General features: G+C 42.1%; 1 protein-coding gene across 4 annotated transcripts; it reads right to left on the bottom strand.

Moving 5' to 3' along the window:
• Positions 1-17,089: 17,089 nt before the first annotated feature.
• Positions 17,090-69,652, bottom strand: ZNF462 (zinc finger protein 462). Of its 4 annotated transcripts, none has more exons than XM_050912854.1 (12): positions 69,433-69,652; positions 63,338-68,829; positions 62,289-62,453; positions 60,403-60,677; positions 57,127-57,245; positions 52,698-52,889; positions 36,627-36,891; positions 32,017-32,153; positions 26,273-26,496; positions 23,723-23,855; positions 18,578-18,692; positions 17,090-17,333 (listed from the first exon to the last, which is right to left on the bottom strand). In XM_050912854.1, the coding sequence occupies exons 1-12, from the start codon at positions 69,650-69,652 to the stop codon at positions 17,132-17,134; spliced, it is 7,539 nt and encodes a 2,512-aa protein (XP_050768811.1). In that variant the 3' UTR covers positions 17,090-17,131. The 4 variants fall into 4 exon arrangements, with proteins under 4 accessions (XP_050768811.1, XP_050768812.1, XP_050768814.1 ...); XM_050912855.1 differs by having other exon boundaries at positions 60,403-60,506; XM_050912857.1 differs by having other exon boundaries at positions 60,403-60,506; positions 65,915-68,829.
• Between the last annotated feature and the right edge of the window lie 2,437 nt (positions 69,653-72,089).

Raw genomic sequence — 72,089 nt, 5'->3', positions numbered from 1 at the left:
GGCTGGTGTGCAGGCGGGAGTGACGTGCCGCACATCCACAGAGCAAATCCTTGGGACCGCTCTTAGTCCTCCACCACCTTGAGATGGAGCTTTGGCTCCTCACACGGTGGAGCCGTGGGACAGCTGGAGCCAGGGAAAAGGTGACGGGGTCCCTCCCAAAGAGGAGAAAGGAAACAGTGTGTTTCAATCAAAATTAAAAACTTCCATTTCAAATTGAACTTTTAGCAGCATATTGTCTCTCAATAAAGGCCATCCCTTTCAGGACTTCAAACAATTGAAACCAATTGTTTTGATTTGCAAGGAGATTCCAGCCAGAGCAATGGTCTTGCACGGCAGGTTTTGCATTCATCGAATCAGCACCTCCCAGCAGAAAACCTTGCCTTTGGAAAGTTTCCAGCCATCTCTGCTTTGGAAACAGTGCTTAGGGCAAATCATATTGCCACATCAACACTGAATCATGGTTCAGATGGAGATAGAAACCTAGAGGATTTGCAGAGCAAGTTGCCTCACCACACCCTTCATGCAAAATCTTTTTTCCACTTCCAGTTCTTGCAAAGGGCAATGAGCATTGTTGTAAGTGTTTACATTGTTGCTCTATGCCAGATTAACATGATCACTCTCACCACCATAGGAGCTTTTAGGTAATGCTAATTACTTGCAAGAAACAATTTTAGAAGACTAAAAGCAACCAGGATAAATGGTTACATTTAACTATAACTCCAGTGAAAAACTCTACTCCAACAAAAAACCATAAATTGTAAATTTTGCAAAAATGCCAGAATATCAGATACTTCCAAGTTTGTAAAAGCAAGTTGCTTTGATCACATATTTCGTTGCTCTTTGCTCTTTCATACATGATTCCACAGTCACTGTTGTATCAGAAGGTAGGTAGTGAGAAGTAAGCAAAGAACCACCTAAAATACCAGTCCACATTGTGAACCAGGTTTACACAGACCATTTGATGATCACCTGCTTTTCAAAAGTCACCCTTTGCCTGCCTTGAACCTGCTGATAAATTTACTTTCACAATATTCCTGCTAAGTAGGATAGCATTGTCCCCGCTGACTTAAACATGAATCATGGTGTGATATAGAAGTCTGAACGCAGTTCATCTGAACCTTACCCCCAAGCCTGACATTTAAGAATATTTCCCCTCTTTCAGTTGTATGTGGCAAGTCTCAATAGATCATCATCAATGGGAAATATGTAACTGCACCGAAGGAGGAAAGTAACTGGGAGAAGTGTAAGTAACTGAGACAATGCAGAACTGCCAGAACCATGGCAGCTGCCGAGGGCAACTTTACGGTTTGACATTATGCACATCCAGGTAAATTATCATTTTTGTATGCATTTTCCTGTGGGCACAAGAACTAGCACAAACATACAAGCGATTTTTTATTATCATCACTTTGTGGAGAAAGTATTGAAAGCTCCATTTCACCAGTGACTGTTTCTGGAAGCAAAAGAAAACTGGTGGAGTCCCTCCCAAACTCTCTAAAGTGGGTTAAATGAAGACATTCCTTCAAAAATGTTAAATCTACCATGATAGTACAGGGAACTACACAACCTCTTAGCCTGCCAGAACCTCTTTTAAATTAGCTTTTCCAAACTTTTCTAAAAGCTTCTATTAGCTTTCAGTGACAATAACAGGAACCTAAACATTGTAAACAGAGTATTTTTTCCATGCTGAACAGTTTAAGGAAAAAAAAAGAAAAGAAAGAGACAGAATAGGGAAAGCAGTGGAGCACCAAGGCTCTCCCTGTTTCTGTGGGGGCAGCTCCTCACGCTTGGTCTGAGTGCCTCGTGGCTTCAGCAAAACTTCAGATCAAGCCCTGAACTTTGTCAAACAACAAGTTCGTGGCTGGTCTCAGCCCATGCTGCTTCGTTAAGTCTTCATCACCCTATAGGAGAAAGCACTTTCCCTGCTGTTTTGTGCTGAGTGACTTCCTACAGCTTCCTTCAAGCTGGAGCTGCATAGCCCTGAGCCCCTGCTGAAATACGCAGTGCTGCCTAAGGGACTGAATTTCCTAAGTCTTGTTAAAATCAATGTCTCAATATCCTCCAGGCTGCCTGGAAAGTGTTGGCCAAGCTTCATCAGTAAGATAGGATGAAATATACCATCTTGTAGTGGAAATATTAATTAGTTACTCTTTCTGAAGTGTATTGAACATGAAAATCTTTCATGTTATTGTATCTCTGTCTTTTCTTATCTGCAATATGGGCTTTCTGGCCGCCCTGTCTACCCCAACCAATATTTTACATAAACCTGGAGTGCAAAGCCTGCACTGACATCTTAGAGGATGAGCCAAGTGACTATCATTCAAATATTTATTTCATGAGAAGTTAGAACATTTTGCACTTTCCTCCACAACTCTTTCAAAAGCAGCTCATTTCTTCTTGCTGGAAGAGTGCCCATTGTTCATTTGACGCTAAAGATAGGGCTTTGCTGTTTTCTTTTAAGTCAGCGATTGGAGGGTGGAGAGCAAAGAGGGAGTTAAGCTTTATTATGCTGCCTTGTCAAAAGGATACAACATTATGCAAAAGGAATGATGTGGAACAAAAAATTGCTTTCTTTTCCATGCACTCTCTCTCACTGGCATACAGATTTCAAACGATATTCTTCCTTGTCTTTGCCTGGTAGATTGGATTTCAGATGGCTGTGTCAATTAAATGGCAGGCACTTTGTGCACCTTGCTGCCTCAGTCATTTAGGAAGCAGCAATCAGTTTTCTGTTGCCCTCAAAATTTCCAAAATAATGGGGCAGGAGGGTGGTGCTGTTTGTCTGGTTTTAAATCTATCTTAAATATGCATTTGATCTCTGTAGTGTTGGAGCCTGTAGTCTGGAATGAACAATATTCCCTCAGAGTAAACACAGGCAGAGTGTTACATCCACAGAAGGCTAAGTGGGGCACAGAGGCACTAAGTGATTTGCCTGAGGTCACACTGAGATTGCATGGAGAAGCAGGGACTCAGGCTTACAGCTTCCCTATCTTTAAACTGGAGACAAACACAGAAGGACTGTGTGATCTACCAAGAGAAAAGAGGACAGCCGGTTGCTTTTCTCTGTGGCTTCGCAGGATAAACCAGAAAACACTGAGTGATGCCCCTCCTGATTTGTTTTTCTAACAATGTGTGCCTACCTCCCAGCTGCTCACCTCGCTGCAGCATGTTGTGCAGCAGGATCATTTTATAGCCAATAAAGTGTTTCTTCGTGTGTGTTTATCATCCTTGAAAGTAGAATCCCTCATGGCTGAACGTAGCTCGCACGGTGCGCAGTGGGGAACGCGTGGCAGACTCCCAGCGAATTCCAGCGTTGAACATGATTAGCTTCTCTGTACCTCTGAGGAATAGTACCAGGAAATTGCTAACACTGTAAATTGTCTCAAATATGCACTTACTAAAGCCTTTAAAGAGCAATTACTGTATGTTAACTGAACACCAATCAACTGTAAAAACAGCAGTTATGTGGGTTTAATAGGTATATAAAGGAGAAAATCTCACCACCCTGCAATTAATTCTAAATCACATAAAAAGTGTAACTTGTACACTTATTGCTTATTAATACATAAAACATGTACAGCATGTTAAAACATTTAATTAGCACTTACATAACAGGCTAAAAGTTAAGTATCAAATTATCACTAAAATACTGTTGAGCTCTTCATTAACCATGTGAAACAACCCCCCAACATGCAGTGCTCAGGTCGTTCTAGCAATTAGGTGCTTTCAGCTACTGTTCAGTGATTTTATATCAGCTGTGTCCCATGCTCTGTCAGGAACAATGATATATTGTCCAGTTTCACTGTTTCCAGAATCACCTTTCTTACAATACAGGACATTCCTGAGAAAGTCCAGAAGACAAAGAAGGGACAGCAGGAAGAGAAGCTCCTGAGCAAGGTCTTCAGCTCTCATCTCCATGAAGCTGTGTTTAAAAATGTGGCCAGTAAAAGATATGTTAATAGCAATTCACAATGTGGAGAACTTCATCAGTAGCTATAAGCACGTCAGGAGAGAGAGAGTAAATCTGCAGTGAAGGTCTGCACGTGGAAGAGGAGAAGATTAGTGCTAAATGACACCAGCAGGCGGGCTTGTGGCAGAAGCCAGGGAAGAGGGGAGCCAAAACTAGAGAGCTGGAGGCCTCCAGCATCGCCAGGAGGAGAGTGAGTGACTAGATATCACAACAGGAGTTTGAAAAAGTAGAAAAAGGGGGGTGGTGGGGGGTGGTGCACCTTAGACTTGACTTGCAATCAAGATGGATGCTTACTAGGGATCCCAGAGGGAAGGAAAATAATAGCCAATATATGCCATTGGGAACTTCATCCAATCACGCAGTCTGTTGACAGAAGGAAACCACAACGTAGAATTACCCTTTGTTTAGTCTAAATCAGCTGCCAGTATGCACATACACCACATGAAAGGCGAAACCTGAACGTGTTCCCAGAACATCTTCCTGAAAAAGCCATCTGCTGCCCAAGCTAATGTTACCATCCTCCCCATCACAATGAGTTTTGAAAGGATAAATTCCATTTTCCAGGCAAGATAACATCCTCACCTCAGCAACATAGCTTAAGGCTGCCAAGTGCAGTCGAGACTGGTTTCTTCACAGAGGCTCTCAGCTATTGCGTGCAGATTCACAGAAGAGGCACAGGTGTAGAAGGGGTTTGCACGCAGCAAGCATGGCCCATCACTCTTGTGGGTTTGTAAAGGGCTGTGGACTTGCACCACAGCTTCAGAGAAAAGGAGAGATTGCTAACGGTCACCACAGAGGAAGGCAGAGCCGCCAGCAAGCTGGACGGGTTATTGGAGGGAGACCTGTGCTGTTGTGCTTCTCTGCTTGCAGAAGGAGGTGGTAGAGGAAGGACGTCCAACACCCCACCCCCCCCCGACTTCTGTGGGGCAGGTGTCAAAGTGCCTGGTCAAGGTGAAGGTCCAACAACAACAGAGGGCCATCTCGGCCCCAGCCACACAGATGCATGGTTGCTGCTCACCAGAGTGGGTAGAAAAGCCTCCCTTTCCTCAGAAGTGTCATTTAACAGACCCCAGGGAGGTGGGCAGATCTGTTCCCCCTCAGAAAAAGGGTGTCCACTCACTAATTTTGCTTAAATTCTTTGACTATACTTGATTGCGGTTTTACTCATCTTAATAGTAAATCTGAATTTATGATACCCCACCAGCTTTAAAGATATGTCATGCAAAAAATAAAAAATTGTGTGACTTTCATGCACAAAGCTTTAACTTAAAGCAAATATTTAACTTAAAGCATTTTTCCTCTTGTTACAACTATATCTGCACTTACCAAGAGGACGGATTTAAATGTGAGTAGTTGTGGGACCAAGAGATAGATAGCTCCTTATGGTGGGTTGACCTTGGCTGGCTGCCAGGTGCCAACCGAGCCGCTCCATCTCTCTCCCTCCTCAACAGGACAGGGGAACAAAATACAACAAAAAGCTCGTGGGTCAAGATAAGGACAGGGAGATAGCTTACCACCTACTGTCATGGGCAAAACAGACTCAGCTTGGGGAAATTAATTGAATTTATTGCCAATTAAACAGAGTAGCATAATGATAAATAAGAACAAAACTAAAAACACCTTTCCCCCACCCCTCCCTTCTTCTCAGGCTCCACTTCATTCCCAATTTCTCTACCTCCTCCCCCCAAGCAGTGCAGGGGGACAGGGAATGGGGATTGTGGTCAGTTCATCACACATTGTCTCTGCCGCTCCTTCCTCCTCATGCTCTTCCCCTGCTCCAGCGTGGGGTCCCACCCATGGGAGACAGACATCCGTGAACTTCTCCAGTGTGGGTCCTTTCCACGGGGTGCAGTCCTTCAGGAACAAACTGCTCCAGCATAAGTCCCCCACGGGGTCATAGGTCCTGCCAGAAAACCTCCTCTCCATGGGCCTCAGTTCCTGCCAGGAGCCTGCTCCAGCATGGGCTCTCCATGGGCTGCAGATTCCTTCAGGGCGCATCCACCTGCTCTGGCATGGGGTCCTCCACAGGCTGCACGGGGACAACCTGTATCACCATGATCTTCACCACGGGCTGCAGGGAAATCTCTGCTCTGGTGCCTGGAGCACCTCCTCCCACTCCTTCTTCACTGACCTTGGTGTCTGCAGGGCTATTTCTCTCACATTTTCTCATTCCTCTCACAGCTGCTGTTGTGCAGCGTTTCTTACCATTTCTGAAATATGTTATCACAGAGGCACTACCAACGTTGCTGATGGGCTCAGCTTTGGCCAGCGGTGGGTCCATCTTGGAGCCAGATGGAGCTGGCTCTGTCCAACATGGGGACAGCTTCTGGTGTCTTCTCACAGAAGCCACACCTGTAGCCCTCCCCACTACCAAAACCTTGCCACATAAACCCAATACACTCCTAATCCCTGGAAACTGATTCATGTCTTTAATAACCATCAGCAAGAGTACCAGCAATCCTGATATCATCTAACCTGTAAAGTAACTAATTTGTGTCCTTACCAAGAGTTTGGACAATACAAAGCTGCTCAAAGGAAACAAATAGTTTGTGGAAGGAACATATTTCTCCTCTCTCCTGGACCTGAACATGTCTGGAAAGTCGTTGGAGAAAAATGGATCTTTTTACTCTATGACACAGCATGTCAGGTCTATATTCTTTGTTCAGGGGATGTTATTCTTGGCCTGGCATTTGTTGCCTGGTTCTGAGGTGGGTTTAATGTCCTTCTATGCAGAGGAGCAGATGTTCACTGCATTTTTCAGGGCTGAACCAGTTTTATGGTTAGCTTAGTTTGGAAGAATCCAGCTCCATGATGCAGACAGCCCCTTCAGGTTTTACGTTCTTATTCTAGTAAAAGAGAAGGGAAGGTCTTCAGGCTAAGCCATGGACAAGGACCCAACTTATCCAAATTTATTTTCTGGTTAGGATAGACTTCCCCAAGACAACATCATTTCCTCTACTTCCTATACCAGTTCTCCATCTAGCAAATGGAGATATTAAAAGCTCCTTCTGCTCCAACAGTAAGCCATGGCTTGTTTGTCCCTTACATGGTAAGATTTTTTGGTGACAGGTTTGTGCTCTGTTCATACTACAGCAAGCACTACAACAATACTTGGGTGACATGACTTCTTTATGCTGTTGTCATGTACAAAAAGATTAGTTTCTTGTTCCATTTTTTATTCCATCCTCTAACTATAAATTACTCTCTTTGAAAGAGCATTAGCGACAAAGGATACTAGCATGAAATACTAACAGGCTCTCGCTCAAATTATGACTACCATTAGTTGAAAGCAACATGAGGATTAAAATAATTGAAATACTTCATTAACAACAGAAGCCTTCTAGTGCTATGGATCCTCCATGAAGGGGACCTTGAAATGGTGATAGGAGACATTTATAAATAGTTTTAAGCCCTTGTCTGTCACTGGAATATAAACAGGAATTAAGGTTTAGGGATTTTGAATGCAAGTTTGTACAACTCTTCCTGCTTTGAGAGAACTCAAAGTCTAAATATTATAGATTTAGTGAATGTTATTCATGACACAGGAAAGTTAGTCAAGAGAGGACTATCACTACCTTTAAAAGAAAGAAATCCCAGCCTGAAATTGGACACGATCTGGACTAACTAAAGCTGTGCTGGAAACCTGCTGTTGAAGAAGCAAACAAGATTCCTCACTGCTCACAGACAGCTAAAGATGTCTGGAAAACTTTCTGCAGAACAAAGCAGTCCAGCAATGAAACAGCTGCACAGAGAGGTTATTTAGGAACCATCAATTTAGATGTTCAGATTAGAGATGGATCTGAGCCACGAAGTTTTGATCAGGATTCAGACATGCTGTAAGTTTTCAGTCTGACCTACCATGGGGACTGGGCAGTATTCAGCTCCTGACTTCTCCAAAGCTTATGCACAATTTGGATCTGAGAGGATAGCTTGTACCCAGCTCCAGCTCCAAGAGATCAGACGCCTCAGTGCTGAAAAGAAGTACTTGCATTGTACCTCACTTCATCATCTGCTTTGAGGTCTGTGAGGAAAAGCACTATGTCAGCACAGATGGTAGTTGCAGATAACCCCATGGACATTAAAAAAATTAGGAAGTGAGCTTATACCATGACTCTCTGGTTTTGCATTTTCCCTTTTCCATCATTACCTTTCAGATGACATTAGACATCTGGAAAATATAACCATAATGGCCAGGTTTGAGATACTTAAGTTACCTTGATAAAAAGGCAAACCACCGACATGAGCATAAGAACCAACCATGAAATGGAGTTCTTGGTATTTGCAGAAAGTATGACTAAAACACAGAATCAGTCAGTAAACTCTCATAAAGCAGAAACTCACCTGAGTGCTGGAGAACAGTTCATCTGTACTACACCCTTGCCGTTTCATTTACAGCCTTTGCTAGTGTTCATATCAGGACAGAGCTCTCTGAAATTGAATGTGAACATTTTAATTGAGAAATCTTGGAGGCTCATCTTATTCAAGGTTCCCCTTTTGCATGAAAATCAAAATGATCACCTCTTGCCTGAACAGATTAACCACCTGTAAGCACAGCACTTTTCCATTGCTGACTGATGATGGCACCTGATCATGCTTCTACTTGAATGCAGAGTGTGTAATCACAGAGTTTGCTCTCAAGGATGACACTGAGAAGGAGGTCTACTTTTTTTCCCAGGCAAAGACCAAAAGATCTGCAGCAGATGACTGAAGTCCTCTGCTCCAGGTGAATGGAGACTCCCCATGAAAAGCGACTCTTCCATGTCTGCAATCAGAAAGAAGTGCCAGGAGATCCTGTTGGCCACCAGCACACCTATAACACGAACTCCAATATTAAGTCCTGAACTCGCACCTCCTGCAACAGAAAGCATGATTTTCACATGTTTTCAAAACCACTCAGGTGCCAAAGGATGCCAACAGGCCCCTTGAGACTTCTAAAAATCCCACACTGCCATTATGGACGTTGAAAGGCGAGGAGGCTGCAAAGGAAGTGATGCATTGGCTTACTTTTGCCACCATGTGTGTAATCAGCATGCTGGTTTGGAGAGCCTTATCCCTTATTCCTCCTTTCCATCTCACTCTAAGGCTCTCCCAGACGGCACAGTGTCCCTGGGAACAGCTGACTCATTCAGCGACAACGCCCATTTGATAAAAATTAATGGGAAAAGAGCATCTCCTTGTCAGCTTTCCAGTTAAATTACATGGAAAGAAATCTAAGTTACAGTATGAATCCCTGCAGAATGAGGTCCTAATTGCTAAACATATACGTTAAATGGATTAAATAACAACATACATTTAATCTGATGATAAGAGTATAACTATACTTTTGTTGCTGCTGTTAGTTGAGTTAATTACATGGGATATGATATCTACATCCGGTCACCTGTCCTTCCTGCTTTTGGTGAATAAGACAGAAGACCAACCAGTTCCTCAAAGAAGGATCAGGCAAAAAAGCTTTTCTCTGTGACTGAGCCAAAAAAGCACACGTCCTGTTTTCACCTCCCCTCCAGAACAGATCATAAGGACCGATGAAGGCAAGCACAAAGATACTCTTTTCATCACCAGGTGGATTATGTCTGGTCCCAACCAAAACCTAGCAGACAACTCTGTTTTCTTGCCTTGCTGTACGCTCCTCCCTTCCAGGCAGGGACGCTGTCTGTATAGTCTCAGTCTTGCATGTACATGAGCCTGGGCTTCCTCTAGCACCAACAACCACGATAACGTTCTCAATCTCCTAAATACAATAGCCCAACTCCTACCAGCTCCAGCATGGCCACAGTTTGTCGTCTGGTTACTAGGAGCAATCCTGCAAAGGAAGGTGGAAAAGGCGATTACAGCAGCAGCTGAGGAAAGGGGGAAGCAAACCTCATTTTCTAACCTGTTTTCCAGGGGAGACTCCTACAGTAATAGCAAGAAATACCCTGTAGCTGCAGCAAGATGGCTCAAAGACCTTACTTCTTTCTGCAGGCAACATGCTTTTAGTGCTGTATATTTATTTACCTATGAGAAACCAAATTCTTTCTACTTCTGAACGACTATTTTTACTTAAATCATGTGGTTTCAACAATCACATACCTGAGGTCTTGAAGAGTCTAAGCAGAGGAAAACATTTTCTCTGGAAATAACACATCAAAGACTTATTATTGCTTTACGGACCTTGCCTTCTAATTATCTCCTGGTTCATACAGACCAAAACTACCACTCCTTTTACTGCAGCATCTCTGCTAGAAGTCTTCGGTGACTTCATTCTAATAATTCCACAAAGACTTGAAGCATCATTTGGCCCAGTAGCTTAATATGATTTCCTTCAGTTGCAGAGAAAAGTTAAAATTTCAGTCCAACATTTTCAACACAAGCTAAATTAATTTGAGGCATAGCTGGTAAACATATTTCTCTCTTTAAACACTACTGAGAGCACAACAGAACAGCTGCAAAGAGACACATTTCACTTAGATTTGGAAGTTATGCATGTACAGTTGGCTAGACTGAGCTAAGCTCTTCATTAATAGAAGTGTAAACTCAATAGAGAATTCAAGAATCAAGCTGAGGCATATTTGCTTTTACACCAACTATTCAAAGAGGCAAATTATCTGAGAAGAAGAGAAGCTTGTCTCTTCTCATTCCAGCAGCTGACTTCATTTTTTCCTAAGCATCCTAGCTGAAATGAATCAACTGGAATTCTTGACAGATTATTTTATGTACATGAAAAATGCATTTTATGAACAACGTAAGAATAACAGAGATCACACAACTAACTTTTAGGAAGCATTTCTTTTTGGGATAATAACAATTTTTTTTTTTAACACAACAATATTTTACCTGTCAGTTCTCATCAGAGAAACCAAGAGTTCAGTAAAATTTAAAGTGGAATCGGTAGCAAAAGTACAGTAACTTATATTACTATAACATAAAATGAATGTGAAAGAGGTAGGACTCCTTCTGCTTCTGTGCATAAAGCTATCGTCAAAACGGATTAAGATGAGACTTTCGTTAGGGACAGATTATTCCCTTCCTGCTCACCATGGGATTTCCTGCTTTTTCCTTCAGGAGTCAAAACACTGAACTAGACATGGAATAGACCTGATCTGATCAATTCCCACATTCTGCTAGAACAAAATAGATCTCAAATGCAGTAAAAGAAAAGCCAATAGTGCTACCTGACACTTAGGTGCACACTCCATCTGTTGCTACACAATGCAGTGCATTGCATGAGAAGTTATTTTATTTTGCTTATTTTTCACACTGTTTTCCTCATTTTTTTCCAAGTTGACAGAACTTTGTATTGGATTCCTCCAGTTGTAACAAGTGCGAATACTGGCTCAATCACAAAAGCAAAGCAAAAACAAAACCCCACCACACTGACACTATTTTGTTGGGTATTTCACTTGATTTGTAGCATATTGTGGGAGTGCTGGAGAAAAGGAATTGTAGGATTCAAGTCAGAACTAATTAAATAGTTTGGGCCAAGATGAAACACAGAAATACAGATCGATATCTTCTACATGATAGCCATTTTCTACATCTAAGAGCTGTTTGGTGCTGTCCGCTGCTAATGATGCATATAAACCCATAGAGAAAGTCTGATAAAATTTGCTTTGATCTTGCTAAGAGATCGTTGCCTTAGGTACATTATATGTCATTGAGCACACATTTAGATGGAAGGCATGCCTTTTGGTCAAAAATGATTGGACATAGGACAGACAGAAATGCTGGTCAGCGAAGAGTCTATGAGTCCGTGAGCATGTCCTTAAAGTAGTTCACACTTCAGCAAAAACATGGGCTTGCAAAAAGTCAGAGACAAGCTGGAGAAACTGAAGGTTTAGAGAACACTGAAGAAATAGGAAGATAAGAAATTGAAATAGGAAAATAAGAAATTGAAATAGGAAATGGGCCTGGGAGGGAGTTCTGGAGGTCTCTGGTCCACCCTCTTGCCAAAAGAGGGATTATTGCTGACACTAGACCAGGTCAGTCATGGCTTTGTCTGTATGACTCCAAAAAACCACCAACGGTGAAGATATCACATGCTCATGGGTTGATCTGCCCCAGTGCTGCACCGTGCTCCCAATAGAAAAGCTATGCTGTTGTCCTACCCAAATGTCTTCTCCCTTTATAGCCACACACGCATATGTCCTGCATGTCTGCTGAATCAGGCTTCCTTCTCTCCCTCTACCCTTGCAAAATATGCGCTGTCTTTCCATACACAGGTAAGTAACTGCAAATGCAGCAGGAAAGAAAATGCGTTCAGCTAGGCTCTCCAAACATCAGTTGATCCAAATAGGCATCAGCCTTCTTTACCAAGACTTTGGCCAGGATGCTTGCTCTTTGACTTAATGCCACCCAGCCCCACCTTTGGTTCACAGGGTGTTTGCACCCATCCATTTATCTGAGAACAGTTGGTATGTGACAGGTGAGAAGACAATAAAAAGTTTACAAGCTGCATCCTGGAAGGACCATAGCCTTCAGGACTAAACTTTGTACTCTAGACTGTTCAAACTGAAATCCCTGTTTCCAGCAGTCGTTGGGGGGGGGGGGGGCGTGGAATTAACCATGCTGCAAACAAAGAAAGGCTTCTTTAACATCTTAAGCCTATCTTGGGCTAAAACATTTCCTTTTCCAAAATCTTCTTACCCAGAATAATTTCCTATTCAGTAATCTTGCTGCTTTGGAGCCAGACAGCTGGCTTTCATGGTGGAAAAGTCCTGTGACCAGAAAAATATTGAAGAAAGACTTCAGGGTGGGGCAGAGTGGAGAAACTTGGGGCAGTTTTCATTGAAATGTACTGAACATCTGCAATTCTATTTAGATATTTTCTTGAAGCCAGGAGACGGACTTTTGCTGTTTAAGTTCACATGAAGTCTTCTGTGCGGCATCAGTTTCCAAGATAACTGGGCCACAAGTATCAACCTTTCACATAGTCCCTATCACTTTGCAAAGGGCCACTGGAAACCCTACAGTTATGGACCTATAATCCTTACCTACTGTGACCCTGCCAATCCTCAGTGTTGGTCCCTGAGACACAGGGTAACCTCAACTGCTCAGCTGTTCTCCAGGGAGCTTGCATGTTTGCAAGGGAGGGAGATAGCGGTCTCCCTTCCCATAGCAACTCCTGCAAAGCCTTTGCACTGGTGTGAATACGAAGGCAAGATCTTTGCATGGAGAGCATTCAGGCACTGTACCTCTAGACCAAAAGAAAATGCCAGCAGTCAGCTAGCAATAATGTGGCAAACATTTACCCAGACTTCTTAAGAAAAGGAAGGACAATGAGCCTGGGAATACAGTGTGTGCAGAACACCAGTTGTCCCACGGCACAAATGCTCTCTGTGAAGCCCAGAGCTCCCAGTTACGAGAAAGGGGATTGTCCGGCAAGGCAGAGAAGTAATGTGAGTAAAGGATCATGTTACTAACTATTTCCTTTGCCTCTTCCCTTCCACCCCCTTGTCATATTTCAGTTCAGCACAGGAATCTCAAAGCAGGTGATCCAGTCACGTTCAGCCAAAAACCTAAAACTGGGAAGATCGAGGCCTTCGTTTCAAACTCACACAATCCTGCCACTGAGGTGAATGGGATAATGCAACTGTAATACTCTAGAAATCATTCCAAGGTCTTTTCATTACATCAGTTATGTAATTCTTGTTAGTGACATACCACTGAGCAACCCTTTCTCTTTTTAAATTGGTGGAAGCGCAGGTTAGCTCTGGGCTAGAACATACCATGTGCAAATTATTTGTAGGTCTCCCTCATGAACAAATGTTTCCAGAGACCACTGAAAAAAGACAATGTCTAACAGCCTAAACTGCATCCTTTTCTTCTCTTTTTTTTCTCTGTAAACATAGGATAAGGAAATAAGTATTTTAACAGAGAAATATTTTGACTCCTAGGGATAAAGGTGGAAGCATGTAAAGCTATCAGGTGATCAAAGCTTTCATACTGTTTAACACCATACACTTTCAGTTGAGATCCGGTTCCAGTACAATCAAAAAGCTACTTAAACTGGAAACAGGATCTGATTAAAACACACCCAGAAAAAAACCTCTGACATCTTCTGAATGTGCATTTAAAAATCTATATTTAGCAAAGAAAGATTCAAAGACACCACCACAAGCATCATTTTAAGTTTTCAATGGAGAAAGACGAAAAAATAATGCCTCCTGCTCCATCTTACTGGGTGTATATTTGACTCCAGTTAAGCCCAGCCTCAATGCTGGACCCAGTAGGTCATCAGGTATTGGAGCATACAGTATCCCAACTCATGAAGAGACTGAGTTGATAATCCAAATACCAGCCTGTCTCCATCTATTTTGATCTTTCAAGACAGCCTGCAAAGTTCCTTCATTTCTATGTGTGGGTTCAGGAGGAGTCAGCAGACCTTGGCAGTGTGCCCTTGGCCTCTAATAGCTGTTGGGCTGGTGGATATTCCAGGCATTCTTTGGGGATGTGGTAGACCCTAGACCTGTGTGACCTAGGGGAAGTCACTCTCCCCTGCCTGTAAATCCAAAATTCCCTGTGAAATACAGGAAGAAAGGGTGCAGAGGGGAAAAAGGGTGCTTCGCTCCCTCCCAGAGCTGCCAATTGCAGAACCAGTCACTTGTACAGACCCATCATCAGAGTAGCCAATACAAAACTACACACACACACAAGCACACACTCTTAAAAAGTTTTTATTAATTTTCATTGTTTTTTTTTTTAAAAAAAACAAACCCGTCAGTGCAACAGTTCAGTATCCCCTTCCTATCCCCCATCAGTAAGCAGTAATTTTAAAATCAGGAAATACCGAGTGCTGAAGCCAATGGGTTAGCATTTTGCTATTATTTCCTTCTGTCAAACTCTGAAAAAGTCCTCTGTATAAATTAAACAATGAAAAAAATGTTATTTTCAATTCTATGTCATTACAGTCAACAGAATCATAATAATGCATCTAAAATGTGTGTCCACAATATATCAGGTATACATTTTTGGGAAAAGAAAAAAAGGAAAAAAAAAATATGACATTCTAGGCTTGTTAAAATGATAATGGTCCCATATTTTTTATTAACAGGTTAGCAAAACAAAATCCAATGGATTACAATATTTACATGTTATTTGAAAAATAAAGTAGTGATAAAAGCATGTCACAATCATTATTTCTTTTTTTTTTTTTTCTTTTTCATTTTTGGTAACCATTACAAACACCCAATCCAGGTATGGAACTGTTTAAATACATTTGAAATGAGGCCAATTAAAAAACAAATACAGACACAAAATGTGTATTTATACTTGTCCCTCCAATGTGTTTTTCCATGACATTCCCTCCCTACTTCAAAAAACAAAACAAAAACAAAACCCAACAAAAAAATCAAAAGAATTCCCCTAACACACAACTGATGAATCCCCAAAAGCAAAACACCATGCTTCTCAAGTAGCACTTATTCCACAAATGCAACATTTTTGCCATCAATTTTATGTGAAGCTCTCTAGGACACCGTTTCCTCAGCAGCTTCCTATTTTCCCCCCCTCCCCCTCCCGCAGATCCCCCCCCAAAACAAAAAAAACAAACAAAGACACATGCATTTCTAAAACTAGGTTTCAGTCAAGTACTTTCTACTTTTTGGAAAGAAACTCTTTTTTTTGTTCACAATCAGAACATACCATGGGCACCAGATCCTGTATTCGTTGCTCAGGCAAAATTCCTGTTGAGTTTGGTAGGCGTTCCACCCAGGAAGTAGTGCAGGATCAGCCACTTAGGTATGCAAGTTCCTATTCATTCTACGCTGCTCCCCTCATGCTAAAAGCTAAGGAGGAGGGGAAAAACTTAGCAACTCCATCTTGAATCGAGTAAAAGTAGTTCTCCAGGCTCAATGTCGTATGTAACTATTTCACCTCCACTTGCAAAAAGATGTGTTAACAGACACCCCTCCCTCCCACCACACCAAAACAAAAAGAAAACACGCACACCACAGACGGAAGAAAGAAAGGCAGCCAATCTTAACGAAAAGTTACTGGTGTGAGACTGATAGATGTTAGTATGACAAGCAACAGAATGGTTATGAGGACCTATGTGTTTGGCCCGCGAGCTGCATAGCTGTGCCGTAAGTTTGGTTCTTTAGTTTTAAAAAAAAAAAAAAAAAAGTTAAAACTTCTTTGTTATTTCCATATGTTTAAAATTAACAACAACAACAACAACAAAAAGTTCTATTCACAAGATCTAGTCTCCTTTCCCTGTCCCCCCCCTCAAAAAGAAATACTCATTTTACATGAGAAACGTAATTGTGCTGTATTTGTAACACCTCAGGCTGATAGAAAATAAACATGTGGCAAACAAAACCGCACAATCAGTCACATGAAATCTATCAAATCCTAAAATTATAACTGAATACTAACAAACAGCTTACCTGGAATAAAGGATGACAATTCACAAACAGTTATCTAGGAATTAAAGTCTCTCTCTCTTTTTTTTGTTTTTTTTTTTACTAAAATAATTAAAAAAATCACAGTATTTTAAGAAATAAAACCCACACTGGGATTTTAAGCACAATTTGTCTTCCTTTCTTTAAAACTTCTTTCCTTCCTCCATTCACCACCTTGCCCAGCAGTCTCTCTACATTTAACCACAACAACAACAGGTAGTACTGACAAATGCAGAGATCTCCCTTGGTTAATTCTGAGGTACTAGGAAACAGGTGACTGTTTTAAGCAAAGCAGTTTCTGTTTTGTTTTTGTTTTCCTTTTTTTTTTTTTTCTCTTTTTTTTTCTTTTCTAAAGCAGTTGCATTCAGTCTGGAAAAGCATTATGTATTAAAACTAGAAAAACGCACACAAATTTGTGCGTTGAAAAGTTATCCCCCCCACTTCTTCCATGCTCACGACGCTTCCATTCTCAAACAATCCAAGTCTCCACTGCAAAGCACGACGTGTAATGTAGGAATACGGGGAGTTGCTTCATTAGTCCAAGATGAATGTAACTTCCCATTGTCAAGATCCAGAAGAAAAGATGCAGTGATGTAATGGAGCCACTTATTCCATCACTTAAATAACTTTAATATACACACACTCACACAGGTACCAGTGCTTTGAAAATAGATCATTCAGTCCTAAAAGCAGCTTTATTTCTTCCTTCTGCCCACCCCACCCACCCACCCCACCCCGTTCATCACTGTTCAAGTACGTTGATTAGAATCACACCAAATGCTTATTCGTTTTTGGCCTCCGCGTTGTCTTGGAGAGGTTTGTCAGCAACTACCACGCTGACTGCTGTTTCACTGTTGTGGGAATAGTCCACCACCATTTTCTCAATGCCTTCTTTTTCTTCTGGCAGTGTGCTAACAGCTTCTTCTATGTCCTCCTTTGGCTGGCTGTCCTCACTGGTCCTGTGCTTGCTTTCGTTCAGTGCCCTGGAAAGCCGAGCGGCAGAAACCAGAAACATTTACAGTCGATACAGAGAACCGCAAAGCCAATCTGTGCGTATCGCAGGAGGGAGAAAAACAGATCACTGTCTAAAAAGGTAGACGCAAGCAGCCACACCATTGCCACCTCATGCTCAAAAGAAGAGGCAGTGGAATGAAGCTACCAGTGGGACCCATGACATTCTAGCTTGGAAGCCAAATCTTTATTTGCTCTCCACTGGGACAGATAGGAGATGAGAGGAAAGAACCCCAGTTGTGACTTTCAAAAGTTTATTCCCCTTTCCCAGTCCCTTGTAAACAAGACTTACAAGGGACCAAAACAAAGGCACAGGAAAAGAGTACTTTTCCCAAAGAGTTAATGATCCAATAAAACTTTTTATAGGTTGCAACATTTCAAGTACTCATATTTAGGCAGACAGGATTAAGGGTAAGAGAAGTAGTATTTCTCATCCCATCACAGTTAACCTACAATATTGTATTCAAATGTCTTCCACATGTCAGCAACCTTGAATGAAATCTGCTCTTTGAAGAAACTCTGGTCAGCAAAGAGATCTCTGCTACCAACAAGATCTTCATCAAAAGAAGGAAAATGATTGTTCCAGAGATGCCTATCTTATCTGTGATGTGTATCATCCCACACTGTGCAAACTGCTATAGAAAGGCAAAGATCTTCACTATGAAGATGAACTAGTGAACTTCACTATGCACATTTTAGGAGGAGTTCATTCAGATTGATTTTACTTCCCTTGAAGGTCTTGACATTTCTCTGCACATAATTCTTTGCACTGCTATGCAAGTTTAGCTGCAAGCATGTGAAAGAGATATAACAATAAAGGGGAAAAAAAAAACAGTTCCTTCCTAGAACATTCTGTATAATTTTCTGCCATTTTTACACTGCTCTGCTGGCAGGCAAATTCACCAGTACACTCAGGTGAAGTTAATCTTGGCCAAGCGGTATTCACCTTGGGACAATCTTAAGTTTTAGAATCACAGTTAAACCCTACAGTCTACAGCTACCCTGGGCAGCAGAGTTAAAAAGGATGAACAGGAACTTCCCATGCAGAGACATCTGATGACTGTATCCACACTTGTGATAGACAGAATTGTTCTTCATAGAACTGTGTTTGTCTTCATCACAGGGCTTTTTGGCAGGCAAGGAATGGGGTGGGGGGAATACACAGAGATCTACTGTTACCTTTGGCTGTTTGGCAAAGGAATGTAAACTAACTTACATGCCATGTCTCAGCACGTGTCGCTCCCACTCAGAGCCTTCTGTAAATGATCGGCCACAGAACTCGCACGGGAAACGTTTCTCTGGAGCACCACTGTCAGGAAACATCATGGGATCTGGAAAAAGACAGCACAGCCTGTGAATTCAGAGGTGCTAGGGCAAGAAGGGACGACTGTGATCCTCCTCTGATCCCCTCTGCTGCACCTTCTCATCCCTGCGAAGCAAAAGGACTTACCTATAAAATAACTGTGTTTGTGAAAATGCAACTCCCCCAAAACAAAGTGACACTGCAAGCAACAAATCCCATCCTAAGTCTTAATGCATCTGTGCAAATAAGGGTAACGAGTTACTACTCCCTGTTCCTGTATTTCAACAAATGAAGAGACTGTGGAGTTTTAATTCAAAACCAAAACTGAGAAGTTTAGGGCTGAAATGGCTTGAAAGCAAAATTAAAAAAAAAAAACACTAAAGCCCATCTATAATTTCTGAATTGGTAGTACAAATTTTAGGAAACAAAGAATTGGTATATTTAACATGTGATCCTCATAATAAATAGATATCCCTTCATGACAAAGTCTCATGGGTTAAGTCCTGCATCTTAACTGCATAGGTGTTTCATCCCATCCTAATCTTTTATACAAAGTGCTTGGGGCCTCATTTGCAGAAGTGTCAAGCACCTACTAATACAAGTGAACTCACTGGCAGCTCATGGAGTGGTATTTCTGAAAGCCAAGCTCCATGTGAACACAGTCAGCTTTTACAAAAGATGAAACATTTTCTCACAAATTAAGAAGATCACCACACAAGCCATTAAAAATAATTGCATGGACTATCTCACTCGATTCTTTTGCTGGAAATGAGACAGCACCATCTGCTCAGAGCATTAATTCCTTAGCAGGGATTATCTTAAGCAAGAAATCAACAGAATGTCTTTCTGACTCCTCCCAAACTACATAATAAAAGAAAAGGGATTTTGCTTCATTTTGGTTCTGATCTCTGCTCACTTGATTTCTTCACTCTCAGATTTACTCTGTTCAAGATCAGCCTATGAACTTCAAATTGCCCACACATTCCCTATTATCCATATGTAAGTCCTGTAAATGTATTTTTGTGACACATTTCTCACTAGTCAGCCTTTACTAAAGTTCTATATGGAATGGTTCTTAACATAATTTTTTGCCTCTTCCCCCTGAAAGAAAAAACCCACTTTGTATTTCTTACTGTCAGTGATTTATTATGTGGTTAAATATCACAAAGCAAAGTACTGTGTCAAGAGGAACACCAGAAAGTAAGTCAATGCCATTAGTTCAGTTTACATCTGGATTTTAATACCTTATGTGTGGTACAAATTTATAAACACCGCAACACACAGACTAGTCATGGTACAGGGACAAATATTTATGGAGGGTAAAAGTTTTAGAGGCAAATGCTGCTGTTTTGTACAAGAACATACCTACTGTATAATACACAACAGGAAGTTTATTCTGGGCCTCTGCAGAGAGGATATGCAACATAGAGACTGTTTTGCTCAAATAGGGAGGAGCTGGGGTTGTTCAGCCTGGAGAAGAGAAGGCTGCAGGGACACCTTGTTGTAGCCTTTCATTTCTTAAAGGGGGCTTATGAGAAAGTTGGAGAGAGACTTTTTACCAGGACAAGGGGTAATGGTTTTAAACTAAAAGAGGGTAGGTTTAAATTGGACATAAGGAAGAAATTTTTTAAGATGGGGGTGGTGAGACACTGGAACATGTTGCCCAGAGAAGGTGTGGATGCCCCATCATTAGAAGTGTTCAAGGCCAGGTTGGATGGGGCTTTAAGCAATCTGATCTAGTGAAAGATGTCTTTGCCCATGGCAGGGGGGTTGGACTGTATGATCTTTAGAGGTCCCTTCCAACCCAAATCAGTCCATGATTTATACTTGCAACTCCCATTAAGATTAGCAAGTGCTACTCTAGTAAATCCATCACCTCTTCAGAAAACGCTACCTTATTCACCCTACTTCCTGATCAGTTTTGCTTCTAGGGCTGTGAATTTGGACTGCTTCCCTGGAGGAGTATCAGAAGCTGCTCTTCTCTGGGGCCTGCAGAAGAGAGGTAACAGACTGCACAGAGACCTGACCTCTCTGTGGTTTTCCTGCATCACACATACAAGCGCCCATGGACATTTGTTTTTGTCTACTGTGGAAAAACACCTCTTGATTTCAGTTTCTGCTAAGACCAAGACACAATGGTCAGTAAAGACAGACAGTCCCTCTGGGATGCAGTCCCTACCAGGGGGAGCTGTTCTTTCCATGGTGTATGCCAGACACCCTCTTTTTCTCCCCTCATCTTCTTACTCCCAGGTCAATATTTCTACTGTCCTTTACCAGCAGCCAACGATGCCCTTCCTTTCCCATCCAAGATAGCAGTTCAGCTCTGCTGAGCTCTGCTGCCCAGCTCTGCCTGTTCACATGGGCAATAGCCCTTCTTTGGTCCACTGTCCAACAGCCCATTTGGAGAAGCAACACACTCTTCTTTGCACTTTCTGTACCGCACATACCAGCCTGAAATCCAAGTGGTGAATCTAGACAGCTGTTTGACTCATGGGAAGAAGATTCTGGTTCTGCCAAAGTCACAGACTTCAGAGGGTTCAGACAGCATTTGCTTCCAGATACTTGGAGCACACAGAGGCACTCTCAGCAAATCCCACTTCCTGCTAACACCACAAAGGCTAGAATTGTCAAAAGCACCCAAGTGGCATACAGGATTACACAGTTTGATGTGGTTTGAAAGCTGTTACAGCATTAGCCACTGTGACAGGCTATATTTAAAACCATATGTCTGGTCCTCTGCTAACAGGGCAAACCATTTCTGTGTTAGAACTATCTTCTGAAAATCCATAGGGAGATGTCAGCATGAAACTCAGCATCCAAACACACCTCCAGTTCCTGTCTCACTGGGACATTTTTCGAAAGTGTACCTTGCATCTTGCACCTTATAGTGGTAATCCACAACTTGTCTAGCAAAATATAGTCAATACAATCAGATCTTTTCTAAATATCCTTGCTGTAGTACGCATAGAGTGTTTTCTGCATTTTCTACCTATTTTAATATAATATATTACAAATGGTAACAGATTAAAAAGGAGAAAAAATAACAATGGTGAAACATTGACCCTACAGGCCAGTCAGGAAAGAACAAACTTGGAAATATGCATGATTTTTTTAGACTGGTCATCTGAACAAGCATGCAGAAATCATTTTAGCCAGTCGCAGATTAAAAAAACCACAGATACAGGTGAAAAAAGTACAAAATAAAAATTAGAATTATTAAGACACTATCCCTTGATTAACTATTGATCACATGAAACATGGGGATAACATCTATTATCCCTGCAAATTTAAATCTCCAGCATAGAAGATGATATTTTTACATTTTCACAGTGTAACCTAAAGCCAATTTAAACAATGAACTTCACCTTGGGCTGTCCCCCTCCCCATGGTGCATTTACAGGGATTTGTAAGGCTTGGCAGATAGCACCTTCTTCTCCTTGGTCTAAACGCCACGGCTTCCAAGGTCATTGCAGCACCTGTGCTTGTATGTAACGGTAAGGTAATCCTCACAAGGACAGCATGACTCTTCATCCCCTGCTAGCTGTGGGTCTATACAAAACATTAATCAGCCTGCTGCATCTGCAACTAAGGTAAGCTGGTCCGTTAGTCCAATCACTACACAACCATTGTTCCAGCCATGAAGCTCTGAGGGTCAAAGCTGTCCCTGAACAGACACCCAGCCATGTTTCCATACGAGTTACTAATGCTGAACTTTGAAATGCATATAGAACATCCCTCCTTTCAGGCTCTCCTCTGATTTTTCTACTGCTCTACCTAAGATCTTGTGAAGGATATTTTTCATTAAAACATAAATGGTTTCCTATCCAACTCGCTTCCTTTCTCATTTAAATAAAAGCTATCACTAACCACACTTGAAGTGAAGTGTTGGTTATAAGTGCAGACTGAATTTATGCTGCAGAGACACTAAACAAAAGCCAAGACACTGGGGTCTTGCTATTAAAAGGTAAGAAGCATGATCTGAGCCCCTTCCTGTTCAGTAAACAACCTGTGAATCCAGAAATCAGAATTTTTCAATGTCTGAACAGATGTAGGGAGACACATTTTCTTTTGTGAACAACTCCTGAGTGAGTCTGAAAGCTGAAAATTCAGGAAGAAAAAGGTAAACATGGTGGCGTACCTTTAGTTAAAGTACATAGAACTTGGCTAATGGTGGATGTTAGCATCAAGAGGGTGGGTGACCCCAGGAACCTGACATTCAGACAACACAGGGCTAAAGATGTCAAAGAGTTGCGAACATACTGCATTTGACTGATGAATTCTGCACCAGAGCAAACTAGACAACACACAGTTTACACCAGACACTGCAATAACCTGGTTTTTATGGGGGAAGGTTGTTGGAAGGAAAGGACAAGAAACCCTTAGTTCAATTTACAGAGAACTTATTTTTTCCCTGCTGATCTAACTTTGACCAAACCAAAAGCATTAGCAAGCACATGGCCTAGCCTTGCTGAAGTCAGTGGGATTAGATACGAACTTAGGCACATATTTAAATACACAACGATACAGGTGGGATATGGACCTACCCTGGCTCCAGAGCTGCCAACTGCAGTGACTGCAACAGGACTGACTCAGTCTGACAAGGAATGCTGGGCACAGAGTTAATAGCAGCCCATAAAAAAAGTTTGGACACGACTCCTTCATCCCTCGCTTGAACAATGCTGAGTGAAAAGCTGAAAATTGGTTACCAAAACAGAAAATTTGACAGACCACTAAAATACTCCACCTGCATAGTTTTCCAAGCCCTTATAGATGTTATCTGCATGGGCAGATAAGTCATAGATGCTATCTGTGTTTTCTCATAGTACGTATTTTCTTAACAGACAGAAAACTTGTAATAAGGATTAGAAACACGAGATTCCCCCAGGAGCAGCGTCTTCACAAAAGCCCCATTCTGCTCCTGCTGGCATGCCTGCATGGCTCTACAGGAATGTGCTGTAGAGTCAACAGCTGACCTTGCTTGGTGGGAGCGGTGGGGCATGTTGCAGTGCCAAAAAAAAAAAAAAAAAAAAAGAAAAAAAAAAAAAGAGCTGCACTGACCTCTCTCTTCAGTCTTGGGGCTTAACTCTTCTTCTTTTTCTTCTTCATCACTGCTGGAGCTCTCTGTTTTCCCCTTCATTTGTTCCAACTGGTCCAAGTTAACCCGTCCAACCAGCTCAAAATTACGACTCACCTTTGAAAGAAACACTTTTGTCAGCAATCAGCACAATCATCAGCTAATCAGAAAAATCATCACATATGCAAAACAAAATCGAGTACACCCCAAAGCCTGCTCAGCTAGAGGTGACATGCAGTCACTTAATCAAATTAACACTCAATTCTTTTCAGTGATAGTGATTCTTCTTTTGCTGTTTATTCTGCATTTCTCACTTTTGGTTTTCAAAAATTAATGACATTCAGTAAACCCCTCATTTCTTCCTGCTTTTGATGTATTAAAACAAAGAAAAAAAAAATCCAAGAAATGCAAAACACTAAGTTGTATCCTCTTTTCATGGGACCATTCAACTGCTGTGATCAAACACTGCTATTGCACATCCACACTGAAAGAAAATTCTTTGTGTCTGGTTCATTCAGCTTCATTCATGAAAGGATGGGTCTTTTACTAAGCACATGGCTGCTGTGTGCCACATACACTTTCACTCATTAATAACAGATTAATTTTAATTACGAAGGGCTGCAAAGTGCTTTGCAAACTGATACACAGACTATAATGGGAACACTTCACCCAGCAGTCAAATTCAGCTAACCCTAGGGTGAAATGCACCAGCTACTTAACAGCTCAGAGCAGCAGTATGAAAGGAGCAGCTTAGGACAAGGAATTCAGGAACTCCACCACATCAAACAGAAACAGCAGAGGAGCAGTCTAGATTTACAGTAGAGGTGGAGAGCGTGGAGCATGACCAGGACACCAGGGCTAATACTTGTTGGATGACAAGCGCCCTCTGAGCTCATTGATCAGTGCTGGGAAGGATTTTGGATTCATCTTTCATGCAAAGAGACAGCCCTCCAGCAGCACAGGCACTGAGCCACAGAGGCAGAGAGGATAGAGACAGAGGAATGAGCACAGTACAACACCTCCTGCAAGATGCTGAATGAAATATCAACACCCACTGACTATTTTTTATCCCTCTGTGGGAAAGGGAATGTGAATGAACCTAAGCAGCATGTGAATTAGACTGTAGTATATCTCCAAATAGCAAACTATCCTAAATGCGGTGGTGTGCAGATTCCTAGCACTACTCTGTACAGACAGCTGTGATGAGGTTCTCTGACTTAACACATTACCCACTGAGATTTAAACAAACAAGACCACATGCAAGGCACTTAATTCAACTTAGCTTATGCACAGGAACTCTTTAAGGTGCAATTATCACTTGAGTATCTGAGCCCAGAACTTGGACACAAATTAGCGAGACATAAATTACCAAAGAGAAACAGGGAAAAGATACCCTAAACTACTGGCACCATCACTGCAGGTCCGGATTGGAAGGGAGAGCTAAGTAAGGGAATAATCTTCCCAGTCTGATGCACTGTGTCAAAAGAACAAGGAATAGTGCCTCCTGGATATGCCAGGCGCCTTGCTGTGGTGACTAGGAGGCGTGGAGCATCTCACGTACCATGTGAATAGCAGAAGACTCTCCAGAAGTAATAAAGCAGAGGGCAGATAAGCACAGCAGGCCAACATAAGTTTGCAGAGTTTGTTTTTGTAAGACAGCCAAATATTTTTTAAGCATGAAAAGTTTTGCTGGGACTTCTGCTACTCATACTGTCAATATAAATGTATTTGGGTGGAAGGAAAGTGTCATTCAGTTGATGAAGTAGGAGTGAGTTTTTAGTGAGGTCCTGGGCAGCTCAGCTCCAACAGGTGGAGGCATATAGCTGCCTCCCCTGGAAATGCGACAAGGAAGCACTCTAACAAATACTCCAAAACACATCTCAGTTCTAGAACGTAAATGTTTCTCAGCTACACAGCTCACAGTTACAGAAATTCAAAGCTAACAGTCTGTGGAAAGCCTCTAATGACCTCTCAAAGACTACATCAGGTCTGCATTCAGGCACTCCACAAAAACTCCAAAGCAGTCTTAACTTAGGACCTGGTTATACTTGCTGTTTATCTTTCCCTTGTTAAATGTAAACGGGGATGTATTGCCCTCTTTGTTATTAAAATATGCATGGCATGTCACGCTGCTGAAGTTGCCAGAGCAATCTTATGTTTGGAATCTCCTGCCTTTTGGAGAGGCTGAATCACACAGCCTTAATATTTTTTCACAACCCTTTTTTTCCCCTCTTTAAATAAACCTAGCATACCCAAGTGCCTTTTCCAGATAATCATACTCTGCATACAACAGTCTGCCAATTCTGATCAATCTGAACAGCTTTAGAAACACTCAATTTTGAGTTTCTAAAGAAAAAAAGAAATAACAGAAAGCAGAGGAAGTGAAGCCCAACATGGGATTAGTTTCCAGATCTGGGGAGGGAGAGGAAAAAAAAAACAATGGCAAGTTGGCTACTCAGAGTTGACATGCACGTAAACTAATACAGCATTTGCAAAGAGTCAATTGCTACAAGTTAAAACTGTTTGGATGTTACCTTGTGCTCGTCTCGAAGGTGAGCGTCCAGCTCCTCTGTGTGTTTGGTCTCATAGTAGCAGAGTTGGCATTTGTAAGGTTTCAGTTCATTGTGCTTCTCTATGTGCTGCTGCAAGCTCTCATCACTGGAGCAGGTAAAGGTACACTTATCACAGCGGAAAACAACTCCCTGCAAGTACTTTGACAGTTTGGAACGGCAGACTTCAATGGGAACGACCCGCTCTTCTGTAGGGACAGGACAACATTCACTTAACAAATTTTATAAAATACCAGGCCCACATGTCAACAGTTTGGGCACTACCACCCACACAAGGAATAGGATCTGCTACATGCGCAGGCAGTCCATCTATAAAGGAAGGGGAGCTAAGCTGGACCGACACAAAAAACACAAGACAGCAATTCTTCCTGCAATGACAGGGTTAATCCTCCAAGGCTACAAATGCAGGTGTCCTCACAAATGTAACTGCTTATTGGGTGAAAAGAATGGGAATGGAGGTTTTGGGGCAAATGAGACTCCATCTGTGAGTCAGAGTAGCAGAGCCTGGGAATACAAAACGAGCCATAAATCAGCCAGACCAAAAGTCCATTTTGGTTCAGTACTTGACAGCAGCCAGGAACGGCTGCTAGAAATGTAATAAACAGGGAAGCTGCAGGGTGCTTCCCAATGCATCACCCTGCTGGCTCTACAAAAATCGGAGCTGGTATTCTTGCCATCACATCTAAAGCTACTCTGTGGGGACTGAGAGGGTAAGCAAGGCAGCACCTTTTCCTGGAAGAGGCTGTGCAGTTCAGCCAGGGGCAGGAACTTCCCAACACACTCACAGCTTTCAGAAAGCTCAGATTCAAAATCTGCACACATGATGTACTGAAAATGCTCTTGCTGAGTTTTTAAACCCTCCACTTCTCAAACAAAGGACTGACGTTTAACAGAGCAGCAATTAATTTCAGTCATTTGACAGAGCCAGAATCCAATGTGCCTAACACTCATCTACTGTGGTGCCCCGAGCTGTGCGCACAAGGGAAACCCCTGATTTGACCCTTCAGCTGAAGGTCACCAGAAGATCCTCATTATGGGCTTTTGTTACTCAACTGGCCTTTTGAACTAGAACATGGAAATTTAGCATTGTTATTCCATATGGACCACAGATTAAAGGAGGAGTTTGATCCTCCTCGTGCAGGTTCATCCCTACGATAGATTAAAACAAACAAAAAAACCAGGCCTGAATCTCAGATGGTAGACATGAAGGCTAGGGGACTGTGAGATGTGGCAATCCACATATGGATCTGAGCCAACGGGCCCTTTCTTTAGTGAGGAGGCTAATATCACATCCAAAGACAACTACAGAAATACAAACTCCCTTAGGGTTTCTGGAAGGTGGCAAAAGCTCCACTGTTCATTCACTTTTGGCCAATCCACATGCCACCACTGCTCACAAGACTTTTTCTACAGCCCAACAAAATATTCCATCCTGCTCAGCTTCTCCCTGAACACAAAAGCTATCCTCTCTCATAACTTTCTCTCTGGCCACTTCCAAAAGTGGAAGTTTTCCCCAAAGCTATGTGTTAAAAAAAAAAAACCCTGTGGACTTGTAATTCTTTCCTTACACCAACAACAGCTTCTCTAGCGATAAAGACACCAAGTTGTGGCCATTCAGGGTGGGAAAAGGGGAGGGGAGAACAGGGTCTAAGAGACAACAGTATTTAAAGCTGTGATTCTGGGGTCATAAGAAGACTTTTTACAAGGTTGTTGCAGCTGTGTGCTTTTGAACTCACTGAAATAAGTTGCGCAGCTGGTTTCAAAACTGAAAAAGTCAAGTTTTCAAAAAGAGAAATACTAATTAAAATATTTGAAAATTCACTTTTCCTCTAGCACCTGGCACAGATTAAAAAAGCTAAAACATGGGATGGTATAAAACTTTTTATCTACCAGTTTGCACTAATGCAACATTCCCTAATTCACATTAGCAAGACCTATTATCTCACAATCACACACACACTCCCCAAATCAAAGGCAGCACAATAACACAAGAAAAGCAAAATAAACATCAATTCTAGCCTGAAGGATTTCACTTTCAGGGGATAATTTAAAACTTCTACATGATGTATTCATATCAGTGAGCTTCCTCCAAGCAATGACTTTGGAACTTGCAGGGTTATTTGGATCCAGAACCTCACATTTTGTAGGGTGATGCTCTCATCTCCAGCTTGCCCTTACAAAGCTCAGTTTATTTAGTTACTCATTTAGAATGCATTTATCATATCTGAGCAACTGACAAAATTACAGCAAACCATGAAGCCCCATACACAAATTGAAAGAGAAATTCTTTATCCATGTGTAGACTTCTTCAAAGTTCAGCAGTGTCTAAACAAAGACTACTGTATACAGCTCACAAAAATATGTCCTGAATTGTGGAACAATTTAACAAGAGATGTAATTAGAAAACAACAGAAAAATAAACACCTAAAAAGCATCGTCTTGGTTTAAGAAATCCAGTCCTTCCATCAGACTGAAATATTCAGGCTAATTGTAATGCAGATCAGAGATCAAATTGAAAGGCCATTAATGCACTAGGTCTTTGCAGTACAGTAACTCAAAGCAGACATATATTTTTTTGCTCAAGGCATAAAAGAGCCCATGACTCTATCAGTCCTTAGTTGTAAGGAAAAATCTTTACTCAGCATCACACCACAGCATATACAAGTTATTTCCTTCCCTTAAAGGTAAACCAAGCACAAACAAAACAGTCCTACTATCTAGACACAGACCAATTATTTGGTCATGTTGGGTGTCTGAATATACGCATTTTTGCCTGCAAATCCAAGCTACAGTCACAGAACATGTAGCATTTGCATTCCAGCAGCCAAAAGCAAGCACAGCACAAGGGTTCTGCATGTATCAATGAAGCTGTGTGTACAAGGGATAATGCCAGAAACAACCACGTGCAAGGAATCAGGATATGTAGCAATGAAGCCTTTGGGGAGGCAGATGAATTTGAAAATTTGATTTTTTTATCTTAAAGTTGCTATTTAAGAGAAATGGGTGTGTTTTCTATTAAATGGAAGGAAAAAATCACTGTTTGTACCAGGAAGAGAATAAAATGATCACTAAAAGAAGAAAAAATAATGGCCCAAGGATTTTAAAGTAGACCCAATAGTGATCTTGGTAAGTTGCATTCAGCCTTGGAAAATACCAATGTGTTTCAAAATGTGTGATGGGAATGCTACTGGAAGGGATAATGAAAATTAATTGCATTGTCCAGACTAAATGAAAGGTCAGCACCTCTGCTGGCCACAGAGCAAGAATTCACTGTTTCCTCTGTGTCTCCTCTCCCCAGGCTTGCCTGTCACAAAGGCCAGGAAGAACTCAAGAGACAAACTTCTTCTCTTCACCTACCTGCACAGCAGCCTCTAGCTGTGTCAGTCCCCTGCTACAGGCCACCTGTAATGAGTCCATCTGTACCCGCAGAAGCGATGGTGAACTGCTTTTACACTGATGAGGAATAGGTGATACATGGAAGAAGGCTCTTGGAAGCTTCTTGTTTGCCCTCATGCTTAATGGGAAGCAAATTCCTTGCCTAATTTTTTCTCACTAGACATTCAGGCTTCTAGCTGATAATGCTGTAGCCCTGTAAAACTCAGCTTCCGTAGCCACTCATTAAGAGGCAAATATACTCTCCATTTCAAGCACATGCTCTTTCACCAAGGATTAGGGGTGCAGCAACTTGGAAGTAATGTAAGAGTCACGCATCTGTAAGCATGTCTTTTTACACAGGAGGAACATTAACTATGAATGGATCAAATCCTTCACTCTTGATTTTACACACTGCACCACTCCATCTACCTCAAAACTAGTTTTCTTGGACCACAGCTCAGTGCTATGCTCTTGTTTTACCAGTGCAATGGCTATAAAAAAGGAAGGCTATCTCAGACTACATTCACCATCCCTCAGTCTCTCTTTCAGTCCATGTTAAATCTTGTCAAAATTGACTGCTTCAGCTGCCACACAATTAAACACAATGGTAGAGGGTTTTTTAGCTGGATATGTGCAACAGAAAGAACTTCAAGGAAGGACCCTACCTCCTTCACTACCTGGATGCTTGATGCCAGAGAAAACCCTTGTCCTTCCCTCAGTGGCCTCTGAGATTCTTTATCAGCTATAATTCCATTTGCATTAAAACTTCTTTTACTCTGTTTTACCTCTCCCAGTGCTTTAGTGGGTATACTGTTATGTCCTTTGCTATCAGCTTTGTTTCAGCAGCACAAAGGCTCAAGGTTGGTTTGTGCAACTGAAGCAACAGCTCGACAAAAAAATAGATCCACACTGTCACTTACCCAGGAGGTAACCACCTCCTTGCAATTGGTCAGAAACAGCTCTGTACAGGCAGTACAGCTGCTTGAGCTCATGAAGTGCTCTTCCACTTCTGCAGCTGGACATACCCAGTGTCAAGTCTATGCATGATGGAAAATACCCTAAGCCCATCCAGTTCTACCTCAGCCTGTCTATCTGTATTTTAAAGGTCTGGCAGTGTCCACTGCCACTGGCCTGGCACAGCCACAAAACAGAGCACACTCCGGCAGCACTCAGAACCACGCGGTCCCCTGCACAGGGGTTAACGAAAACCTCCTCTCCTCTAAAGTGAGCTAATTCTGGAGTATGCCCTGAAGCTGGGCAAAATCCAACACAGCAACACCTTCAAAGACAGGAAGTAAAAGCTAAAGCATCTGCCAAACTTTTACAACCAAATAAGGCAGCTTTGTAATGTGCTTTCTGAATCACTGACAGGTCATTTTTCCCAGATGTTCCCTCAGAATAGCCCTGCTAGCAGATAGAAATTTGTATGAACTCTGCCAACCTCACTGCTTTGGTACAAGAAGGACTTTAAGCTACCAACACTGAGAAGTGGTATGTTACAAGGAATTACGATAGCGCTTGTCACACCAGGATCTCCTCCAGGAAAAAGATGGCACGCAAAACTTGTGTTTGCTCACCACCAATACCCTACTGTGAAACTCTGCCCAACCTGCAAACAGGCAGAGTGCCATCCCAACACATGGGTTTGGATTTCGGCAGCCAACAGACCATCTACAAGCATCAAGTGTGATAGTTACGGGCAGGAATCCCAGCCCAGAGAGCCCAAACAGCTGTCTCTTCTGAGCTAGCAAGCCCACAGTTAATAGAATATAGAAATCCCTAATCCCACTTTTAGCTGGCTTAAAAAAAGAAGGGAGAGGTGGAGATAGAAAAGGAGTCTTAAAGAAAAACAGAAATATGATAATTCTTGTTTTAATCCTAAGAATGCTGAAGAGAAAAAATTCAAGCAAGTAATCAAGGGATATTTTGGGGCCTCTATGGTTAGCTGATACACCTTGTCACAGAGTTTATGATAGCGAGGCATTTATAACAAGGACATAAGCAGGAAACAACTGTGGCCTAGATCAGAGCTGTAGATTAGGGCAACTCTTGCTAAACAGGTGTTTGATGACTGTCAACCTCTCTAGAGGAAAAGCTTAAAAACAATTTTAAATCTGCCCTGTTTCAGCACTGGCTAACTTCAGATTTTACAGGAAATAAATAAGATGCATCATTTAGAAATTAAACAAAAGATACTCAAGGGCTGATGACTTATTCAACATACTTGTCCTGATGTACAGAGAGGGGAAAATTTAATGAAACCAGTCTGAAAGACAAGGGCGTTGTTCAGCATTCCCCTCATCAGATACAGACACATACAGGGATATTGTTACCTCTGTGCAGAACTATATGGTCAATCATGTTGCGTTTATATTTGGTGTGATATAGGCAAAGAGGACAGCGAAGGTCTTTGGGTCCTTCCTCAGGAACTGCCGAATGCCCAGCTTCCACGTGCATAGTAAAAGCAGATCTGTGAAACAGGAGGGAGACATGGAAGCAGTCAGAAGAGGTGTGCAGGGAACGATGAAGTGTCACAGCTCTATAAGGGACGTGTTGTGTAAAACGGTGCAGATACCACTCAGCCTTGTCTTCACAGTGCCACATGGCATTTCAGCAGGGCTGCTCACATGAGTAACACATGAGCAGAGGTATTTGCAGGCTTGTATCCTCAAGTAATAAACACTCATTCTGACAAGATATTCTTTTGCATGGGTTGCTCTATCATCACATTGCTATAGTCAAGATAGCAAAAGAATTCCCATCTTTCATGCTTATTATTTGTCTTCAGGCTGAAATATTCAGTGTACTTTCTCTGGCAAAGATTAAATTTTTAGCAAGTAGAACAAAATCTATCAACTGTTCTGGACTTGCAGAGGTGAGGATAGACTTATTTCTGGAGGCAGATAACATCCTTAACCACCTCTGTCTTTGTAGGACAAGCCCAAAACCAGCTAAAATGTTTAGATTCAGGATACAAAACAGACTTGCGTTCACAGTGAGTTTGGCACTGAGTAGTGAAGTTTTAAAGCATCAGCTATAAGGATCTGAAAACCTAAGACTAAGAATACTCATTAATGTGGAGGAATGAATGAATACTCCACAGTACTTTTGAACAAAAAATTTCATGCTGGCATTACATTGGCTGCATACTTAAAAGTTGCAAGAGACATGCATACAGAGGCAATTAACTGTACACCTATCTAACCATAAGCTCAACTACCGAAATGAGAAGTGTCTGTAAACTTGGGGCACTTGGTCAGCTAAGGAGCTTGCCACATTGAACTAGAGTTAGAAGTCTCTTTGAAGTTCTTCAAGACTGTTAGCTTGAATACAAAGCAACTTACTAATACAACTGCCTTTGGGCCCGATCCAGCGATCACTGAATTCTACAGGTGTATTTCTATTAACTTCAGTGAGTGCTTTCATGCATTTAAGTTTCTATGGTACATTGAAGAGGGAATTGGTATGGGGGTTTTTTGCCCCCCCTCCCCTTTTTTTAAAGACAGAAAATGTGCTGTGCTTCTAAAAGAAACAAGACTTAATCCCTGAATGTTTGAGACACCACATGAAAGAACACTACTCCCTTATGCAACTACAAACATGTTTAAATGCTGCTTGATTTAAGATGATTTCATTTCATCCAGGTAGAAGAAAGTGGCACTCACAAGATATGAACAGATTGAACGGACCTGGCAATTGCTGATAATCTTTAAGGCAGATAGCAATCAGAATATAAAGCACAAGCGGCAAACTTTACCATAGAGGCAGCAAGGGGCTGAAGCAACAGAGGCTAGAGACATGTAACTAGAGGTTGCTCTTGTGTGGATTCTCTCAGGTTTGTGCTCAACATTGTCTTCAACAGAACTCCTCCCCTTTAACCAGTCATACTGCTTACTGTCACCAGTCTCCTAAGAACTTAACAAGTTTGAGACCTCAAATGTCAGCTGAGGGTGTTATGCTCGAGCGTCCAGCATATCAGGAGGAAATGATGAACAGCACAGGTGCACAGGTCTTTTTTTTCCCCCTACAGAACAGCAGCTAAACACACACACCAACACACACAGCACCGAGTTTTTTAATTTTGCACATCTAATTGGATTTTCTGAAATGGCTCTATATGCTATCAGACATGCTAGAGAATGCTTTGCATTTCAGCTAGATAGATGGTGGGAGAAATAAAATTACATGAGAGAAGTTTCTTCAGAAAGGTGAGATAAATTCTCCTGTCTCCCTAGGACAGTTGATTGTCCCATGCTTCATGCTGGTTGCACCAGGAAATGACCTTATTTTTGTAGAGAAAATTTTCACACTTGAGGATAAGCATAGCCCTCTAATTGCCTATACTGAGGAAAAAGTACTACCTGTACCATTTCCTCCAGCAAGTAAATTGGCGCCCCGCTGGACCCATTGTTCATGAACGGAGAAGGACTTGTAGGTGATGTGATGGTTGGAGACCATCTTGGGCACAGCGATCACAAAATGATAGGTTTTGATTCTTGGAGAAGTAAGGAGGGGAGTCAGCAGAACTGCCACCTTGGACATTCTGGAGGGCAGACTTTGGCCTGTGTAGGGGCCTGGTTGACAGAGTCCATTGGGAGGCAGTCCTGAAGGGCAAAGGAGTCCAGGAAGGCTGGACATTCTTCAAGAAGGGTATCTTAAAAGCGCAGGAGCAGGCTGTCCCCATGTGCTGAAAGACAAGCCAGCTGGGAAGAAGACTGGCCTGGCTGAACAGAGGGCTTTGGCTGGAACTCAGGGAAAAAAAAAGCTTATGATTTTTGGAAGAAGGGGCAAGCCACTCAGGAGGACTAGAAGGAGGTCATGAGGTTATGCAGGGAGAAAATGAGAAGGGCCAAAGCCCAGCTAGAACTTAATCTGGCTATTGTTGTAAAAGACAATAAAAGATGTTTCTATAAATACATTAGCAACAAAAGGAACACTAAGGAGAATCTCCATCCTTTATTGGATGCAGGGGGAAACATAGTGACACAGGATAAGGAAAAGGCTGAGGTACTTAATGACTTCTTTGCCTCAGTCTTTAATAGTAAGACCAATTGTTCTCCGGGTACTCAGCCCCCTGAGCTGGAAGACAGAGACAGGGAGCAGAATGAAGCCCCTATAATCCAAGGGGATATGGTTAGTGACCTGCTACACCACTTAGACACACACGAGTCTATGGGGCTGGATGGGATCCACCCAAGGGTACTGAGGGAGCTGGTGGCAGTGCTCACCAAGCCACGTTCCGTCATTTATCAGCAGTCCTGGCTAACCAGGGAGGTCCCAGTTGACTAGAGGTTAGCAAATGTGATGCCCACCTACAAGAAGGGCCAGAAGGAGGATCCAGGGAACTACAGGCCTCTCAGCCTGACCTCGGTGCCAGAGCAGGTTATGGAGCAGATCATCTTGAGTGCCATCACATGGCACGTACAGGACAACCAGGTGATCAGGCCCAGTCAGCATGGGTTTATGAAAGGCAGGTCCTGCTTGACTAACCTGATCTCTTTCTATGACAAGGTGACCTGCTTAGTCGATGAGGGAAAGGCTGTGGATGTTGTGTACCTGGACTTTAGTAAAGCCTTTGACACCATTTCCCACAGCATTCTCCTGGAGAAACTGGCTGGTCATGGCTTGGACGGATGCACTCTTCACTGGGTAAAAAACTGGCTGGATGGCTGAGCCCAAAGAGTTGTGGTGAATGGAGTTAAATCCAGTTGGTGGCCGGTCACAAGCGGTGTTCCCCAGGGCTAAGTATTGGGGCCAGTTCTGTTTAATATCTTTATCAATTATTATGAGGGGATCGAGTGCACCCTCAGTAAGTTTGCAGATGATACCAAGTTGGGCAGGAGAGTTGACCTGCTTGAGGGTGGAAAGGCTCTTCAGAGGGACCTGGACAGGCTGGATCAATGGGCTGAGGCCAATGGTATGAGATTCAACAAGGTTAAGTGCTGGGTCCTGCAGTTGGGTCACAACCACCCCATGCAATGCTACAGGCTTGGGGAAGAGTGGCTGGAAAGCTGCCTGGCGGAAAGGGATCTGGGGGTGTTGGTCAACAGCCGGCTGAATATGAGCTGGCAGTGTGCCCAGGTGGCCAAGAAGGCCAATGGCATCCTGGCTTGTATCAGAAATAGTGTGGCCAGCAGGACTAGGGAAGTGATTGTCCCCCTGTACTCGGCACTGGTGAGGCCGCGCCTTGAATACTGTGTTCAGTTTTGGGCCCCCCAAGAAAGACATTGAGGTGCTAGAGCATGTCCAAAGAAGGGCAACGAAGCTGGTGAAGGGTCTAGAGAACAAGTCTTATGAGGAGCAGCTGAGGGAACTGGGGTTTTTTTAGTGTGGAGAAAAGGAAGCTCAGGGGACACCTTATTGCTCTCTACAACTACCTGAAAGGAGGTTGTAGAGAGGTGGGTGTCAGTCTCTTCTTCCAAGTAACAAGCGATAGGACAAAAGGAAACAGCCACAAGTTATGCCAGGGGAGGTTTAGATTGGATATTAGGAAAAATCTCTTCACCGAAAGGGTTGTCAAGCATTGGAACAGACTGCCCAGGGAAGTAGTTGAGTCACCATCCCTGGAGGTGTTTAAAAGACATGTAGATGTGGTGCTTAGGGACATGGTTTAGTGGTGGACTTGGCAGTGCTAGGTTAACGGTTGGACTTGATGATCTTAAGGGTCTTTTCCAACCTAAACGATTCTATGATTCTAAAACCTACTTCAAGGACTTACTGTGCTTTCGTCTGCAGCAGATGGCACCGGCTGTTGTAGGAGAGAGAAAAATGGATTACATGGATGCTGCTGTGATCTGGCATGGCATTTCCTATGTTCCTCTCCCTGGTCAGCAGTGGCCATGTTTCTGTTAGCTACAGCCAGCTCTCAAAGATCTCAGAAGTCTTTTCAAGTGCTAAAAAAAACCCTTATGAGTTCAGTTTATCTGTTTTGCACAGTACTTACTTAAAGCCTGTATAAAAGGAACAATCTTTGCATTTGAAGAGTTTTTTCCCTCCATGCTTGTCACGGTAGTGACGCCGAATGCTCTGTATGTAACCCGAGGAGAATTCACAAAATTCACAGTTAAGGATGGCTTCTGTTTTTTCCACTCCTGCAGCACTCCCGGAAAGTGGGATTGGGCTGATGTTGTTGTTGTTCCTGGCCAAAGCTGCAGACTGGTAGTGGTTCAACTGCTGCTGAACATCAGGAGGCTCAGAGTATGAAGAGTCTGTAGAGAAACAGAGGGAAGTTGTTATTCCAGGTGGATCAACAAATCTAAAAATGTTTGAGGCCTGCTCCAGCACCTATTGGCTTTTAGAGGGGGTTGATCAAGATGTTGGTTATGAAATCTGCCAACAGCTTTCTGAAGGGATTAAGAAAAAGAGGTATAGCACTTCTTAATCTAATGTGTATTCTACAATTAAAAGGTGATCAGTATAAATTATGCTTTTTAGATCTGATTTGGGGAGGAAAGAACAGACAGATTTAAATTAAAAGTAGTCTAAAAAGAAGTTTTAGACTGTTTTTAGACTGGTTTTATGACACTTTTAATTTGTGAAGGTAAAGTACATCAATCATACTGCCCAGTGTTTATGTGTTTGGTGCATAAATCAGACCAGATCCTCTCAAATGTCTTATGCCAGTTACACCAGATGAAGATCTGGCACAGGATACATGTAAATAGCCTATCTAAAAGGGAAAAGGGGGAAAAAAAAAAAAAAAAAGGAAAAAAAAGAAAGGAAAAAAAAAATTGATACTCTCTTCTACTCATTCATGGAATTATTTAAGAAACCCACACCAAAAAAGTTAACTTTAGACAAATGATACAATTTTACTTTCTTACATTTGAAGCAGTCTTCACAAAAGGTAAATTCAAGTTCTTCTAGCTGATTGTGTTTGAAATGAAGTCACCATTGGAAAAAAAGGTATTGAATCATAAATTCCAGTAAAGCAAACTTCTAAACCACATTTCCTTAGAAGCTGCTAAGTTTTACTATACTGAGAAAGAGATCTCTTTATATAGGTATGTCTGTATAGACGCATCCCTTCTACAACCCAGCAGAACTCTGTCACACCATTTTAATGGCATGTGGAGAAACACAGTCCAGAGATGTCTCAGTACTGAAACTAAAAGCTATAATACTTCAGTTGGACCCCCCAAAAAAGGAGGGGGGAAGAGTGGTGTTGAACCTTTCCCAACACACTGCCTGAATGTGGAGGTTAGGAATTTATCTGCTTTGTCCTATATAACCCACAGCTGCCCATGAATGGCACAAATGAAAGCAGACGAATAAAGCACAGATGAATTTCAGTGTAACTTTCCTGAAAAGAAGACAAAAGGCTCTTTTCTTAAGCTTTCTGGAAGAAGGAAAAAAAAAGCAAGGGGGGTGGGGGGGAAGTCAGGATACAAACTGTACCAGCCACCTCCTGCTTTGATAGGTACTTCATTTTCCAAAGCTTAATTCCCCGAGGCTAGATATGTAGGAATTCTCTAACAGACATCTTGTGGGAACTTAACACCATCCATTAGTAGGGAGAAACAAAAGGCAAACAGGCCTATACAGCACTCAGTGTGGGGACTTCTCCCCCTGTCTTCAAAAGAGTAAAATGCTTGCTTTCTTTTCTCACTACCACAGAAGGGGGTTATACATGCCTGAGAAACAAAAAACAAACTAACAACAACAAAAACCAAAACACACAAACAAAACACAAGCAGGAGATAAATGTCTCTGGGCTCCCCTGGCTTCATCACCAGGTGTGCAGCAAAGACAAAGGCAGAGACATGAAAGATTCTGGTAAAATGAATGAAATACTTTTCATTTTTCCTACCCAAGCCTCATGAACTGAGGCTGGATTACAATGCAACGTCTATCGTCTCTTGTTTTCACCGCTTCTACAGCAGGTTTGCTCACCATGAGGGCTCACAGTGAGCTCCACTTGTTCAAATGTCAAGGCTTTCTTTTCTTTGAGTTTGAAACAGGCTCCCCACTTCCTTTGCTTTGGCACAGGACAGGCCTGAGGAGCTGCAAACCTCTGCAGAAGTCTCTTCTCCCTCAAAGGCAGCAACCGTGCGCTCACCCTCTTTTGGAACAGGACCTTGAGGCCCAAAACGATGCACGGTTCAGAACAGATTTGCTGACTTGCGTATCTGCAGCCTGGTGTCTGGGCTACCAGGTTCAATGCTTCTAAAAGCTCAAAACACAGTTAGACAGATTTCCTGACAAGGGTATGACAGCCTAAAAAAAGTTCATAGCACTGGAAACAGTTCTTTTTGGATGTGTACTAGTCAAATTACTTGTAGGGTACTGATTAAAGTCTAGTTTGTAGCTTACTGTTCCCTTCCTCAGGAAGAAGGGATCAAAAATTTCCATCACATCATCAAGGTTCCTAGCCTCAGTGATATCCACTGCTAAGAAAGTTACAGGTTTAAAAACAATTATTTTCAGAATAAGGAAGCTTTGTTGTTGTTTGGAAGATCTACTATACTTCAGATGTTTTTACTTCCCCTATCATCTGTTGTCTATTATGCCAGCTTTCAAACTTTCAATCGGATATTTCCATACTTCTGTGGAATCTGGTATGTGAAAACTGCAAAAAGTAGATAACTACATGTCTACTCCCACAGAAAAAAAAAGTACACAAAGTAGCCCTCCTTGTCATCAGGAATAGCCAAAAGTAAGTTCTACCTTTAATATTTGAATTCTTACTGTCTTTCAACCAGGATTCATGCTAGCCACCTTACAATTTTTAGTATATTGCTCCATTACAATTAAGATAGTTGTGATATTTACAGAAAAAAAAGCCATCTGCAGAGCTTATACGGAGAGTCTTACACTTAAACAATGGTAGCATGCATGTCCCTAGTTCTGCCTGTGTATTCTTCCACTTTTCCCTTGCCAAGTGTTTTCATTATTTTGCAATCCTTCTGGAGTGCAAGATTTAGCACTTCCTGAAGAAATACACCCAGGATTAACACATGTGTATAGGGCTTCTGTTGGTTTCCGAGAATCAGCTTGCCAGACAGCTATCCTAGCATGCAGGTGCGACCCAGCTCCACCAGGAACTCTTCGGACAAGAGTCCAAAGCCGACTAAAGGCATGGGAGGTTTTCCACTGACTTCAGTGAACCACACTTTTTCATGCCCATTCCAAAACCAGTGAAGGTAGTGGAAAGATAGCAACTGACTTGAGTTCACTTCCAAACATGCGTTTTAGCACACAGCACAGAATGAACTGCCAGCAAATAAGAACAGGTGATGGCATTGAGGTTTTGGATTTTTTTCATTTATTTTTCAAAAGCAGTACCTGAGAGAAGGACTAGCGAGGCAAATCCACAGCCAAGGAGCAACAGTGCTGCCTTAAACTGGCAGAGCACTTCTACATGGCCACCTCCTCTATTCCTCCTGGAAGAGCAGGCTGATGTTCCCAACAGCTCTGCATGTACTTCAGTGCTGGGCTGACTTAAGATGTTAACCAAGTGTTATACGAGCCTTAGCATTTACACAAGCCTTGAGCTGCTGCACACCAAACTGCTGGGCACCTTTTCGCAGTGTTACTGCAACAAACAGGATGCTGGATTTAAGAGTGGAGAGTGAAGGAGGAAGAGAGCAGAGCTTTTCCCTCAGAACTGACCAACAATCGATTCATGGCTGTACACAATGCAAGTTCCACCTCTAGTCTTTTTCCTGCACCCCAAGCATGAAGGGTTGAGAGCACTCTGGGAAAGTGTTAACAACCTTGGCCTGGAGCCGGAAGAGGGTCTAGCCATCCATGTCTGAAAAAAGTAAAATGGCCTTAGAAGCCTACATCAAAGTCAGAAAGCACAAGAAAGACATTAAAATAAGCAAAGGAAAGAGTTAAAAGAATTTGTATTAAGTAATGTAAAACACAGAGGCAAAGAGAAAACATGAAGGGGAAGAAAATGAAGAAAAATGAAACACCAGGAAGTACCAATTACATGTTAAGGAAAAAAAATGGCATTTTTTTCTTTGAACACCCTTGAGGTAGCACAAGAAAATAAAGCATGTTCATACATGCAATGTAAGGAAAGAAAATGAATACTTAGCCCGGACTGATTTAAAACAATCAAACAAACAAAAAAAAAACCCCACACCAAAACCACCAAGATCCATTTTTAAAAGTAATTTTATCCAGAATGAACGGAAGGACTTTACCATGCAACTCCAAATGCAAGGTAACTGCATGGGATGATCTCACGTAAAAGGAAGGACACCTACAGTCATGCCAAGAGGCAAAAATTAACAGTGATTGATGTCATCAAAAATGGAAAAACAGTGGCGATGCTGCAAATCTCAATTTTGAGATTTCACATATCACGTCTACCTACAGACTACCTGCACAGGAAGAATAACAGGCTAGCAAGTAGTGTTATCCCTGCCAGCACCTATGGATCTAAAAGGCCACAGAATCTACCCTCAGTATACAACAGCATTCTCACATCCAAATGCAGAAATGACTAGTTGAAAGGAAAGCAGTAGAAATGACTGTCCACATGGTGACTCATCAACACAGCCATATCTAAATTACTACTGCTGCTGGTAATAATACATAAGTAAGTCTCATAGTGTCCCTGCATGGGGGGAAGAGAGACAGCATTTCCAGAGTGCCGAAAACACTTAAATGCCTGGTAAGGGATGTTGCCACCCTGAAAACTTTATTCAGAGTACAGACACAAAGGCTGGCACAATGAGTCTGTCAACAATACTGGAAGTTACTACCTCATCCAAAAGAGCATTCACAGTCTCCACTACACCGCAATGCAATGCAATTGTGAAAATGCAGCTTGATACACACTTGCATACCCTGAGATCATACACTGGGGAAAAATATACAATGAAAAGCCACCACAGAAGCAAAATGAAAATCCAGGTTTTCATGGATCCTCTGCAGCATACAACATGTTTCAGATACTTAAAAGAAGAAAAACTTGGGATCTTTTCAGAAGAAAAAAATAACTAAAGATTCTGATCTGGATACACAAATTTACTCAGAAATTAAATGATGGTTTAGTTATTTGTAGGTATTTTCAGAGCTATCAATGAACACGTACGCAACAGCAAAACACACTAGAACAAGACACCTAAACCAAACAACAACAGACTAGAAATATACCTGGACATGTCTAAGAAAGAGACACTGAGCAGCAGTTGAGAAACCAGAGGAAAAAGTACCTATTAAAGGAAAGAAATCAAACCATTGCTTCATCCTTTTAGGGTGAACAGAACTAGACACATCTAATACAAGCATTTGCATGACTGCACAATGAGGGATAGGGATAGAGGGAGAAACACTGTTCAGCAAAAGCAACTGTTTGAGTACACTGGAAAGTGACCTTATTGCATTTCCAAACTACTAATAATTGAATAGCTCAATGACCAGGAGGAGACAGTGGGAGATAAAAATGAAGACACCACACTTTCCTGGTACATCCACACAGAAACATCAACCAAAGTCAAAAGAGATCAGCATTTGTATGACAAATGAAACTGGGGAAGGGGATATTTGGCTCCTGAGATAAGAAAAAAACCAAAGAGAATGTATAAATAACAAAAAGTGCTTAAAATGGTTTAGGGGAAAAAAGGGAATGTAGAAACAATACAGGCCTAGGACATTATGGATCGGTGAGAAAATGACCTGAAGAGACTAAAAGAAAAATATTTGGAATGCTATTTAATTTTCTCTGAATTCATTCACATGAAGAGAAGATTTCTATGAATAATGACAGAAAAATTCCAAGGAATGAAGAAAAGCAGCAGAAAAATGGTTTCCTCTGGATACAAAGATATTTGTGAAACCAAATCAAGATGCAATACTATACCAAAAAATACCAACAAACAAAATATATGGCCGAAAGCATGGAAGATTGAACTAATAATAATTATTATTTTAAAAGGCATAAGATAAGTCTAAGAGTGGAACTTCTGAGATTTAGGAACATAATCCCTTCTGAAAGTCAATGGGACTCAAAGTTGCCAGCTCACTGAGTGGTAGGATAGCATATAGTCATGAATGGGAACAGCTTGAAAAGTGGGAAGGTGGCAAAGCAGGGTGTCATACAAAGATTGTCAAGACTACACACATTTGTTCACTTTATGCCATGCAGCACTGACCTGGAAGGAAGAATATGTGGGAGGGTGAAATGTTCTGGCAATAAATTAAGCTGAAGGGAGGGGAAGATAGAAGAGACTAAGATTCAGAGGGATGCAACAAAACATTCATGAAGCAGCTTAGGGAACCATACATTACAAGGAAGTCTTATTCATTGCATGTTTAAAAACGGAATATGAACCTACTCTGCTACCTAAATTCTGATTTCCACTGAAGAACCTTTACATTGCTAGGATGTTGTGAATGAGATGTAACAGAAACAAACTTTGTGTCCTTGTTTGCACACTCCAAAAGACAAAAGAAAAGAGTAATCACAGAGGAAAGAAAATACAGCCCTGGAATAAAATTGCCATTTAAAGGATTTACACCAAAAAAAACCTCAAAACCCAAAAACCTTGTTGGAGGCATTTATTTCAGCCTTATCTGTAAAGGCCACTTTTTGGATCATTTTGGACCAGCTTTTGTGAGAAAGATATTACATATATGTTTAAGACTCAGAAGAGGGCAACCAGAAAGATACATGGACTATGCAATCTTGTTTATTCAAAAGAGGTGAGAAACTATATTGATGTTTCTTTATAACTTTGAATTCCCTTTTGAGTTAAGTACAGACCTTTCTCTGAATGGAACTGAGACAGGATATATGCTATGCAGCTTCTTGTGCTAGTATCAAAATCATTTCAAAGGGACATAAATTTCATCTAAGAAAAATAAAATAATAAATAATTTTATTATCTGAATTCCTTTACACAGAGAGAGTCTCATACTGCTGCCTATTGAAGAATCTTGGAGTTTCACAGTTGAGATCAAGGAGAGAGTGGCTATAATACTCTGTATAAGATGATGCAAAGGAAAGCAGTAGGAATTGTATAAGATTTAGGAAGGAGTAAAGTAATTGATAAAATAAGTTGTACCATATTATTTCCATCAGAAGAGAAGGATCAGTCCAAGAGCTTTCCCATGCCCTCCTGTTTTTGATTATCCAACACTACCAGGAATTCCTATTAGCATTAGCTTTCAAGACAGGCACAACGTGGTCATGAACACTACCTGAATCATTACCCTGCTCTGCTAATGCTGTGATTTGGAAGGATCAGCTTTAGGGGTCAGGAAATACTTCATCATACAGCCATTTAATTTCTAGTTATCCCTTCTTTTCATCTGTCCTCCCCACAACAAAATTTTTTTCCCGGCTTCAACTCAATTTAACTTTTCTGCAGTTCTCTAGGTAACTTGGCCACTTACTAGTCACATTTAGGCTGCACACAACCCTCTCATTATAAACTAGGCTCTTTCAGTAGCTGCTCTACCACTTGCAACTTTTGCAACATCAGTGCCAAGCCACTACAGCTTTCTAACGCCACCAGTTGCTTTGCCCATTGCCATTTTCGCTTACAACACAGAGATGATGCATGGGGAGTGCATTGTGTTTCCCTTGCTCTGGCATTCATGTTATTTCACCTCTGTTTATCCATTGCCTTCTGTTTACAGAACGTTGCAGGCTGAGAATCTGCTGCCACTGGCTTGTCCCGGGTGAACAGTTCAAACTGTTGGTCATGTTTCAACCCTATATTCTTATCATTTGTTATTCAAGGAATAAAATTCCATTGTCTAAATACAGGGTGGCACTTAAAACCAAGACTTCCGCTACATGTCAAACATTGGGATCTCTATGCACTTACTGATTTCCATAAAATACATAAAATAAAAAGTTGCCTAGCTATTCCTTATTCAGTTGAGCTAAACTCAAACCTCATAAATGGAAGTGCACTTACAGAAGAGAGGAACACAAACAGATCTGGAAATAGCTTTAGCAAGATGCTGATTCAACCAATCTGCCAAAATCACTTACTGGCAACAGGTTCTTTTCTGAATTTACAAAGATTTCCTACTTCGATTGATTCTTCACTCAGACAATAATCTACCAAGCAAATTTTTTTTGCACCAGTAACCAAACCATCCTCGTGCTATTATGCTCCATGATTTTCTTCTCATTTTTAAGGGCAATTCATCAGATATCTTACAGGAGCACTCCACATTTCCTTCTCTATTGCTGTGGCCCTTTAAACATTTGCATTAATACCAACACACAGCCACAAACACACATGCTGCTGTTACCTAAATGCTCACTTGCCTCTAAGCTCGAAATGAAGAGGGGAAAGAAATCCAGCTTTATCAAGTGCTACATTTTTGCATTCTGCTTTAAAACTGGCCCTAAAATTACAGTGACAATATATGGGTACTGAGGATTCATTCTAATCATAGAGCTCAGGAACTTTAAGTTGTTCTGGAGACCTCCAGCATACACCTTGACATTATTATTATTGCCAACAGAAAGGCCTCATCTCTCTCATCAGCTCTGAGCTCAGATAACTTTGGGCAGTATTTTCAAGCATTGGTACCGAAATGTAGTAACAATGTCCCTTAAAGAAGACATAAAACCAGCTACTTAAACGTCAAACTTTGGGCCGTCAACTATGCTGATGACGACATATGTCCATTTCAACAGAGCTAAAATGAGCAAAGGCGTTTTACCTCTCCGTCAAGCACCAAATTCCTCTAGCAGGTTTTAGATCAACAGAAAGTAACTGGAGTCTCAGGGGACAGGGAGAATATCGGTTAGCTTACACAAGAAGCCTAATAACATGTGGGAACGATAGCCTGCAGAAATGCTCCTTTGCACAGCATTGATCAAGTCATACCATGTATCCCTTAACAGCAATAGCATCCTTTTTACTCTATATAGAGTGATCACAAATTCCAGGGACAGAAGTAGTACGTGACAGCTAAGAGAGCATCACCTACCACTTTGTCCCCTATCCTGAACATAAAAATCAGAGCCAAAAGAAAGCAAAAACCTCAGGGAAAAAACCAACAGGAGTTTAGATATGCTTCCTTCTTTCCCCTCTGGGTGCAAAAAGGTCCCTTCTGTCTGCCCAGAAGGGATCCAAAAGATGTTTCTTCCTTCATTTATTACTTGATCCACCCAAACAACACTCTGTCTTCTCTCTACCCTAGGCAAGTCTTTCTGTATCACAGCAATCCCGTCACAGCAGGCTGGCCAAATCCATACAAAGACTGACAGCAACCTTCTCCCAGCTGCATGAGTTCCTGTCTCCATCCTGTTGAATCTCAATTTTGCCTTTACCCATTCAGTTCAAGCACAAAAAGCTCAAGACCAGAAAAAAGCACAATGAACAGCAAGTTAACACCCCCCTGAGCAGAGCCAATGACAGAATAAACATCTCCCTCTGTTCCACTACCCACAAAACTGTTCTCAACACACTGTAGGAAAAGGCCAAAAGCCAAACAACCATACACCAGTGGAAGAGAGCTGCAGAGAACAAGGTCATCCCCAGTGCCCTAGGTCCTTGAAACAGTGAGGAGTTTGTTCAGTAAACTTGGAGGTGAACAAGCCCTGCACTTGTTCCACCAGTCCCTGCCAATCTGATGCAGGAGAAAAGTTCCCATCTGATCCAACATCTGATAATTAGTTTAACGCTGACCACAAGAAGTAAGACACACCAACAAGTGGCGGAGAGTTTTAACAAGCACTGGCAGGCAGTGTGGCCGCTGGCAGCACCTCTGGGAAGGAAAGACAGGCAAAGTCTGAGGGGAAAGCGGAAGCTTGCTCTAGGTTAGAGAAAGAAGGAACACAGCTGGGGAAAAAAAAGCAGCCTGCAAGGAAGAATGGTTAATCTGATACCCTAGAGTGAGCATGCAGCATCACTCCTATGGGGCACAAAAGCAGGGCAACAGGCAGAACAAGTAGACAGCTCTTTGCAGCCTGACTGTAACTACAAAAGCAGAGGCATCTTCCTTCTGCAGTATGCAGATCACCATCTTGCATCCTTAATGTGGATGCTATGCTTCCAACTCACCTTGCAATTAAAGCAGTTAGGTATTGAAGCTTTGCCTGAATTTGCCCTGTAGTCACTACTGGCTCTCTGCCTCCCCAGTCAAAACAGAGTCAGTCAAATAAAAGGGTCTCAAACTTCAAAAGAGTGAGGTCCAAACCCCTCCCCTCCCCCCCCGAACCCCAAACTAAATACAAAGAACAGGCTATTCCTCTCTGATACAAGGTTTCTGGGCGGTGAGGACTCCAGCCATTGTGGTTGTCCCCAAACAGCAGCAGCCATAAAACACTGAGACACAGTAGCAACAATGAGAGAGAAACAGCACCAAAGGTGAAGAGGACGGTCTTAGGAACTTTCTGCCCCGACGAAGGTTTGAAAAATATCCCTTATCAAGAGCAACAGTGCACACAAATAGAAATAAACAAGTCAGCCACAAACTATGGTATGGATAAAAAAAACCCAAAACAAACCAGGGGTAGTTTGTCTGAGCATATGGAAAGCTTGCCTCTCTTCTGAAAGGTGGAAGGAAGAGGGAGATGTATGGCTTTAGGGCTGAGTGGATCACTGTAACAATCCTGCCTCATTGGCACCAGCTGAGAGGATTTTGCTGAAAAGGCTCCTTGCTTCCCACTGTTCTCCTCTCCTCTGGTAGTACATGAAATTGCTTTACCAAACCTGCTAAAGGCCCTCTGCACCCCTCAGGATTTCATCTGTCAAGTGGCACAGAAGACACACATCCTGATTATGCATTATCCACTTTGAAAAAGTGTACAGAAATGGGAAGGGATTTACAGTTCTTAAACAACAGTCCCAGAAATAGGACTTCGTCAAGCAGTTTTGTACCCAGCCTAGCTCTGGCAGAGCAAGCGGATGTATTTATATTTCAGTCTCTAGATGAGGCAAAGTTCTTTTCCACTGGCAAAGGCTAAAGTTCAGAAAAAGCTGGAACAGGGCACTGGGTGTTTCACTTAGCAGTTTTCAATGCATTTGCTGCTGCAAGTAATTAAATTTAATGAAGATGTTGACATACCATGTACTGGGAAACTCAAAAAATCTTCCTAGTTCTGACCCTGCATGTCTTTTGTGATGTGTGCTGATATTAATGACAGATCCCATTTGGTTTGCACAACTGTGAAAAGCATGATTATTGAGCTTCAAGGGCACGCACAAAGTGTGCTGCTTTCTACATTTCAAGAACTGGTTACCACTATAAAGGAATGATCTTGTACAATAGCAGCATGACTGAGAAGACATTAGAAGCCACATCCAGGTCTGTCTAGTCTATCACTTGCACTTTACTCTTTTTATTTTGACAGTTCAATATTCTTAATCAGTAACATTAAAAAACTATTATTTTGAATTACTGCACATAGTCATGATACAAACAAATTTATGAGGCTCCAAATCTGCCAGCCATATGAATAAAGAGTAGTACTTTGCTCTACAATGCAGTTAGGCCAAAGGGGTTATTTTCACAAAATGAAGAGCTACTCAGAAAAGCAGTAGTACTAGCCAGAGCAATTTAGGGCAAGTATTTTACATGCTCCCAAGAAGCTTTTGCTGAGGGTAAAGTAATAACACAAAACCGCTCATCAGTCTCGAGTCATTCTGCTTTATGGGCTTTATGACAATAGGTTGCACTCATGGATTTCTCCAGTTTATAAGAGGAAGGCAGTCCACCACCTCCATAGCCCTTGAATACAAGCAAACATGCATAACACCAGTGCTTACACGAGCAGGGTCTGTCGCCATGTGTTTTCTCCTTAGCTAATGATCACTTCGCAGATAACACCTGTTGCTATTGTTCCTATTCCTGTTTTCTAGGTTTGTCACACAATTTTTGTGTCTCTGCCTTGCTTTCAACTCTTCCTTATTGAACGAGACGGTAGTCTTCTAATGTTATGCCTTGACAATGCAGATCGTGGGATTCCAGTGCCTTGCACTCAAGTCAACAGGAACAGAGCTGACCCTGCATGGTGCAACACTGGAAACCCTTATCTGTGACACATACTGCCCCACAGGATGACAGTATCATCAATAAATCCATACAACCCTTCTGGGGAGAGATTAACATAAGTTCTGATTCTCACAAAGACTGTGAAAGAACACGGAAACAGATCTTGTTAGGGGATTCACCCAGTCCTCCTAGCAGCTTGTAATGTTTCAATTTACACTGAATTTTTACTGTATAAGTTCTCAAAAGTGTTAAGCCACATTTCAGTGTAAAGGGCAAATAAGTAAGTAAATCCAAACAAACAAAATAGCCAACCACACAAATGCAAATAAGTAATCAAACACCACCATTCCTTTCTTGCAAGAGGAAAAATACCTGTAAACTTTAGGGAGAGCAAAAGAACATTTTACCACAATGGCAACCTTTTCATTTCAACAAGAGTTGAACACCACAAACCATTCAGTGCCCCTATGGTATGCAAAACTGAGAAAAGTCACGCTGGTGATCAACATCTGCTTTTTTTTGGTGGCTGTTTGTAAGAAAAACACTCGCAAAACAAAACCTCATCACCCCACCCCCAAAATGAGTACTCTACCTCTAGTTAGATTAGGATACAATGAAAACAGGTTCCTTACATATCAAAATATCACCCAACATGCAAAGAGAGGTAGGATACTGTTCTGGTTTTGGCTAGGACAGAGTTAATTTTCTTCCTAGTAGCCAGGATAGTGCTGTGTTTTGGATTTAGTAGGAAAATAATGTTGATAACACACTGATGGTTTTAGTTGTTGCTAAGTAGTGTTTATACTAAGTCAAGGATTTTTCAGCTTCTCATGACCAGCCAGCAAGAAGGCTGGAGGGGCACAAGAAGTTGGGAGGGGACACAGCCAGAACGGCTGACCCAAACTGGCCAAAGAGCTATTCCATACCATATGACATCATGCCCAGTGTATAAACTGGGGGGAGTTGGCTGGGAGGGGTGGATCGCGGCTTGGGAACTAACTGGGCATCAGTCAACAAGTGGTGAGCAACTGCATTGTGCACCACTTGCTTTGTATATTCTAACTCTTTTAGTATTACTATTGTCATATTATTATTATCATCATTATTGTTTTTCATTCCTTTCTGTCCTATTAAACTGTCTTTATCTCAACCCACGAGGTTTTTTTTTCCCCGATTCTCTCCCCCATCCCACTGGGGGGGGGGGGGGGGGGGGGGGGGGGGGGGGGGGAGCGAGCGAGCAGCTGCGTGGTGCTTAGTTGCCAGCTGGGGTTAAACCACAAGAGATACAAAAAGCAGCGTCTTCCAATGATGTCTCTGTAAGAAATCTGCCTCTGCTGACTCACTGAGACTGACACAATCACCTTCTTACACTACCGCCCTGAGAGAGGCATACAAGCACTAAAGTGCTTGTTATGCTTTCTAATGACAATGTAGTTACCAGGGATGGGCCTACCTAAAACGTTCAGCACCTACTCCACTTCAACTTCACTTCCATGAAAAGTATATCAAGCACCCAAAACATCTCCAGGATACACAGTTGAACATTTCAAATATGCTTGCTGCTACCAACACAGAACTAAAAGAGATGAGTCACAGAAATTTAAATATATTCACATCTTTTAATGAATGGATCAATCTGAAAGAACAAAAGAAATGTTCTAAGAAAAGCCCCTCAGGGAACAATTTCTGCAGCAAAAAAAAAGCATCAGCAGAAGTTTCACTGGGCTGTTGTCCCAGAACAGTTCTATTCAGACATGCACTCTGCTATTACAATTCAGTACCGTTTTCCCTTTTCTCCATTTTTACAGGGCTCAACAATTGGCAGGATGAGTTCCGCTAGCTCCTCAAATCTCCCCAAGTCATCCTGCTCCATTTCCTATTCCAACCACAATATTCATCCACGGACAAGAACAGACCCTTTCTGCAACCATTTCAATTATACTTGCTTGCTGCATACCTGCCAACCTACAAAACAAGTTCATAACAATGTGAGGCAACCTTTTGTCTGCCTTTCACCCCAGACCTAATTCAATTTTGCATCCCCAGTGAATTAACTTGATCACAGCCCGCATTGCGGGTTATTTATACACACTAACATAGGCAAAATCCAACTACGCTACACCATGTGAGCCCCACTTAATATTGGCTCCAGCTGGACATAACAGTGCCTGTCACAGACCTGCATTTCCTATTACTGGGACCAGTCTTTTATCTAGCCCTACATATCACCTGCAACTTGCAGGCCTAGGCCACAGAGACATTCATTTATTCCCTTCTAAAAAAAGAAAAATAAATGATGTCATAAGAGCAGCCATCATTAACTTGATTTGCAGCCAACTTCCTAATGTAAAAAAATTACTTAAAACAGGTTATTCCTTCCTCAAGCAATGCTGAAAATGTTAACACAATTATTATAACACCTGTACTCATCTGACTAGCTCCCCAGTGGGTGGCTTCTATTATTGTCAAAGTGACTTAACCATTAACCCTGTTTAAAGATGATCAAGCTAATTGCGACAAATTCTGCCTTGCTTTCAGGCTGCAATACAGATCTAGGTAACAGAGTCAAGCTCATGAAAACGCTTTTGTTAACAGAGTCATCATTTTATGTATTTTTAGGAAGAATTCCTAAAGGCTGTAAAATTATCTTCTACAGAGATCGGCACTCGAATTTTAACTTCACTAATCATGACTTTGAGCTCCTGGGATAAAAGTAATGGAACATTTTTTTTAAAAAGCAATAAAAAAGGAGCAGAATACATCACAAGATGTACTCTGCTTGTTGGATTAGTTTAAGCTAGCATTAGTAAAAATAAAAGCTCAGTTAGTAAGTCTTCATTGCACTGTTCCAGACAACCCTTTGACAAAAGGTAGTCTGAGAGCAGCTGGTCAAAATCTTTTGATAAGATTCTGATCCCAGAAGTGACTCGCTGAACCACAAAAATATTATTCATGTCTCTCTTTTTCTTCAATAAAGTATTTCTATGCTGATTACTTTTTTCTTTAAATTCCTTTCTGCCATTTTCTGAACTTATTTATCTTTCACTCTTTCTCATTTCACACTTTTTTCTGGTGAGAACGGAAAAAAGGGAAGATGGGAGACCAAAAATGCTACACGATTATCGCTGATAATATTTACCTCCCATCCTTAGTGTGCCAGTAACCCAAGCAAAACAGGAACAAGAAAAAACCCTAAAAACCTCTCAAACTTCTGGGAAAAAGGTATTTTTTCCCCCACTTCTAATATGCCCTCCATCCATCCCAGTTCCTTGAACATCTGCAGGTCTGAACCTTTTATTTATAGTCACCTACATTCTCCTCCTGTGTCAATGCAACTCATCCAGGAATTAAGATTTTTTTCCCAAAGACCAGCTCTTTTCTTAATTGGCGGGAAGTGACACCCAAAACATGCCTCATAAGCTACCACTTAAAAAGCCTGAACGCTTGCTGTGATACCACACAACACCTCTTCTATGAGTCTGCATTTTCTGTTAACAATGTCCCTTCCTCTGCTGCTTTCTAAATATCTTCTGCATACTCCTCCAGCACAAGGGAATTAACAGCTTTCAAAGAAAGCAAGGAAAAGAAAACAGTTCTCAGATTCTCCTTCCTGCAGATGCAGCTTAATATCTGAAGGTACTTTTGGTGTCCTCTGTAGCAAGGACAAGAACAGGTTCACATTTTAAGCTTAATCACGTGGTTTCACTGAAGTGCTCTACTAACAAGATAAACGGGTGTTTTTCAGGAGCATGGATGGAATTAGAAGATCCCTTTCCCACTGGCTATCAATAGAAACTCTGCCTTTGAAAATTTTCTACAATTTAAATCTCTGCTAAGAAGTAAAGCCAGCACTGACATATTCCAAAGTCAACTGGTGACAGGACAAGTTAATGTAGTATGAACTGGTGAGGATCTAAAGCAGGTCACTTCCTACAACACCATGTTTACTCTTGGTTTTGATGCAACTTCTGTTTTTTCTTAACGATCAAATGAAGCTGCTTTTTGGGCAAGCTGCCTGCTGTAATTTTTTTTGTAATAAAAATATTAAGTGGCACCTTAGACAATTAAATTCTTGCTCTGAGGCACCTCTTACCATTAGAGTCCTCCACTTCTTCAGCAGGAGTGTGGTTCTTGGAGGTGTGGTGGGCGTGTGAGGCTGCAAGGTTGACAATGCGGGGTCTTGGTAGTGTCAGTGCTTTCCCATGCACTTTCAAGGAGTGCTCTTTCAGCTGGCTGATTGTCATGGTGGAAAATGAGCAGGAGGAACATTTGTAGGCATGTTCACCTGGGTGAGCGAAATACAGGCAAGTCATCAGCTCACAAAAGAAACAAAATGGGGCCCCCATACTTCTCTTACTGAACTTGGCAGTAAAATTCCCATGGACTCTTCAGTGAAAGACTGATCCCAAAGAAAACAAGCTATGCATGTCTCCTTGTTGGAGCAGTCTGGAGTCTGTGGGTACAGACACTTGCTTTGGACCAAGGTATCGCTTTCTGACAACTGCAGATCGTTGTAAAGTGACCGATGCCAAAAACCAGAGACCAGACTCTTAGCATGCCTGTGTTGCATGGTATGAGAAGAAAACAGACTCTGGGATGAAAATGGAGTCACTTAACTATAGCACTTCCGAATTTCTTTGGGAGCACAGCAACTAGAAAGGGTGAAGTCATAACTGTTTCTGCATGCAGCACATCCAGCATCATTATTAATGAAGCAAGAAGGACACTACAAAATGCTAATAAAGGTCCCTCAAAAAAAAAGGGGGGGGGGGGGGAGGGCAGTAATTTACATTTGGGGAAGGTCGCATTTTCCTTATGAAAAACCTGCCATTAGGCAGGAGTAATCTTCATAGAACGGGTAACCAAGTCAAGGTTGGTTTACTACAAGAAGTGAACATGGCAATACCAAGAACAGTGCATATCTGTAAGGCTATGTGAAAGTGTGTTATGAAAAAGCACTAAAAGAATTGAAAGAACAGAAGTAATGAACAATAGTGAATTTAATTTTGAATACATTCCGAGCCACAGAGACAGCAAACAAGGGGAAACAAATCCTGAGACAAGATTTGTTTTGCATTAAGCATGGAGGCAATTGGAACACAAAGTGAAACTGTCCCAGCACAAACAATGTGATATTATACAGGTGCCAAGTTATTGTTTTGGAAGTGCCACTTCCATGTACAAGAGTAACACTGGCCACATATGAGTTGTACATAAAGTGCCAAAACTAATATAGGAGTGAAATATTCATGAATAGTAACAGAAGAACAAGAGTTCTGGTGATGAACGAAGCAGAACATGTTTTCCATCTCTCAACAAATTTACCAAACAAGGTTCTCAAACAGCATTGTTTCCAACACCGGAAATAAGTGAACCAAAAGAGAATGTGAAAACACATGTATTGCAGCAAGTCAGACTAAGCACACCTGAAAAGATTAGCAATCATCCTACATAAAAATAACTCCCGCCCCTCTCTTCCAGGAAAACTCTTCTAATCATGGGGACAAAATACAAACTCTTAAAAAGCCTCTTTTGGCACATCTGAAAAAGAACATCACTTAAGAGTCTGAAATGGTAAAACAAGAAATTGTCCCATGTTTTTTCAAATAGCATTCCTCACCCGCATATTATATCAGTTATATATTACCTTTTTACAAATAGAAAGAAAACATTTTTTGTACAGCACGTACAAGTTGCTCAATGGAACAGGATAATATACGGACAAAAGAAACACCAAGGTATAAGATACCAGTGAGATACAGATCTAGGCCTTCATGGTTTGTCAGCATAAGAGATTCCTGGATGACAGTAGGCACCAACCAACTGTTAACTTAAAAGCACCACAAGACATTAAAGCAAATAGAGGACGATTGCATATTAAGCAGTCTTGACACAACTAATAAGTATACCCACTATTCAGCCATAACAGTTCAGGTAGACATCAGCATAAAAGGATGTGTTTGATTGCAGAGGAAAGGCTACAGTTTGGCTTAACAGAAGCCTTCTGCACTTTTTTGACTGCTAGTTTTGCATTTCATAAAATGATTATATTAATACACATACAAATAAATCAATCTAAAAATTTATGTAGTGGGTCTCAACACCTGATATGTACTCAAAGCATTATGTTCCAGATTACATAGAAACTGAGCAGGGCCAATACTCTTGCCTTACAATCATCCATTTGTGCATGCAGCGCATCCAGTGTCATTACTAATGAAGCAAGGACACTAGAAAATGCTAACAAAGGTTCCTCAAAAAATATAAGCAAAAAAAAAAAAAGGAACAAGTGAAAAAGTTCAGATGAAAACAACAGACAGGCCTTTTAGAGATACTGTAAACTGTTCTGCTCCATGCTAAAGGAGATAGCGCATACTGGATGAAAAACAAATGCCAGAAACACGGACTGGTACCAACTGTTAGGCAAGAACGCATTTCATAGTCCACTGATTTTTGACCCATCCTCAGAAAATGAGGGAGACAGGCAGGCTGAGTAAAGACTTCAGGATTCAGAATTTTACTGAATTTTAAAGATCTCCAGGAGACTTCAGAAAAATTCAGGGGGCTTGAAGTTTCCACTTCTAAATAAACTGATGAGATGATTGACAAGAGACAAAAAAATGGTAACAAAAGAGAGGTTCAGAGAACCACTGTGTTATTGAAAAACTGGGGAGTCTGAGGAAAAGTCTTCATAACGTGTTTATTCAGTAGTATATATTTCTGAAGGATTGACTCAAAACACAACAAAGCAAAGCTCTGACTGAAAAACATAGAAGCAATTTTTCTGTGATGTGAATATCTGTTTGGTAGAAATGGACTGAGACAGAAACAGATCATAAGCCTTTGGAAACCTTATTACACAAGTCATTGTGCAAGCACTATCTAGACAACCATGAAATTGTGTTCTTGTATGATGCAAAACATGGTCCTTCAAGGAGTGTCCACTAATCAAGTTCAAGAGCATGAATTCATAATAAATAAATCAATGACTTACATGAAGAGGAGTGTGAAGTAAATATTAGTTGCATGCTAACTTTGGCTCTAAAAATCTGGCAGGTTCAAACAAGGTAACACAAAGCAGCCCAACTGTACAATAGCATAAAGAAAATGTTATTTTATGATTGGCGAAGATAAAGAACCATGTCACCTCCGTACAGGATGTGGGACTCTGTAAACTGGAACTGCTGCATACAGTCGGATTTCCTAGAAAGGACAGAATGCCATGGTCCCATACAACAGGAGGTTGGCAAAAGTTAAGCTAATCCACAATACCCATCCAAGTACAGAAAAGGGTCCTGGCACAAGCTCTCTGAAATCCAAAATCAATACAGGAAACGAAGCACAAGTGACCATCAATCCCTCCTCCATTTTTGTAGATGAAAAGTGCCTTTGGATCAATGGTGACAATCACCTTTTTTTTTTTTTTTTTTTTTTTAATCAGCAGACAGCTATAAATTCCTCCTGCCTTTTCTCCCCATGTTCCCATATTCCTCCTCCACCTCAACCTGAGTATATGACATAGTGTAAACAAATAAGAAAGGAACATACTTCTAGCACTTTTGTCATCTGTTCCAGGAGTCTCTACTTTCAAGTTTAACAACTGGACTAGTTTGCAGTTTTTTAGACTGGTCAATATTCTGTTATTTGCATCAGAGTGCATGTTTGGACTGTGGATTGAGGGTTGATTTTTTGTCCTTCTAACCACAAAGATGCAACTGTAACCAATTAAGAGAGTGGTTTTTGACTCAAATCTTCTGATAACCTTTCAATGCATGATGCGTGATGGTGCCACGAGTCTAGGGCCAAGGAATAAAGATGAGGAAATTCTGAGTCTCGCACTTTTTAATAATCAAAGGTGCAACACTTTGATGTGACCTATCCTGTACGACACATCACCTTTCCAATTCCTGTTCATCACATGCATGTCTGTTTGCTTGCTTGTATGGATTCCGTACTGCAATACAGAGATTTGCAAGACAAATTTCCATGTATGATAATGGAATTGTGCCATTCTCAGTCTGCTGCACACAGACCCAACTCCCAAAGTTCACGGTGTTTGGTTTTAACATGAAAGCCAACATAAGACTCTACCAAAACCAAAGTCCAATCCACAGTCCTTTTCCCAGAGTCACCTAAAGCACAAACACAAATACAAACATAGTAGAGCAAAACTCACTACCAATCTGTTAAGACAGCGATAGTGTAAGTGGACTGATTAAATTCTCTTGGAAACAAGCAGAAATAATAAGAAAAAAAATCATGCATATAAAAGAAAATAGAAGAAAAGGAAGACGTTCTTGAATAACTCATCACTGTTTTAAATTCTTGTCCTTCCAAAAACATTATCCAAGTTCCCACTGATTCCAACAGGTGCGTAAGCTGGCCAATCCTGACTTGCCTTTGAAAAATCTTACCCAAATTTGGTGACAAAACACGTGGTTCAAACCAGCATCTCTGATCAGCAACAAGAATACATGGGCCATTTCAGCTGCTGCACTGCAAAACTGAGAGAGAAAACTTACCAGCATGAGCCTTGAGTATATGGGTTTTCAGGCGGCTATTATACGAGGACTTGAATGGGCACAGTTTGCAACGGAAAGGCTTATGGTGTCCATGATGGGTCTGCATATGACGATCCAGACTTGAAAAGAGAAAGACAGAAAAGGGAAACACAAAATAATAAATCATTTCAACTATTCCTTCAGATCCAAAGCAAAACACTTCACAGCAATAATAAAATAAGAGGCAGGCCAGGCTCAACTATCCTTTCTCATACTCTCTCTTAAAACTCAATAGGTCTGCTTAAAGAATAAAGTAGAATCTAATCTGAGGAAAAGGAACAGAGCTGACACGAATTCTCTTATCCAGAAAGCAAGCCACTTAAATAAACTTATAGGGCAAGTTTAGTATAAATTACATTATACCCAATCCAGACTTAAAGGACCAGTTGAAGAAACAAGAAACAGAGAAGAACAGTAAAATTATCATTACAGAATTTTTCTGCTGGCAAACATTTTTGTGAAAATATGCCCCCTTTTGTCCTGTTGATGAAGGGGCCCGGGGGGTGGGGGTAGTATTTTTGACCAGCTTTACTGAGGAAGCCGCCTTTTCGTTACAGCAGCAAAAGCAGATTAGAGATCCTGCTCCGGGGAGGGTGCCAGCAGGCTGCAGTTGATGAGTTCCAGGATTAAAAGGCAGCAGAGTTTCAGAAGTAACAGTGTGGGAGATTCTGCATGAAGCTGAACAAGAGAAGAAGGGGTGGCAAAGACCAGCCTCTACTTTCTTCAGAGAAACTGGAAGCTACCGACAGCCTGAATACTGGGGGGTGATCAGAATCTGCTCTCTCTCCACAGTTTCTCGTAACAGCTCAGTTAAGTTTAGAAGGGAAAAAAGGATGTTTTCCACATTTTCTAACAGAAGATCAAATTCATTCTATCTGAGTGAGTCCTGCAGAGCTCTGCAGTTCCTACACTGTGGCTGACAGCCATGAATTCACAGTTTCCAGGTGGCAGGCAGGTAGTCAGCTCGAGTTGTAAACATTTCCAGTACAGCCTCTCTACAACACATTCATGCTTTGTGATCTAGTCTTAGTTTGAGTCATCTTATGCATGGTGATGGAACAACAACAGGGCAGATACAGCACACTGGAGGAGTGGCAATTTGCCAAAACTACCCCCCAGCTGCCACCTTAATTCTAGATGTATTTCAGGCGTATTTCCTTTTATTTTTCCTAAATTGTCCTGTTCTTTTTTTACTGAATACCAACACGTAGATCAAGTGGCAGTTGTTCCAGCCCTCTTACACTACACAAGATTGTCACGGGATCTTTAGTCCCACACTGACAAGAGTTTGAGCCAGAAAATCCCTGTTTACGAGACCTAACACTGAAGTCTGTGTATTCAAAGATCTGATGACAGCAAAAAAATAAAAAATGAACTTATGTCTCCTCTCAGGACCACTTCATACAAACAGAATTTAATAGAAATCTGGGATGGAGTTTGTGGCAAGATAAAATGTACAGCTTTTCCAGAGAAATGGGAAAAAAGTCTCCTAAATGAGTAAGACATCGAACACTTGCAGTGAATACTTCATAGAACAAAACTCGTTTTAATTAGCTGACAGGGAATGAGTTTACTTAACAATTAAAGCAGACTGCCAAAGATGTATATAATACATATCAAGCTATTCTAAATATATACCTTACGGTATTTTACACGGTAATAATTAAAACTATATTCACAACCACATATGTTGCCAGCAAAATTCTTCCAAAGGCAGGTTTTTCAGTTTTGGTCAGATTTGGAGAACAGTGGGCTATTTAAACATTTGTTTTGGTTTCTTTCACAGACTTTATCTCCCAAGAGAGTAACTGCATCAAAACCAAAAATAAAAGATGAAGCAGACAACTTCAACAACAGTGACAACACCTGTTATCAAATTAGGTGATACCTGTGGAGTTCTCCCCTGCCATCCCCCACTTTCTGACTTACCTGTCCTTCTACTTGTAGGACACGACTTTATTCAATTCCTAGGTCGGAAACAGAGTGACTAGAGACCAAACTCAACACAAGTCTGACTTTGGAAGCAAACTAGTTTACTAGGCAAATAGCAGGTTCTGTAAGCTATGTGAGGTAGGGTCACCCCCCACTGTCAGCCTTGCCAAAGCAGGGTGGGATACACCCAGTAGTACCCAGCCTTCCCCCAGTCCCTTTCTTACTGTTCGCTCCTCAATCCCATGGACCTTTTCAACACGACAGACCAAAGTGTGGCATCAATTTGCAATGCTGTGACACTAGCAGAAATCTTGTTTTTTAACATAAGGCATTAAAAAATGCTTTTTATCATACTTTCTCTCCCACAGGCATTTGATTGCAAAACAGTGACATCTTCACCAAATTTAAGCGTGCTACTGACAGTGCTATACATGCCTACGTCAAAGGAGCACCTGGATCTCTCTTCTTTTGTTAAAACAGTAAATAAGCAGCTCTCTCCCCAGAAATTAGAGAAAACATGTACCTGTGAGTCAGTCCAAGATGCCAGTGGGAAATCTGCCACAAACCCCATTTTTGGGGGGCATACCATATATATGTGATTACAATTAAAATAATTTTTAAGCTACCCAGCTTAAGGCAAAGTCAACCTTAGGGAAACAAATCATAAGAAACATGACTATTAATGATGACTACGTGTTTTTCACATGCTACATCAGACAAGGAAACAGGCTGAGGGAGTCACTACTATAGCACACTGGTGTGAACTTGAAATATTTGTAAACTGAAATTGCATACCATAATTAAGAAAAGAAAAAAAATCTAATTTTAAGGTAAGTTTATGACAGTTATTTGACACTGGAAATGAAAACTCAATCAAAGAGCTGTAGTAATTATAAACAAGGTAGTTATATGCAGCAGAAGTTCCTTATATTTGAAAGATTAACAAGGAAAATACTTTTCTCTCCTCTTCTTGGCTTGTTAAGTCTCATGCATTTGACAAGGTTGCATAAGTGGTGGGCTTCACTGTTTGCCTACTGAAAGAAGTCTTATTCTTTTGTTTGCACGCTTTTCCCCTACACGTAAAACAAAAAAGGGCTTAAATAAATTCAAGACGATATAAAGATGCAACCTTTTATAAATAGCCACTCACAATGGCCAAAGATTTTGCAGCATGGAAAGTACCTAAATGCTGAGGAAAGTGTTGCTCAAGATCAAGTTGAGTGCACTCTTCTTCAATGTCAACCTACAAAACAGTAGTGCTAGTTTGTGCTTCTTTTGAAAACAAAAATAAAAGCCACAACTTACTTGTGCCTGAAAGCAGAGACAAAGGAGCAATACTGGCAGCTGTACTTGTCTTCCCGGGTAAACATGGCCAGAGCCAAGTGACTCCTCTCGTGAGATCGCAGACCCTGCATAGACATCAAAACCCGGTCACACTGGCTGCAGTGGTAGCCCCCAGGCCTGGTTTCATCTTCCAAGGATGCTCCAGATTCAGCTTCTGTAAATTCCACAATGCCAGGGTCTTTGGCTCCCTCACAACCCTCCATCAAAGTTGTGTTTGAAGAATCTTCAGCTTCCTGCTAAAAAACACATACCCCCCCAAAGCCATCAATTCTCTCTCCCTTCTGCCCCTCAGTCTTTCCCGTGTGTTCATTATAATGCCTAGGTTTCCCACTGTGTTATTTTTCTAAATATATCCCTACATAAACTCCACATCAATGGCTTTCTGAAAAAAGGGCCTACTCTTGGGAGGGGAAAACGTAATCATATCTGTTATATAGATACATGCATATGTAAAAAAAAAAAATCTCACTCCTTGATCAAATTTGTGTCAGATAATGCAAAAAGACATGAAACCAGATCAACTATCTTTCAATAGTCTTGATATGAATCTTCTAAACTTAATCAGATAAACATTAGTAAGGTATAGAGCAAGTTCATTTTAGTTTATTTTGCTCTAGCTTACAGTGTAGGTACTCTGCTGACTAATACAGTAGTCTAGTCTAGAGTAGACTTTGTCCATCAGTGTCAAATTCACAGGAAAGAAGCTGGTACTCTAAGACACTAGAATCCTCTTTAAAAATAAAAAGCAAACAGAAAAAGTCTTTTTTTTATTCCCTTTCCTAACTTTCCTTTCCCTTTTCTAACGAGAGCATGCATTTTTGCAGCAGCTTTAATAACCTGTAAGAGTATTTCCAACCCGTTCTTTCGGCCATGGATTTCAGCTTTTGTTCCCTGCTGCAAAACTTCTATTTACTCAAAAGAAAGCATTGACCCTACATAAACTTCACTTGAGAAGCAATGAGAAGTGGAAATGGTCTGTTAGGAGGGAAGCATCTGAATCTGTCAGTAGTACCAGGTAAGGTAAAGGAAGGTCAGTGGTATGGCAACGAAAGCTCTCTCAGGTAGCATGAGTTAGGCTACGAAGGACTTCGCTTCCTCACAACAAGCAGATGATGTCACGAAAGAAGCACCCTTAGTCAGGTAGCAGGAGTCTTTGCCACGAGCTCACTGCAGCACCAGGAGGAATACACAGCTAGTTCCCACAGCCTTGTTGCACTTTCGCTACCCCTGCTGATATCGTGGAAATTGGGCTGTGGAGCATGGCCTATCCTTGGAGATGTCCTAGAAGGCATCCCCTTTCACAGGGAGAAAGGAACAACACATTTACACCTAATCACCTGAATGGGACCACTGGCTCAGCTGGTCATTGAACGTTTTGTTTGAAGCCAGTGTGCAAATTTCATGTGGAAAGGTGTACCACAAGCAACTTCGCACATTTGCATGTGCACACTTCCTCTTCTTAAAAAAAAAAAAAAAAAGAAAAAAGAAAACAAGCAGCTCTTTTAGCGTTTAACTAAGCAGAAAAGTAGCCCAGAATAGCTGAGAGAAAGCCTCCTGCTCATAAACCAAGTCTTTCGGTCATCAACGACATCAACTCCTTTGTGGCTGAGAAGAAAGGAGAATTAAATAGTCTTCGTGCCCCTGGATCAAGAATGGAAAAAAGTTAAAACATCTTAAAATAAACAAAATGCACTTCAGAAACTTAGTGTTAGATTAAAACATCATGCTGAATTGGAATACCCAGTTCAAAACTTCACAAGAGCCCTCCATAGGTTTTCAACGTGTCCTTTATTTTAAACAATGCAAGAAGTTGCAGTCACCTTCAGTCACCTTCTTAAAATTCTTACCTTTACTGTAGCTGACACAGAAGAGACATTCCCATACTGGACATGCTTGCGGAGGTGATTACAGATGGCTCGAAGTGTTGGATGGACTTCCACGCAAAATTTGCATTTGTAGCCAACCACTTTCCTCTCCTTAAGTTTTGAAATATCTTCCAAGTGTCCAAAAGCCTGTTTGAGTACACAAGCATAAGCCACTGAAGTATGCTTTGTTGTCTCATTTTTAGGAACACAGACCAGATTTTACACCTGAAGAGAAACTACGCTTGATGTACATGTCCTGTTTTGCAGAACTGCAAGGCTGATTTTTGTTGATGTCTGTTAATGCCTCCAGAATAAGTGGACAAGACATCTGTGCAGGAGAAACCTTCAGTTTCTGCATAACAGTGGTCCTCTAGAAGACCATTCAGTTTGGCCTGAAACTGTGCTCTTCCACGACACCACGACTTCTCCAACAGCTGTGCGGAGCTTTTCCACAGCAAGTCTGTTTCAAACTGAAGCAGAAGGAAGGGGGTAACCGGGCAAGAAAAGGTGCCAAATTTGGTCTTCTGCTTATGAGGCACTTTCCCAAAGCTTCAGTCACCAGATAGATTCAGGTCATGTTAATATTGAGCGCTTAATCAGAGAAAGTACTGAGAGAGAGATAAGGTTGAGAAGGAAACTGTTGTGTTATTCAGAGGTACACTGAAGAGGGGGATGGGACATTTTGTAAAGAATATGCAACAAAGTACATGACAGCCTTGCCACAAAAGAACAAGTAACTGTCAGATACAGATGGCCTTCCAGAAGGGTGGGAGGAAGGAAAGAAGACAAAGAAAATACTGAAGGAAGCAGTAGGAAGGAGCAGGGCTTCCTACAGAACCTAGGGAGATGTGGAGGATGGATGAGGAAATTAAAGCAGAATGTGTCATTGGCTTATGGAGCTCACTGGCATGCTGAGCCATTCATTAGCCTGTGGTCATTTGGCTGTCAAAAAGAACATGCAAGTGGGCATTAGTGGCCTCCCTGGCAGGGAGCGGGGAGCAGGGAAAGAGACCAGACACACAAATCCTTACCCTCTCTTGTTTGAAATCTGCAAAAGCACCATCTGCATATTTCTGCTTGCTCAAAAGCTGCTTCCTCCTTTCCTGACGTTTGGCACGCTTCTGGAATTCCTCGTTGTGACCATTCAAGTGTGCGGTCAGCTCTGCCGTGCTATGCAATTTTGTATCACAGTGCTTGCACTGGTAGACAGGGTTCTGAGAGCGGGTGCCGCTTCCCAATATGGTAAAGTCCCTCTTCAAATCCTTGCTGTGGTGGTCGGTGTAATGCATGCACAGCAGCTCTGCTGTGCTAAAGGACAGCTTGAAACATTTTACACACCTGAAGGGAAGCCACTCAATTTCCTGAGCCTCAGTCTCCACCTCAGGCTTTTCAAAGTCATTCCTCTCCTCAGCTGGAGTTGGCTTTTCATGCTCATCAGCATACACGGCAGTGAAGTAACCCCCAAGCTTGCTCGCATGCTGCTTCTTAGGGAAGACACCAGGGTGACGCTTCATGTAGTGGGACACAATACCCTTTTTGCTGAAGGACTGGAAGGAACAAAGCGAGCATTTCTTCTTCTCTACAGCCCTCCTCAGCTCCTCACTTAACTGAGGAGTGTCATCCTTAGGAGGAGATGGAATGATCACTTTATTGGGTTTGTCGCTTACCGTCCTGGAGGCTGCTAAGCAGTGAGTGTAGTAAGCATCGATGTCATGTCTTTTCTGGTAGTGTGCCGCAAGCCCTTTGCGGATAGGGTTGGTGTACGAACACAAAGCACATTTGAAGAGGTTGTTCTTGCCCTCTGGCTGTGCCCGGACGTTGTTATGTTTGATGCGGTAGTGCCTAGCTATCCCCTTCCGGGTGGAACAGAAGTATTTGCAGAGCTGACACCGGAAAACTGTGTGAGACACTAAATGAGAACTGGAGAAATGAGGTGCTGGCACAGGGACTTCTCCAACATCCTCAGCAGCAATTTCTGGGGAGGCCTTGATTTCAGTCACCATGTCTGGCTCCACTGAGGCAGACACCTTTGGTGGTGACTGGGCAAAAACATCAAATTCAGGTTGATTGTGGTATTTCTCATAGTGAATTTTCAGCTTCTCAAGTGTTCCATGGGTGTAAGGGCAGAGTTTGCACCGATAAGCACCATAGCCTTGCTTGAAAATCCTACTTGTTTCTTCCACGTCATTCTGCGCAATATCATTTGACTGCTCCACGTCATGCACAAAGTCTTCAGCAGTGACCTTTATTGATGGGTGCCGTTTCTGGTAGTGTGTGAGAACGCCATGAATACGTGTATTAATGTATGGGCAATGTCTGCATTTATATACAGCCCCTGGGTTAATGTCTATATCCTGAGCAAAGTCTGCAGCTTTCACTTTCATGCCAGGATGCTTTTTGCCATAATGTGTCAGGAGGCCATGCAAGTTGTTGTACTCAGACTGGCAAACTGTACACTGATATGGAGTGGAGGAGATGGCAGGGTTTGCAGAAGCCAGCTGGACAGTTTTTTCCTGGGAAAGGCTGGGATCCTCTGCACATTCTGCATCCTGATCCATCTGTGATGTTGTTATCTGGTTTTCAGAATCCATCCTGGCCCCAGCTTCATCAGGCTGCGGGATGGATTTCTCAGCAGCATCTTTCTCCTTAATGATATCTAACAACACCGATTCATCTCCATTCATGGCCCAAGGGTGAAATGCTTGGTAGTGATTAGTAATATCCCAAATGGAAGATGCTTCAAAAATGCAGTCTCTGCATTTATACGTCTTTATCTCTGTTGGCATCACCAGGGCAGGAGGGGAAGGATCGGGACCTGCCCAGAGTTTAGTTGCCATATACGTATAGTCAACATAATGCTCGGGATGTCTCCTTTGGTAATGCACAAGCAAACCACTTGGCTCTGTGTGTGAATAAATGCACCATTCACAGTGATAACCAGCTTCTATCAAGCCATCCAAAAATGCCCATCTCAGAATGGATGTGACCGTGGCCTTCAGATTCGGGTGGTCTTTCTTAATATGCTTCCTCAACGCATAGAAGTAAGGTGATGTGTAGCTACACTGCCTGCATTTGAGGGCTCTCAGCTTTGACTTGTCCCGTTCGGTGCTAGAGGTGTGAGCAGGCACGCTGCCAGTTGATTTCTTCTGGCTGCGATCACAAAGGCTTCTAATGGTGGCTGTATGCTGCCTAATCACATCTGCGTTAGCTTTGAAGTCACGATGCTTCTTTTGATAATGAATGAGCACGCCTTTCACGGTCCGATTTCCATAATCACAGTGTTGGCAGAAGAACATTTCATTCTCAGGAGGATTCACAGAAGTCTCAGATCCACCCCGGCTCAACTGCTGCATTGACACTGGTGGCCTCTGAATACCAGGTGGCAACTCACCAGCCCTCATCATCGCTGCAGTGGGGGGTGCCTGTCTGATATATTTGGCAGTGACCTTTATCTCTGGGTGCCTTTTCTGGTAGTGGACAAGCACTCCCACAACTGAGCGGTTGCTGTATGAACAGTGTTTGCAATAGTAGAGTTCAGTAGCGAGATCTGGGGGTGGTGGTGGGGGAGGTGGAGGTTGAGAAGCCAAGTTGGACAATTTTGGGGAGACAGGCGTCCCCAACTCAAAAGACATCTGAGCCAGGGCAGAGCCCCTGTCAACAGAGACTACACGCATGGTCTTCTGAATTCTGAAATATGACGCTTTTTCTTCAGGGTGCTTTTTCTGGTAATGCACCAGAACTGAATGCATGTTAGGGCTTGCAAATGAACACACGTCACAGTCGTAAACAACCACAGTATTGACTGAAGGGTCCTTCTGATTTTCACATTCAGGACTAAAACTCTTGGTGGCACTTTTGTTAAAACCAGCTGGCACACCAGCCCCACGAGCCACGGGGGTGGACGTTGCCATAGTTTTTGGAGCAGAATTCAAGATTTCTCTCAATGTCTGAGACTCTGTGTTCAGCCCTTCTTGCTGCTCAACAACGTAGCTTGAAAATATCATTGCATTGTTAATTTTCACTGTGGGATGCATTCTTTGGTAATGTGGCATCAGGCTTCTAACATTCGGGCTTGTATAAGAGCAGAAGCGGCAGCGGTAGATCAGATCAGAATGATCAAAGTTCAGTACATTCATAGCTTCAGGATGATGCTCTCCATAATGCTGCTGCAGGTCTTCAAAATTTGTGTAGTCAATGTAGCACTCAAGACACCGGTATACTGCGCTGTGATCATTGGGATCCAGGATATACCTAAAGCTGAATTTAATATAGGGATGCATTCGCTGGTAGTGGGTGCTAACACTCCTGGCAGATTTGTTGCTGAAATCACAGTGTTTACAATAGTAAAGCCTGCCAGAGTCATTAAACTCTGAACTCTCATTGTTCTGATCAGTACCATACATGTTGGACTGGCTCCCCAGAACAGAGGCATTAGGGCTCTGATGGTCCTTCATGCTGACAGAAGAATAATAGTCTTCCTCATCTTCAGATAAAGTGAGCTCAATCTCTGCTCCATTGGTGGAATTGTAGTCATGCTGCATGCTTCTAAAGTTTGTCTCCTTCTGGGAATCATTAGTCTCTCTGCCCCACATTTGCTGGGGTGCGTAAGAACTGGAAACCTCTATCATTGGTTCTGTTTGCTCTTCTTCTCTGTCTAACTCCACTTCTATCTCCACTTCATTGTCCTCCTCCTCTTCCTCATCATCCTCTACGTTAATCACAGCATCTTCTTGCTGTTTGTTTTGGTTGATTTTGCTCTGCAGGTTGCTCGCTATTTCATCAATTCTAGTTCTTTTTTTCACTGGAGAGAGATCTAAAGGGAAGTCATTTGACACCTTCCGAGGGGCTTTTGCAACAAAGTTATTTTTAGATGAGAGCCCAAGGATGGAGGTCTGGCTCTTCTTCACTGTGCTGGCAGAGGGGTGAGCATCTGCCTCGCTCTCTTGTGGGGCGTTCGATGGCGGTCCATCATATTTTGGCAAGTTGTCACAGAACGAATGCTTGTGCTGCTGATGAACTCTGAGGCCTTTCAAAGTTGTGGTGGAATAGTTGCACATTGTGCATTTGTATGGATGCTGTGAATGGGGCTGGGGTGACTGCTGTTGTTGCTGTTGCTGCTGCGGCTGCACCGGTTCCATCATCCCAGCTGACTTCCTGCCATTTATATTTCCACTCTCATAAGACACTGTGCTGTCGTTCAAAGAAGAGGCGATGCTTTCAGTCTGAGAGTTCATAGTGTCCCAGTCTGATGTTGTTCCTGTGTGACACTGCTTGTGGGCACCAAGCTTTAACGAACTCTTGCAGGTGAAAGGGCATTCATCACACTTGTACACAGCTGTCTTCCCAGACAGGTGGATGTTCTCAATGTGACGGGAAATGCTTCGGCGGTGCATCGTCAGGAAAGGGCAAAAAGGACACTGGAACCTGTTCATATACCTTCTAAAGGGAATCCCCTTTGTTTCCAATAGTTTATTGCCATCAGATCCCATCAGCTGCTCTGCAGACATTCCTGAGGTCTGGTGATCCATGGAGTTCAAGCCATTCTCGCTGTCCATTTCATTTAGCTCTTCATCTGAGCTGGAGTCATTCAGCATACTGCTTGTTTCCAGGTCAGCAGAAGAATTCGTCATATCAGCAATTCCATAGCGGGATCTGTCAGATAAATTAACCATGCCCGAGTTGTGAGGTGACTTAGGCTTCATTTGAGGGTAAGACACAGAAGAAAACTTGGAAGTTGTAGAAGAGTTGGGCCTGATAAGGGAATTGCCCATAGAGCTCCTGAAGTTTGAGACATTAGCATTCGACATCTCACGTCCTGTTGTATTCATGGAGATATAATTAGAGTTTGGAGAGGCATTCTGGGCACTCTTACTCTGTACATCAGGTGCACTGGTTCCATCTTGTTGCTGCCTCAGGCTTGACAGTATTTTTACCATGCTGCGGTGCTTCTTCATCATGTGGTCACACCAGCGCTCCCTTCGAGGTGTCTGGTAGCTGCACCATTCACAGCAAAAGTTGCCCCTAGACTTTGTCAGGGGCTTGACCATGGATTCCAAAATGCTCCGCTCCACCACCTCTGCAGGCAGCTCCTTGCAGGGTTCCTGCACTGGCACAGAAGCAGACGTTGATTCAGACATAGCAGCGGCAGCAGCAGGAGGAGTTGAACTCTCTTTCAGGTTGTTTTTGTGATACATTTTCTGGTGCTTAATAATCCTTGCACGCCTGGGTGACTTGTAGGTGCAGAACTGGCAACTGAAAACTTTGCCGAAACCTTCATGCATCATGATGTTGTAATTTAGGGAACTAGCAGTTGGTGGCCCCACTGAGCTCCCCCCAGCCTGTGCTCCATGAACCTTGCGTGTGTGCTCTATGAGGAGGTTTTTGGAACGGAAGTAACGCACACAGAACTTGCACTGGAAAAACTTGTTGGTTGGTTTAGGATTTGGAGCCATGTGCTGACCATAGAAAGTCTGGCTCTGGCTATAGTAACTTCCAGTCCCCATCTGACTTGTTGCATTTTGCCCTAAAATGAGAATTAAGGTGTATATGTAAATAAATAAAATCAAATAAAGAGGCTTTTTCTCCACCCACCCTGTATGCATAAGAATGCAACCACATCCTGAACAGATAATCACACCAGGATTCCCTCACTTACTTATGGTGAGATCTACATATCTGGCAATGGTCAGAAAAATGACCGTTATGCATAATTTCTACATATATATATGACCGTGGTGTACAGTTTGGAATAGATAATTTCCAAAATAGTCTTCTTGGGGAAAAAAGAAAGCTAGTACACTAATAAAGTTGAAAATTTTGAGGTGGTTCATGGTAGCGAAGAACAACCATGAAAATCTGAAAACCAAAAAGCAATATGAAGAACCATATGAAAAGCAGCTGGGAAATAAAACCATCTTCCATGCTTGCATTTACAGAAAGAGTCATGGTCAGAACCAATATGGCTGAAGCTAGACATCTGCTTTGCTGACATAGCAATAAAGATAATGCGAGTTTTTTAAATCACATTAAAAGTAGAAACTAAAACGCACTGAAATAAGCCACATGTAAAATAGGGGGTTAGAATAGAGATCTTAGAGTTGAGATCAATCTTAGAGTTAAGATTTACCTGCTATTTCATCTGCAATTGTAAATTCATCCTTTACAGAAGAAAATTCAACCTCAGTCTGGTTGCTAGCATTCATGGAACCAGACCTTGGCTGGCCAGGACTTTCCTCAGAGACATCAGTTGGCTGCAGAAAAGCAGTGTGAACATCCTGAATGTGAGCTTTTAGGTCTTCATAAGATGGAGCTCGAAAATCGCAGCCATCACACTGCAGGACCTCCATGGTTCAGGGATGATCTTTTACATTAGAAAATTCTGCAAGATAAACAGGGGAAGGAGAGAAGAAGAAAGAAACATGTTTTACAGCAATGCCATTGTAACAAATCCTGAAAACAGGTAATACTAAGCTTATAATGACTCAGTCATTTCCAGAGATTCCGTAAATACTGTGGCGCAAAACTCAACCTTTGCTTACCATATTAAGAGGCATCAATTCAGATTCATATAAAGTCCTATCTAGGTAGCTCACAAGTTGCTGACTCAACTCTACGAACACTCAACTTTCTGGCAAGTGACTATTGATTCAATAGACTTTGTCCTCTTGGCTTTTCCATTACACAGGATAGGGCTGTTGTTCAGAAGTTTGTCTTGTTGAAAGACCACAACCCATATGCTAGAGAAACAGCACATTACTCCCAGTCATGCACTGAAATTTACAATGAGAAGACAGTGGCTTCTGCCTTTATGAGACCCACTCTAACCTTCCTGGAAGTTGCCAGGTCCTGCCTGATCCACCTCCATAGATCAAATGCCTTCACAGGAAGAAGCTTGCCTTTCTTCTCAACATCCTATCAGTCCTGATGTTGGTGGAAAACCTAGACATAACTGCAAGGTGAGATGCAGCTACTTGAACCCAAGGTAGAATGCTTCGCTCTGCCCGACTTCCACCAAGCTTTGTAAGAGCATCTCCATTCTTTGTTAAAATGTTTACAGTTTCATTTTAGTCTATTCTGGGGACATGGCCTTTGTGTGTTAGCAGTCTCAGGGATGGAGAGGGATGGAGGAAGAAAAGGACAGCAACAGGAATAGGAATACTGAAAAAGTACAATGGAAACAGGAGTTACAAAGACTCAGAGACATCATGACTGCCTTGATTTATCCATAAGCCCTGCATACCTTGAAGTACAAAGCAACATAAGATACGGTAACGTGAAGTATGGTGGTTCAGCTTGTGACCAATTAATCCTGCAACAGACAGTTATATGTTTACGCACTGCCATGAAGGGCAGCAGACACAAAGCACAGGCAAAACAAAAGACTTAGACCCTCCTACCCTGTGTAGTACTTAAGCACAAGAGCAACCTTGGTATGTTAATACATGAATTACTTCTTTAAGCTTCCATGTGCTGTGCTGGGAAAGGATGATAAACTGAGCGTTTCAGAGGTCCAAGACAAAAGGGCAGCCCAAAGCACTGAAAATTCCATGTTTATTGTATGTAGAGTATGAAGCTACTTCCACAGTGAAGAGAAAGCTCCAAAACATCAGGGCACAGAAACAAGAGAGGGTACTGCATCAGGATTTTGTGTGAAAGAATGCTTCTTCTGATAGCCTGCTAAAATAAACTTCCATCAAGTCAAATTCTGGACAGTCTGAGCACAGACGCTCTCCACATATTTACCTACATTACTTTGCAGGCTGCACTGTGTCCTTTCTCTCCCCCCACTCCCTCCCACCACCAATAAAGAAAATGAACGCTGCACCAGCTTCTTTTCAGCTAACAAAGTTACAATAATCGAGATACTCAAGCTTTTATGTGCAAGCACCAGACCAAATTGTGTGGAAGAGGTTGCTATCTGCTCTGGATCAAATTACAGCAGTGAGTGAAGCCCCACCCCACGTCTCCTTTAGCACAGTCCATTAGACCTGAAAACAAATTTTTCCATGGAGCAGACGACTCCTGCATTTAGAGCACTTCACAGAAAAGCAGATCATCCAGTTTTCACTACCCATCCCCCAAGCTTAGTCCTTTCATCTCAGCCAAACAAGCCACAGCTCTGCTGAATGTGTTTATCACACTTTCAAGAGATATGAGCCCCTGCGTCACTGAAGCTTTAAGACTCACTAAGCTGCCCTAGTCCTCTGAGCTTTGGGAGCAGCCATTTTAGCTCAGACAACTCCTGCACTCAGAGCCTCAGAGCTTCTCGCCTGTGCACAACATGGCCTCACTTATCTCAGCTTCATCTCAAGCACACCAGGCTTTTTCTTTTTTTCCCCCTTTTTCTCCTCCTCGGGTGATGCTTGCAAAATCGGCATCCCCAGAACACACCTCCCCTTCTCCTGCATGACTTGCCCCCCAAATCATGTCGCTGCTGTCCCCCCGCACTGCCAAAGCAGCACCTTCTTTCCCTGAGCACATCACCCACAACCATCTCCTAGAGTTGGCTCCCCTGTCCTACGGATGACAAATGGGACGGTTCGTTCCAGAAACACAGCATTACAGCATCAAGACACTGGTCCAAGCTGTCCTACAGGCAGAGGCAACATACAGCTGAGCCTCCCAAGAGGAGGAAGAGGGGGGGAGGCAAGCGGCAGGCCTCCAGCCTGCCCTGTGTCTGGGGACCCCTCCTGCTTGGCGCAGAAGACACACCACCCCACTCCCCTGCCAGATTCCAAAGTCTAATGACCTTTGTTAATCACCAGCCAGCCTGTCTGCATCAGC

This window comes from Gymnogyps californianus, chromosome Z, assembly GCF_018139145.2.
Source record: "Gymnogyps californianus isolate 813 chromosome Z, ASM1813914v2, whole genome shotgun sequence".
In the NCBI taxonomy this organism is placed as follows: domain Eukaryota; kingdom Metazoa; phylum Chordata; class Aves; order Accipitriformes; family Cathartidae; genus Gymnogyps; species Gymnogyps californianus.
The sequence above is the reverse complement of the archived record's forward strand: the minus strand, read 5'-3'. Positions and strand labels throughout refer to the sequence as shown.

Excerpts from the sequence above, each read along its gene's own strand:
- ZNF462 (XM_050912854.1), bottom strand. The coding sequence starts at position 69,652 with ATGGAGGTCCTGCAGTGTGATGGCTGCGATTTTCGAGCTCCATCTTAT. Across the intron at positions 36,892-52,697 it reads AGAAGTGGAGGACTCTAATG|ACTCTTCATACTCTGAGCCT; the intron begins GTAAGAGGTGCC and ends GTTTCTCTACAG. Across the intron at positions 18,693-23,722 it reads CCCCAAGACTGAAGAGAGAG|ATCCCATGATGTTTCCTGAC; the intron begins GTCAGTGCAGCT and ends GTCTTTTTCCAG.